Below are 71,530 nucleotides of genomic sequence, written 5' to 3' on the forward strand. Positions count from 1 at the left end.
AAAAGGGAAATTGTGGAATAAAAATGGGGTGGGCCCTGGGAAAGAAATTTTTTGTTTTTTATTAAGGGTATGGATGAGGAATGTAGAAATTTTAAATTCGAATAATGGTCTAAACAAATTAAGTTTTTAATTAGAACCGAGAGCTTGTGGAGCCAACAACATGAAAAAGGAATATGGTAGGGGTGGGGGAAGGGGGGAGTCCCAGAAAGTGGATATATGAAAATAAGGTTCTGAATGTATTTTAACTCTTACTTTCTGTATTTTTGAAAATTTTAATAAATATTATTTATAAAAAAACAAAAAACAAAAACAGAAGGTTGGCGGTTCGAATCCCCGCGACGGGGTGAGCTCCCGTTGCTCAGTCCCGGCTCCTGCCCACCTAGCAGTTCAAAAGCACATCAAAGTGAAAGTAGATAAATAGGTACCACTCCGGTGGGAAGGTAAACGGCATTTTCGTGCGCTGCTCTGGTTCGCCAGAAGTGGCTTAGTCATGCTGGCCACATGACCCGGAAGCTGTACGCCGGCTCCCTCGGCCAATAAAGCGAGATGAGCACCGCAACCCCAGAGTTGGCCACGACTGGACCTAACGGTCAGGGGTCCCTTTACCTTTACCTTTACCTTTATTCAACAGCCGCAGACCTGAGGGTTGGTTGATAGGACAACTGCAATTCCCCATGTTGAGGTGAGCATGTTCCAGAGGTCAAGCTTTTTCTCAGCCTAGATCCCAGGATGTACTAACTGCTGGGGGCAGCTCTGCAGGTCAGATGCTCAGCACCTGGGCTGCAAAGGAAATCCGCCCTTGGGTCTTTGCCGCTGGTTGCCCAGGTTCATTGTGTGGAAACTCAGTCTCTAGTTATCACTGCTTGGCAACAACTGCCCTCCCTCCATCTTTGGGGAGGTTGCTCTGATCATCTTCACTCTCCAGGATAAACACCAGCACCCCCTGAGTCCAGTTCTTGGAGTTGCCTGCCTCTGCAGCCTGTCCAAAGCCTGCCTTTTCCTGCTGCCCCTCCCCACATCAGAAAAGCAAGCACCCCACCCCTCACCCCGCATAGCAGGGCAGTGTAAAGGGGTCCTTGGGCCTGGTATGAATTGTGAGGGAAGAGGCAAGTGCTCTTTATTTCCAAGGTGGCGCCTAATGCATGCCTGCAGCAGGGCGACTTCCAGTTTGGAGTGGTGCCAGCGTCACAGTGCCCTCTTCTCTGACCCTTGGCCATGCTGGCAAGGGCTGGCGGGTGATGGAGCCCAACAACTGCTGGAAGGCACCATGCTTGTTCGTTTATAATAAAAAAAAAAATTATAGATCACTGCATCATTAAAAACATGCATCACAGCAGTTTACAAGAATAAAACATAAAAGCTGTGGGAGTCATAAAGCCATGGCAGAGGCTTGTATTGCTGCATGGTGCCTGCTGATCTCGGTGACCAGCATGTCTGTGCCTTGCAGTATATTGAATGTATTGACCTTATATGGAGTTGTGTTCCCCCTCTGGGCAGTAATTACCTTATATGGCGATGGGTGTTGTAAAGCCATGATTGGGCATGTAACGTGAGACATTGGCAGACGGCCATGCAGGCTGAGAGAGAGAAAAGGATTAAAAAAAGGATTAAAAAAAAGTTACCGGAGAGAGAGAGAAGTCGAAGGAGCTGCTACTCCATCCTGAAAATATTGCTGTCTCACTGTGTCCTTTTTTCAAATGCTGAGCAGCACCATTTGCGACGGCGGGCTTCCGTCAAAAAGCTGTACAATAAAAACCATGGAAGAGGTAGAAACAGCCATCCATTAACCACTGCGGATGGATGTATTGTTAATTGCCTGCCCAGACCTTGTGGAATAGAGATATATTCAGCAGAAGTTTATTTTATTATTAATTTTTATTAATTTATTTAACATAATTACATATAAACAAAATATTGCAAATACATACATACATATACATTTGAGATAAGCACACATATACAAAAAAGAACAAAAGAGAAAAAGGAAGAAAAGAAGAAAGAAAAAGAAAAAATAAAGAGAAGAAGGAGAAGAAGAAAAGTTGGAAGAATTTCTTCCAAATTTATTCTACAAATATCTCAATAATAAAACTTCATTGATTGACCTCCATCGCTTACACTGCATTTCCTATATACATTTTAAGCAAGATTGTATCCAGCAGAAGTAACAAAGTTGGCACAGAATCTCCAGTGGCAGAGTGTTCCACAGGAATGAGCTGATGACACTCCTCTTGCCCACCCTCCCTGGCAACCATTGCTGGGGCCATTGGGAGCTGGGGCTCCAAAAGATCCTGAGAGCCTCAGGCTGGAGAAGGCTGCTCTGCTCTTTCTGCACTGGCAGGAGAGGAGAAGCAGAGTCAGGACCAATAGCTAAACTAATGGGAACAGAAGAGAGTCCCTTTGAGCAGGGCCGTCTTAAGCATATCCGGCGACGAGGTGCAAAGTTCCCTCTGGCGCTCCCCTCCCGTTTCCCAGAGTTTTGTAGGGAGGACGGCGCTGCCAGCGGGGCTGGAGGAAGCAGGCAGCACCTGGAGGGCGGCTCCTCCGGCGGGGAAGAGGCGGAGGCTGGACGCGGCACCTCCCGGCTCAGCTGGCCGCTTCGTGCCGCGGTGGCCAGGGCAGACGGAGGCTCCGGGCGCAGCGCAGCGCTGCTTTGGCGCGGCATGGCAAGAGTAGTGAGCTGATGCCGGTGTTGGGATGCGTCCGGGGAGACGGGGTCAGTTGGCAGGCCCCCAGCTGGCTCCAGCCACTGGCCGGCAGCCGGGCGAACTCCGGTTCTTGGAACAGCATCTATCAGCGACTCGAGCCTCAGAAGCCTTCAGAGACTGAGAACGCTCTAATCAGCAGAGTGAATAACATTTCACAATGGAAGTGGCGGACAGAGGCATATGCAAGCATATTTACAGGTGTTTATTCAGCATCAGGAATGAAGGAAAAACATGTCTGCTTCCCTTCGTGTCCAAGCAAAAAGCAGTATAGCAAAAGCAATGTACAATGGAAGTCCCCAGCAGACTGTGCTGGAAGTAAACAGACATGTGACCTACAACAAGCCACACATCTGTTCTAAAGGTGGAATGGAACTATATCCTAACAGCCGGGAGGCGCTGCGTCCAGCCTCCATGTGCTGGTCCCGGGGGGGGGGTTACTATTCAGCGTGGTCCGTGTCTGGTCCGAGGCTGAAGCGGGGTCCAAGGCAGGGAGTCGGGCATGGTCAGGAACTCTGGCAGAAAGCAGAACAGGATGCCGGCAGGAGCAGGTAACCAACAATGTTGCTCCCACAACCTGGGACTGGGCAGGCTGGCCTTTATCTCCTCTGAGGCATAGGGTGGCCCCGGTCCACAGGTGACTCGCCTCTCCTGGCCTGGAGGCGAGCACTCCTCCTGCGGGAACTTAGTTCCCCCCGCCTCTCTGCCCTGAGCCTCTGGAGAGTCTGGAGGGTTACTGGACCCAGAGGCAACCTCACCTTCCCCTGACAGGGCTGAGAGAGGAGCATCTGCAGGCAGTGGGTCCTCAATCACCTCCGGAGCCAGAGCGGATTCAGCTGGTGTCTGCTCCTGAGGATCCGGCACAGATGAGGGCCCTTCAGGTTCAAGCCCCAGCCCCTGCTCAGCCGGCCCTGGAGGCAGGGACCCCTGTGCAGGCTGGGATTCCTCAGGTTCAGCCTATGAATCCGATTCCCAGGCCATCACACTCCGCCTCTTCCCTGGTGCCCTCCAGAACTTGGTGCCCTGGCGTCCCGTGCCACTAGCCTCTATGGGTAAGACGACCCTGCCTTTGAGGAACTTATTAAGAAAGGAGAGGATCCCCAGAAGCCCTTTTGATTGGGTATAGTGGGTAGAGAGATACTGAGACAAGATAAAAAAAATTCTTATATGCAACAACTGCGGCAAGAATTTTGTTAGCCCAAAGATGGAAACAACAGGGTCGGAGAGAAACAATATAAACTTAAAGCTTTTGCAGATGACTTGGTTTTGACCCTGCAGGAGCCAGAGTCTAGTACGAAAAGAGTATTACAACTGATTCACGATTTTGGTCGGGTGGCGGGATTCAAATTAAATAAACAGAAAACAAAGGTTTTGGGGAAAAACTTAACAGATACAGAGTCAGAACGGTTTCAGAGAGAGACAGAACTAAATGTGGTTAAAAAAGTAAAGTACCTAGGGGTAAACATAACAGCAAAAAATCTGAGTCTATTTAAGGATAACTACGAAAAATGTTGGTCAGAAATTAAGAGAGATTTAGACAGCTGGACAAAATTGAAACTTTCTTTGTTAGGCCGAATTGCTGCTATCAAGATGAATGTATTGCCAAAGATGTTGTTTTTGTTTCAAACACTCCAGGTTGTGGATAAGACGGAGTGTTTTCAGAAGTGGCAGAGAGATATTTCTAAGTTTGTCTGGCAGGGCAAAAAGCCCAGAATTAAGTTTAAGATATTAACTGATGCGAAAGAAAGAGGGGGCTTTGCCCTGCCAGACTTAAAGTTGTATTATGAGGCCGCAGCTTTCTGCTGGCTAAAAGACTGGCTACTTCTCGAAGACACTGACGTGTTGGATTTGGAAGGGTTTAACAATACTTTTGGATGGCATGCATATTTATGGTACGACAAGGTTAAAATCAATAAGGCCTTTAAGAACCATATTGTCAGAAAATCACTGTTTAATGTCTGGACAAAATATAAAGACTTGCTGGAAAATAAAACTCCAAGGTGGCTTTCACCTTTGGAAGCTAAGGCCCGAAAAAGACCCAATATGGAGGCCAAATGGCCAAAATACTGGGAAATACTAGAAAAAGATGGAGACAATTGGAAATTGCAGAGTTTGGAGAAAATGAAGGATAAAGTGCGAGACTGGTTACACTACGCTCAGATTAAAGAAGTTTTTAAAAATGACAAGAAACTAGGGTTCCAGGTGGAGAAATCGAAACTAGAAACAGAACTGTTAGAACCAAAGATTAAGGTACTTTCAAGAACGTATAACTTGCTGTTAAAATGGAATACATAAGATGAAATGGTTAAATCGGCTATGATAAGGTGGGCGCAGGACATTGGGTACAACATCATGTTTGAGGACTGGGAAAGGTTGTGGAGTACTGGGTTGAACTTTACCGCATGCAATGCTTTGAAACAAAATGTATAGAAAATGATATATAGATGGTATATGACCCCAGTCAAACTTGCAAAAATATACCACCTGTCTGATAATAAGTGCTGGAAATGTAAAGAGAGTGAAGGAACATTCTTCCACCTCTGGTGGACCTGCCCTAAAGTGAAGGCGTTCTGGGAAATGATCTATAATGAATTGAAAAAGATATTTAAGTATACCTTCACAAAGAAACCAGAGGCCTTTCTTTTGGGTATTGTCGGCCAAGGGGTGGCAAAGAAGGATCGGACACTTTTTATGTACGCAACAACAGCAGCAAGGATACTTCTTGCAAAGCACTGGAAAACTCAAGATCTACCCACACTGGAAGAATGGCAGATGCAACTGATAGACTACATGGAATTGGCTGAGATGACCGGCAGAATCCGTGACCTGGGAGAGGAGAGGATGGAGGAGGATTGGAAGAAATTCAAGATTTATCCACAAAAATACTGTAATTTGATTGAATGTTAAGCAGGATGCTAGATCATAAATAATTGAGCACCACTAAATTAGATGATTCAGGATGATAAATGAGATTGAGAAAACATAAACTTTTTCGAGAATTATTAGACTATAAATAAATAGATGGGATATAAATGCAAACAAGACGATAAATTGCTGGTAAAAATTTACAACGATGAAAGTGGGAGCGGGAGATGCGAGGGAGTCCAAAGAAGATGTGAAATTATGTTAGAACATATGTTATATTGTTTATTATATCTATTTGTATTTGAAACCCTAATAAATATTTATTAAAAAAAAAAAGATGGAAACAACAGGAGTTACCAACAAAAGAAGAGTGGCAGATGAAGTTGATGGACTTTGCAGAACTGGCGAAACTGACAGGAAGAATTCGGAACCAGCGAGATCAAGCATTCCAAAAGGACTGGAACAAATTTATATAATATTTGAAATACAACTGGAAGCAATTAACATCATGTGATGGGACGATGAGCTGCTTGTGTGTAAAATCCTAGTCCCTCAGAGTTTGGTCAAGTTTGCAAACCTCTGTCTGTAACGGAGCCCCTTAAACATGGCTCCGTCAGTCGCTGGCAGATTCCGACAGTGGTTGCTTTCGGAATCGCTTCCAACATAAAAGCTCCTTAACGGAAACACGTCTTCTGGACTCTCTGCGTGACAGTTTCCGGCGAGGAGTGGGTGTCCCTACAGGAGGTCCTGAAACCTCCCCACTGTTTTCGCTGGAAGTGTCTCTGAGCCATCCCTCCAGCTCCCTTTCCCTCAGCTCAGCTCCTCTCCCCCTACTGGTTCCCTCTTCAGCTGCTGAGTCTCTCCCAACCTGTGTGAGCCCTTTCACTTCCCTTCCTTCCGATGGCAGTTCCCTGACATCCACCTCCCCTCCAGGGCCCCCTTCATCCCCTCTCACCCCCTCCTCTACGGGCGGTGAGGAGGCAAAACCCCGGAATGAACTTCCTTCATCTTCCGATGTCCCGAACACTTCTCTCCACCTGTTGCGGTTCCTGGTCTCGAAGTACTCCTCCTCCTCAGAGTCCATCTCCCCTTCCCCTTCCGATTCCGAGAATCCTTCCAACTCCTCCTCCTCATCGGTGGTCCCAAAGTATTCCCTCCGGAACCTCTCCACAGGCTGAGGTTTCCTTGGGAACCTTTGATGGAACGTTTCTATCAATACCTCGTCATTGATATCTTCTGCCATTACCCAAGTGTTTTCTGACTCCGGTTCTCCTTCCCACGCTACCAAATACTCCACCTGATCCCCCTTCCATCTGGCGTCGAGGATTTCTGCCACATGGCTGCTGCATTCCCTTTCTTCTATGACCGGTCCCCGAGTGGCCATCCCTTCTCGTCCCCCCTCATACGGTGACAGTAACGACCTGTGAAATACTGGGTGCAGTTTCATGTGGTTGGGTAACCGGAGCCTGAAAGCCACTGGGTTGACCTGTTGAATGACCTCAAAGGGACCCAATCTCCTGGGTCTTAATTTCTTACAACCTCCTTTGAACGGCAACCCTTGGGTTGACAGCCACACCCTATCTCCCACCCTTATGGTTTCACCTTCCCTTCGGTTCTTGTCTGCCTGCCTCTTGTATTCTTCCTTCGCCCTTTCTAAGTTGAGTTGGAGCTGACGATGGATTGCTTCCATTTCTTCTACAAAATGCTCGGCTGCCGGGACACCCCATCTCTCCCCTTCTCCCCCTGGGAAAGCCCTGGGATGACACCCATAATTAGCCAAGAAGGGGCTCATCCCTGTGGACACATTCTCGGCATCGTTGTAGGCAAATTCCGCCAGCGCCAACTTTTCTACCCAGTCATTCTCTCTGTCATTGACATAACACCTCAGGTATTGCTGGAGGACCCCGTTTGCTCTTTCCGCCTGCCCGTTGGTTTCAGGGTGCCGGGCAGTCGAAAAGTTGACCTCCACCTGCAGTAAGCTCATGAGCTTCCTCCAGAACCTGGAAGTAAATTGTTTTCCTCGGTCTGAGACCACCCTCAATGGCACCCGGTGCAACCTAAAAATGTGTTCTACAAATAACTTCGCTGTCTCTTCCGCCGTGACTGCATGCGAGCAGGCTACAAAGTGGCACATCTTTGTTAGTAGGTCTACCACCACCATGATGGCTGTTTTCCCCTTGGACTTCGGCAGATCAGTCATAAAATCTATCGACACTGCCTCCCAAGGTCGTTCTGGGGTTGGTAAGGGTTCTAATAGCCCCGCCGGTGCCCGCCTCTCCCCTTTGGCTCGCTGGCATTGCTCACACCCTCTTACATACTCCCGTACATCTTCCCTCACCTTAGGCCACCAAAATTCCCTGGTGACCAACCACATGGTTTTGTGTTGTCCAAAATGCCCCGCCGTGGGGCTGTCGTGCAACTGCTTGAGTACCCTCCCCCTTCAGTCTCCTTCAGGGATATACAGTGCCCCTTTGTAATACAAAGCTCCATTTCTTTCCTCGAAACCCCCTGGTTCCTCTCCCTCACCCCTAAGACCTCTGAGCTTATTCTGGGCGTATTCATCATTCTCTGTTTCCTCTACCAGTTCTCTTTGTCCCACCAATGCCGCCCCACACACCCAGCGGTCCTCTGGAATGACATGTCTCTCTTCGGGTGCTCCCTCCCCCTCCAAATATTCAGGTTTGCGTGAGAGAGCGTCCGCCCTAATGTTCTCTGGGCCTGGCACGTAACAAATCTCAAAGTTAAATTTGGAGAACTCCTGGGCCCATCTCACTTGCCGTTGGTTGAGCACTCGTGCCGTCCTCCAATACTCTAGGTTCTTGTGGTCAGTGCACACTTGCACCTTATGTTGTGCGCCAATTAGCAGGTGCCTCCATCTCCGGAACGCCTCATGAATGGCTAGTAGTTCTCGGTCATACACCGTGTAGTTCCTCTCGGATTTGTTCAGCTTTCGCGAAAAAAAGGCACACGGTCTCCACTCTGACTCCTCCTTCCCTGGCTGCAGAAGCACCGCCCCAATAGCTCTGTCTGATGCGTCAGTTTCCACTCTCATCGGTTTTTGTAAATCCACATGCAGGAGTTGTTGTTCCGAGGCGAAGGCCCTTTTTAGTTCCTCAAATGCTCGCTCCGCCTCCTCAGTCCAAACGAACTTCTTCTTACTGCTGAGACAGTCCGTAATGGGCGCCGTCAGGTGGGCAAAGTTTCGGATGAACTTACGATAGAAGTTCCCAAATCCTAGGAACCTCTGCACATCCTTCCTTGTTTTGGGTGTTTTCCATTCCAGCACCGCCTGGACCTTGCCGGGATCCATGGCCAATCCCTTGTCTGACAGGCGATACCCCAGGAATTCCACCTCCTTGGTATGAAACTGACACTTCTCCAGTTTCACCCACAGCTGGTTGGCTTGCAGCCTGCTCAACACTTCTCTGACGTCTCTCACATGCTGCTCCTCATTCTCAGAATACACCAACACGTCGTCTAAGAAGGCCACACAATTCTTGTAAAGCAAAGGCCCCAGGACGTGGTTCATAAACGATTGAAAGCACGCGGAGCCTCCTTGTAGGCCGAAGGGCATAACTAAATATTCAAATGCCCCCAAAGGGGTGAACATGGTGGTTTTCCATTCATCCCCCTTCCTTATTCGTATCAGGTTGTACGCCCCCCTTAGGTCCAGTTTAGTAAAAATCTTTCCCTTCCTGACCCTTGTCAAAATGTCGTCAATCCTGGGCATAGGGAAAGCCACTGGTTCTGACACTGCATTTAAGGCCCTGAAGTCACACACAAGCCTCGGCTTGTTCGTGTTTTTTTTTTTATCCACAAAAAACACTGGGCTGCCCCCCACCGCCCTGGACTCTCTGATGAACCCTCTCTTCAGGTTCTTGTCAATGAACTCTCTTAGCTCCTGCATCTCTCTGTCTGACATGGCGTACAGCTTGCCTACAGGGAGCTGTGCCCCAGGGAGTAAATTGATTTGACAGTCAAAGGGTCTATGCGGGGGTAGTTGGTCAGCTTCCCTTTCACTGAAGACGTCGCGGAGATCTGCGTATTGTCGTGGTACCTTCACGTTCTCCGTTACTTCAGTCCCTGCTAGGGTGGCTTGGGCCCCTGCCAAACCCTTTCCCTCTTTGCAGTGTTCTAAGCAATGTGCTGAACCAAAAGAAACCACTCTCTGATGCCAGCCCACCAGTGGATCATGTAACGCTAGCCAGCTCATCCCCAATATAATGGGAGCTCCTCCCAAGGTGGCCACATTAAACGCTATCAGTTCGGTGTGCCTTGCCACCTTCATTATCATTGGGACGGTCTGCAAGCTGACTTCTCCTCCCAACAGCTCCCTGCCATCGATCGTGGTCACCTGCAGGGGGTTGCTTAAAGGGATCGTCTGTATCTGGTGTTCAGCTGCAAACTCTTTGCTCATGAAATTGCAGGAGCTGCCTGAGTCCAACAGCGCCTTTATCTTTAGAGGGTGTCCGTTTGGCAGCTCTAGCGCCACTTCTATCACTAGGGCGGGTTTAGGAGGTTCTGGCGTGGGCACTTTCACTGCTCTTTGGCCTGGCTGCTGTGCCCCGACGGTGGCAGCCAGGCGTTGGCTTTTACTTGCTTCGGTATTTCTTCCTCTCTTCCCTCCACAGCTCCTACCATCCCTTGCCATTCCTTCCTCTGGGGGCAGACTCTGGCAAAGTGACCTGGCTGTTGGCAGAGATAGCATTTCCGGGCGCCTTTTCCCTCCTTCTTTCCCCCCTCACTGGGCTTTGAAACTGCGCGCGCGCGCGCTGTTCCGATTTCCATCGGCTCTGCCGGCGGGAAAGTTGGCTCTGGAATGTCTGGAATGCGGAACTCCTTCCAACGTTCCCCCTTCCCTTCCCGCCTCTCCAATGCTCTCGCCTCCTGGCGCGCTCCTATGGTCAGCGCTGATTTGGTCAGCTGGTCCATAGACTCCGCCCTGGGCGCCCGGGAAAGTTCGTCTTTCACAGCCGAAGAAAGCCCTTCTTCAAAGAGCATTTGAATGGGTTCCGCCGATAGATCCCACCCCAATTTATGGATCAACATGGTGAACTCAGTCCAGTACTCACGGACAGATCGGCTCCCCTGTTTGCAAGCCATTAACTGTCTGCGGACCACTCCCTGTTCAATATCGCTGGAAAACATCAGATCCATGGCGCGAAAGAACTTCATCGTGTCCTTTAGGACGTCACTATTCGCTGCCATCAGGGGTCTAACCCAGTCTCTCGCCCCCTTTTCAAGATGCCCAATCACGAAAGCCACTCGTGATTCCTCGTCAGGGAATTCATCAAACTGCAGATTGAGGGCATATTGCATCTCTGTCCGAAAGCCATGATAGTCTTTGGGCTCCCCCCCAAACTTCTGCACCAATCCTGGTACCTTTCTGACGAGCTGGGTGTCTTTCCCCTTTTCGTCTGCATCCTGAGCCCTCCTCTCCTCAAGCCTCGCCGTCTGCAGCGCTAGCTGGACCTCCAACACCCGGTACCTTTCTTCCAGGCTTGGACCCGCTCCAGCTCCTGCTTCTCCGGTTCCGGCTGGGTTGCTCATGATGCCTTCTCCTGCACAAGCTGCTCACGAAGACTGTCGGAATGCTGTGATGGGACGATGAGCTGCTTGTGTGTAAAATCCTAGTCCCTCAGAGTTTGGTCAAGTTTGCAAACCTCTGTCTGTAACGGAGCCCCTTAAACATGGCTCCGTCAGTCGCTGGCAGATTCCGACAGTGGTTGCTTTCGGAATCGCTTCCAACATAAAAGCTCCTTAACGGAAACACGTCTTCTGGACTCTCTGCGTGACAGTTTCCGGCGAGGAGTGGGTGTCCCTACAGGAGGTCCTGAAACCTCCCCACTGTTTTCGCTGGAAGTGTCTCTGAGCCATCCCTCCAGCTCCCTTTCCCTCAGCTCAGCTCCTCTCCCCCTACTGGTTCCCTCTTCAGCTGCTGAGTCTCTCCCAACCTGTGTGAGCCCTTTCACTTCCCTTCCTTCCGATGGCAGTTCCCTGACACATCATTAGCAAGGTTATCTGAAGATCTGTAAGATGAAATTGCTACCTATTCAGGTTGAGTAATATAATATTTTAGGTAATGATATAACAAGGGTAGGCAACGAAGCAAAATGTGAAGATGTGAAGATTAATTTTGCAAACCACCAGATGCGAGGGAGGGAAGTCATGAGGTTCAGTCGAGCCAAAGAGATGAAGTACGAGGCTACAATGTTACGTAAAGTGATTATATGTAAAACCAATAAAAATCATTTAAAGAAAGAAAGAAAGAAAGAAAGAGTGTTATGTATTGAGCTGAATCCTAGAACAATAGGATCCAGAATGCAGCAGTCTGATTGGTCTGCAGGAGCCACCCAATCCAGCTCCAGGTGGAAGTGAATCAGCGACCTGATTGGCCTGCAGGAGCAGCCCGGAATTAGCCAATCACATGCGGCCCATTGTGTAAATAATGTATATATAGCTAGACGTTTTGGGGAAAGTTTCATTCATTGCTACTAGGAGCTGAATAAAGAGCATGAAATTCACACTCGGCTCAGAGTATATTTCAGAGAGGATCCCTGCAGAGTTCCTCCTGCAGGCAGATTTCAAACCTGCTGCAGATAGACATGCGCAGGCCCAGCAGCCAGGTCTGTGTGACAGAGACTGAGTGTTCCCTGCTCACAATAAGATCCCTATCGGTTGCACATAACATCTCAGAACATCTTAATGCCTCTGTGATGCTATCAAAGGTATTGTGCAAAATCAAAGTCACTTGCCGTTCAGAACAATGCGGTGGAGGGGGGAGATCTTGCAGGCCCTGAGCAGAATCACAGTGGGAAATGTAGCATGCCAGGAAGACCTGCGAGTGAGAAAGAGCTCCTGTTCTCGAGCTCTGCACTGTAAGGGAAACAGCAGCTGTCATAATCCATCCTGGTTTCTGATTTGATCCCGGAATGTCCCAGGAACGAGCCGCCGCTTGTGCTGCCAGTGGTGCTGTGCTCTCACAGGGGTCGGTGCTGCCAAAAGACGTCCTAGCCAGCTGATTTGCGCAGCACCAAAAGATGTGTGTCCCAATTTTAATTAGGGAAATCCTGGTGGGTATGTGCTCATACGCATTTCTGCTTGTCCCTCAGCTTCCCCATGGGAAGAAACGCTCCTTAACACAGAATCGGAGCAAACTTCAGCCGGGTTTTTAACAGACTGCTGCTTGTTCTGATTCAGTACTACAGTCGTACCTTGGATGTTGAACAGAATCCATTCCGGAAGTCCGTTCGACTTCCAAAACTTCTGGAAACCAAAGCTGGCCCGGGAACTCTAGGGTGTTGCTATTTATGGACCTTAAGGTCCTCCACGGGGCATATTGGGAGAGGCAAAACACCTTGGGTGCCGTGGCAGAAAGGCAGGATATAAATGCAACCATTGCAATAAATAAATAAAAGGTGGCAGCAGATGATCTTGAGGTAGAAGTGGTGAAAGGGCTTCTCATTGGTCAGAGACAGTACGGTGTAGTGGTTAGAGTCAGACCTAGGAGACCAGCGTTCAGGTCTCCCACTCATCCAGGAAGCTCACCGGGTGTGACCTTGGCCAGTCACTGCCTCTCAGCCTACCCTACCTCTCCAGGTTGCGGTGGGGATGAAATGAGATGGGGAAGAACCACCTGTGCACCATCTTGATCTCCTTAGAGATAAGAGTCTGGGTGTAAATAAACAAACAAACAAACAAACCCATATACTGAAAGCACATTTCAGGCACATTTTCCCCACCCACCCCAAAGAATCCTGGGAACTGTAGTTTGTTAAATGTGCTGGGAATTGTAGGTCTGCAAGGGGGAAGCTCCTGTTCCAAGGTTCCTTGCTTTCAAAGTATGCTGTGGGTGTGTTTGTAGCCAATCGTTGGTCTTTTGCCAAGCCTGAGGCTTCTTTGGGTCTCACTTCAGTGGGGAATGATTCTCAGAGCAGGGAACAGAAGTGGGGTCCCCAAGTCAGTTCCCTGCCTGCCTTCTTGGGGTGCCGCCCTGTTGCATCTGCAAATCAGGCATCAGAAGAGACCTGCTGGACCCATTCAGCCCCTTGGGATCTCGCTTCCTGTTGCCCAACCAGATGCTTCTCAGGAGTCACACGCTTTTCTCCTTTTGTTCACCAGAATTGCGTCTGCTCCTTATTAATCTATTGTTTCCTTAGAACAAAGTGTGGACATTATTTCCAAGAACTGGGTCAGGACTTTCTCCATGGAAAGGTGGAGGCTCAGAAATGAACGGAATGATCCTTTGTCTGGAAAGAGAAAGCCGACAACAAGAGTTCCTTCTGTTTTTTCTGAGGTGGCTTTGCGTTTCCAATGAGTTTTTGTCTTACGTCTTTGATACTTATTGCTTAGTTCAGGGGTCAGCAAACGTTTTCAGCAGGGGGGCGGTCCACTGTCCCTCAGACATTGTGGGGGGCCGGACTATATTTTTTTTGGGGGGGGGGGAATGAATGAATTCCTATGCCCCACAAATAACCCAGAGATGCATTTTAAATAAAAGGGCGCATTCTACACGCTCCTTCCCGGACCATCTGCGGGCCGGATTTAGAAGGTGACTGGGCTGGATCCGGCCCCCGGGCCTTAGTTTGCCTACCCATGGCTTAGTTCATCATTGTCGGCATCATTGTAGCCCAAAGAGCTATATGAAACCAAAATATACAGAGAGCTCAAAAATCAGGCGACAGTGATGGCCACGTACCTGGATGACTTTAAAAGAGGATTAGACCAATTCATGGAGGAGAATAAGGCTTTTGATGGCTCAACTCTGCTTCCAAAGTCAGAAGCAGCAATGCTTCTGAATCCCAGTTGCAAGAGACAACTGGATGGCAAAAGACTCTTGGCTCAAATCCCACCTACTGGTTTCCCATTGGGGGCTCTGCCGTTCATGTGAAATGGGTGCAAGTGTGATCTAGCAATGGCCCAAATCAAACCAATCTCCCTTTCAGCTCACACTTTCCCCACCCAGATGTGTCCGCCACCAAACCATATTGTGGAGTCCTCCTGGCCTTCTCTGTGGGGTCTGGATCCTCCAGACAGGGCGGGTCTATCCTTCTGACCTACCCTTTTCATCTCATGGGACGATAGTGGCCACCCCTGCCTTCCCATCACCTTTGACAATAGTTCAGACAGAGACCAGGACAGAGAAATGAAAGGACTCTTTCATGCAGTGCGTAGTTAACTAGGGAACTCACCCTCCCAGGAGGCAGAGATGCCACCAACCTAGATTGCTTTAAAAGAGGGTTGGACAAATTCATGGAGGATGAGAGGGCTATTGATGGCTACTAGCCAAGAGGACTATGCTTCTGAAAACCAGCTACTGGAAACTGCAGGAGAGGAGAGTTCCTCTTGTGCTTGAATCCTGCTTGTGGGCTTCCCAGCAGAGGCACCTGGTTGCCCATGAATCCAGCAGATGTTCTTCTTATGTTCCTATGTTCTAACAAGCCCCATGGGGTTCATGTTGCTGGGAGCCTCCCGGGCAAGACCCCGGGTTTGGAAGAGGATATGACATCTTTGAGATTACTCCTTGGTAGAGCTTCCTTAAAGGTAAAGGGACCCCTGACCGTTAGGTCCAGTCGCGGACGACTCTGGGGTTGCGGTGCTCATCTCGCTTTATTGGCCGAGGGAGCTGGTGTACAGCTTCCGGGTCATGTGGCCAGCAGGACTAAGCCGCTTCTGGAGAACCAGAGCAGTGCACGGAAACGCTGTTTACCTTCCCACCGGAGTGGTACCTCTTTATCTACTTGCACTTTAACGTGCTTTCGAACTGCTAGGTTGGCAGGAGCAGGGACCGAGCAACGGGAGCTCACCCCGTCACGGGGATTTGAACCGCCGACCTTCTCATCGGCAAGTCCTAGGCTCTGTGTTTAACCCACAGCACCACCCGCGTCCCACTAGAGCTGCCTTACTGATAAGAAAAATAAAAAGAAAGCAGAGAGCATTTCCCAACTCTGACAGCTACATATCTGGCCTGGAAGCTAGTTCCAGGACTGTGGAAACAAGCTAGGGTTGCTCCATAGTGAGTGGGAAATGATCTCTGCACATGCTCAGACAGACTGTTCTTAATTTTAGTCTCTACATAGCTCTGAGCCTGGTTGGAAGACTGGAATCTTCCCTCTGTGGTTCAGCATTCAGGAACTTTTGGAGTCCAGCTTTCAGAGGAAGGTGAAGCTCTCAGCCCTACAGAGCGCAATATAAATAGAGGGGTTCAAAACATTATTTTGCAGGTGTAATCACAGGGACAGAGAGATCCTTTTGGAGAACGTACCTAGGGTTCCTGTCACCTCCAGTTTGACAATGAACAGGAAGGGTTCGGTGAGAAAATATATCAGAGAAGAAGGGGGATTCCAGCTAAACACCAGGAAGAACTTTGTGAGCTATTCAACGGTGGGACAGACAACCTCAGAAGGTGGTTGGGGGATTTTCAGCAGAGGTTAGGTCATCCTCCAGGGATTCTTTAGCTGTGATTGCTAGATATCCCTTGGGGACCCTTCCAACTCTACAATTCTATGAGGTTTCGAGTTGGTGACCCTAAACATCGACGGGAATTCGCCGCAGGATCAGCCAGCTTTGTGTCCAAAAAAAGGATGGAACTTGGTTCTAATTCCTCAAAAGCTCGTTTTGGCCAATTATCCAAAGCCGTTGGGCCCATGTGCTGGGATGGATTGCATGAAGCACCTGCTGACCATTTTAAACAGCATTTTGCCAGGGGTGGTAAAAACATCTGACATAGTTGCCATTTATATCAAGACGGTCACTCGGTATGGTCGCGTTTCTAGATCATAACCTGTTAAATTTTATTTTTAGAGCAAGAAATCTATTCAAAAGCAAAAGGATAGAGCTACTAAGAATTTTTTTTCTATGAGGTTTTGCACTCTGGTGTTGTTTCTTCACCTTCCTGGAGTGTGGCACCATGCACGTCCAATGGCTCTCTTGGCAGCAGAAGCAGGCTCAGGTGTACCGGTGTGTGAATCTGCAGCAACACAGCCTGCTCCTTCTTCCAGCAGGGGTGGGGCTGGCTCCGGCTGCTGTGCCTCTCTTTCCTCCTCCCCTCCCATCTTTCTGATGGGAGGTATAAAATGAACAGACGCTGGAGCTGGCCAAAGTGCCATGGAGATGATGAAGAAGAAGACCCAGTGCACCTTCCTCCTCGTGGGTCTCTTAGCCTTCTGGGCCAGGGTGCCACCTGCCTCAGCTCAGGGAGGTGAGTGGAGCAAAGCCCTGAAGCTGTGCTTGAAAACTAGGTGTGATGTTGCCCTGGCTGAGGTCTTCGTGCTTAATCTGCAGGGTTCCAAAATGCAAATAGCAGTTCAACTGCTAGATTAGTTGAACTGGCTAGATCAACAGAGGCAATTAGAGATCGCACCAGACAAGGATTTCAAAAGGCATGGGGGAAATGCAGAGAATACTTCACCAAACAGTGCCCTAAAATACATACCTGGACTTGTTTCGATTAATGTCTGCAGGAGACTTTGTGGATATTTAAGTTATAATTAGAAAAATCTTAATAATTATTCATAAAGGAAACAGCTTATAAGAAGTAAATAAGGAGGCCAGTTACAGGATAAAGGAAGTCTTTTATTAGGTTGTTTGTATTGTTGTATGTTATGCTTATTGTATGTTATGTTCACGTTTAATGAGGGTGGATTTCTGTATTGGGGGGTGGGGGGTTTATGTTATGTTGTAAATAAAATTTCCAATAAAAAATTTTAAAAACAAAAAACGAAAACAAAATGCAAATAGCAGTTGTTGTTGCTGCTGCTGCTTCTGCTGCTGTTATTTGGAAGGTGGGGGTGGGGAGCTGATCATGAACAGGAGTGTAGGAAGGGGCGTTAACCCTCCCCGCCACCCGTAATCCATCTGAACCCCTCCCTCTAGTGCTGCTGCATTAAACTGTTGACTCATGTTAAGTTTGACTCATGTCCACTAAGACCCCCAGATTCTTTTCACAGGTACTGCTGTTGCCTGAAGAACTTTGGCTTGGTATGGGTTGCTGTTGCTTTAACTGCGTTGAGGTCAAATCCTTGGAAATCTCTCCTTTCTCCACAGATTCATCATCATCTGAGGAACGCCCAGCACCCCCTGGTATGTCCCCGACTTTCCCTTCTGGGTCTGTGTGCAGGCTCCTGCGCTGCCGGTCAGTTGCCCTTCCCCCCCATCCCTGACTCCCATGCAGCGCCAGACGTCTTTCCGCTGACCCTGCTCCCCCCTCCTTTTGCATTGGAAACTAAAACTCCCAAGGGTGCCGCTATTGGGGCCTCTTTACAAGATGGCACCTGGCGTGCCAGCAGTACACGTGAGAAGGATCTAGGGGTCTCAGTAGATTAAGGGATGCCATAATACCCTCTATTCTGCTTTGGCCAGACCACACCTGGAGGAGTCCTGTGTCCCTGGCAGATGGCCATCCAACCTCTGCCTGAAAACCTCCAAGGACTGTCTGCTCCACTGGGAACAAACAAGCTTGCTCCACCTTCCATGTATCAGCCCTTGATATATTTGAAGGTGGCTATCAGATCTCCTCTCAGGGTTTATGCACACTTATTTCACACACACCCCTCGCTCTTTCCAGACACCTGTCTACTTTTTAACGCTCTGTGTCTGAGCATTTGGGTTTTTTAAAGCCGAATTATGGTGCTGGAGGAGACTCTTGAGAGTCCCATGGACTGCAAGAAGATCAAACCTCTCCATTCTGAAAGAAATCAGCCCTGAGTGCTCACCGGAAGGACAGATCCTGAAGCTGAGGCTCCAAGACTTTGGCCACCTCATGAGAAGAGAAGACTCCCTGGAAAAGACCCTGATGTTGGGAAAGATGGATGGCACAAGGAGAAGTGGATGACAGAGGATGAGATGGTTGGACAGTGTTCTCGAAGCTACCAGCATGAGTTTGACCAAACTGCGGGAGACAGTGGAAGACAGGAGTGCCTGGTGTGCTCTGGTCCAGGGGGTCACGAAGAGTCAGACACCACTGAACGACTAAACAACAACACCCTAGAACTTTCTGCCCCCAAACCTGCTCTTTAGTGCTCAATGGGAGCAAACATAATTTTTCTGCAGATTGCTGTTTGCTAAAACTGAGCTTTAAAAAGTGGGTTTTCGAGGGGAAAGCTGATGAGCAAAAGAAAAAATGGTGCTCAGACATGTAGCTTTAAATCACAAACTGCCTGGAAAGAGTAGGGAGAGGGGAGTAAGTGTGGATAAACTCTCAGTCTCCACTTATCCAGACTAAACATACCCAGCTCCCTCAAGCGTTCCCCATAAAGCTTGGTCTCCAGACCCCTGATCATCTTGGTCGCCCTCCTCTGCACACCTTCCAGCTTGTCAACATCCTTCTTAAATTGTGCTGCCCAGAACTGGACACAGTATTCCAGGTGTGGTCTGACCAAGGCAGAATAGAGTGGAATGATGACTTCCCATGATCTGGACACTGGACTTCTGTTTACTGCAGAATAATAATAATAATAATAATAATAATAATAATAATAATTTATTATTTATACCCCACACATGTTGCTGGGTTTCCCCAGCCACTCTGGGCAGCTTCCAACAAAATATTAAAATAAAATATTCTATTAAACATTAAAAGCTTCCCTAAACAGGGCTGCCTTCAGAAGTCTTCTAAAAGTCTGGTAGTTTTTTTTCTCTTTGACATCTGGTGGGAGGGCGTTCCACAGGGAGGGCGCCACTGCCGAGAAGGCCCTCTGCCTGGTTCCCTGTAACTTGGCTTCTTGCAGCGAGGGAACCGCCAGAAGGCCCTCAGAGCTGGACCTCACTGTCTGGGCAGAACGATGGGGGTAGAGACGCTCCTTCAGGTATACTGGACCGAGGCCGTTTAGGGCTTTAAAGGTCAGCACCAACAATAGAATCATAGAATCATAGAGTTGGAAGAGACCACAAGGGCCATCGAGTCCAACCCCCTGCCAAGCAGGAAACACCATCAGAGCACTCCTGACATATGGTTGTCAAGCCTCTGCTTAAAGACACTTCGAACTGTGCTTGGAAACGTACTAGGAGCCAATGTAGGTCTTTCAAGACCATCGTTATGTGGTCTCGGCAGCTTTTAAGACATAAAATTCAGCAATCGACCGAAACACAGCGTAAAATCAGATTAAAATCAAAATAAGATCAGATGGCTGCCCTCCAATTATAACTATAACTATAGCCTAGAATAGCGTTAGCATTTCTTTGCTAAGTTTGACTCATGTCCACTAAGACCCCTAGATTCTTTTCACAGGTACTGCTGTTGCCTGAAGAACTTTGGCTTGGTATGGGCTGCTGTTGCTTTAACTGTGTTGAGGGCAAATCCTTGGAGATCTCTCCCTTCTCCACAGGTTCATCACCATCTGAGGAACGCCCTGTGCCTCTGCCAACACCCCCTGGTATGTCCCCCATTTTCCCTTCTGTGTCTGTGGTTAGGCTCTTGCGCTGCTGGTCAGTTGTCCTCCCCCCATCCCTGCCTCCCATGGAGCGCCAGCCGTCTTTCCACTGACGCTGTTCCTTTCTCTCCCAGCTATGAGATGCCCCACCAACTTGAAGGACCAAGAGCTGGAGTGTGGTGCTCACTGCAGAACACACAGCAACTGCCCAGGAGAGCAGATGTGTTGCAGATATGGCTGCCAGCAGAGGTGCGTGTTGCCCGTCAATGGTGAGTCCTCTCCCCTTGTCCCTTCTCAGCTTATAAATTGCTTCAGTATTTACAATTACGGAGAACTCATTAGGGGGAAAGTTTCCCTATGTTTCAGAGTTTTTGTCCGTGCACGTTAATAGCGTGGTGCCTGGACACCTTCTGGAACTGGCCCTTGGGAATTCCAGTATTCAGGGGGAGCGTTCCCACCATCTTGTATTGCTACGAGCAACCCAGGGAGACTCCAGGCATTTACACAGGTTCTGTTTCCTTGGAGCAAAGGTTTGCAGAGACTGTGGTGCCTTTAATTTGCACCAGGAGTGCCATCTTGGCCCCGCAACCATGGGTGCCTGGGGCCCTGGGTGCCATGCCCTGTGCATGGCCCTGGCACTGAAATTTGTGTTGGGATGTGTCCAAGGAAACGGGGGCAATTGGCAGGCCCCCAGCTGACTCCAGCCCACCGGCCAGCAGCCGGGCGAACTCCGGTCCATGGAACAGCATCAAACTGCGACCCAGAGCTTCAGAAGCCTTTCAGAAGCTGAGCACGCAAGCCAGCAGAGATAACAAACTCTTCCCAACGGAAGGACAGACAGAGGCATATGTAAAGTGTATTTACAAGCAGTTTATTCAGCATAGATCAGGACAAAGGAAAAACATGTCTTCTCCCTTTCATGTCCAAGCAAGGCAGAATAAGCAAAAGCTATACACAAATGGTAGTTCCCAGCAAGCTGTGCTGGAGTGTAAACAGGCATGTGATACACAACAATCATGCCTGTTCCTTTTAAGCTGGAACAGAATATTCTAACAATTTGTGGGTGCCCAACCTCTTGGGCTTTGTGGGGAGCTTTGTGGGTACTCAGGCACCCAGGGCCCCAGGGAGTCGGCAACTATGATTTGCACAGGAATTCAACCTGAGCATAAGGTGGAGGAGTCACAGCATGAACACACTTCCAGGAGGTCTTCCTTCTCCATTCGTCACAGCTTGGGATCCAGCACAGAGCAAGCAGCTCGCTCTGTCTCCAGATTCCAGGAACGGGGAGAGAGAGGGCCATATTGCCTTCTGGGCAGCCTTCCAGGGGCCATGTGCCAGGGGTGGGTGGGGCCAGAGGCAAAGGTGGGCAGTGTATGCAATGTTTACCTTTTGAACAGTTCCCTTTTCTACAGGCCCTTGCAAGGGACGTTGTCAGAGGTTAAGGACGGATGCCTGTCCTGCCACAAAATGATGCATGTGAAGCAGGTGCAGGGAAGGGGGTTTCCTGGAGAGGGTCCAAAGGGCCAGATAGAGAGGTCTGGAGGGCCACATCCCTGATGGCGACTGTGCTATTTGCTCCTTCTTTTTCACTTCTCATTTGAAAACAGTCCTCTGTAGGCGGCAGCCGATGGTGGGAAGAAAAATGGGGAGTGCTGCATTTCTTCAGAAAGAGGACAGACTATTATTGTTATTGTTATTGTTGTAATTAGAATTAGAATTTATATACTGCCCTATACCCAGAGGTCTCAGGGCAGTTCACAGAACTAAAGGCCGCTGAATGAGAATATATTTGGCTCCTTGCCTTAGCTTTATTATTTGTCATGAAAATATACATCAAAGCGGTTTACAGCAATATAAAGCCATACAGTGAAAACCATGAAAATTTAAAAACAGTCCTCAGTTAACCATTGTGGAAGGATGTATTCTTCATGGCCTAATCTGCTCCCTCTCCTTGCCCCTCAGTGAATCCCGGCTACTGCCCCAGCTCCAACCCCTTCCCCCCTACAATGTGTGCCATCAGGTGTGTCGATGACAAAAGGTGTGGCAAGGGGAAGAAATGCTGCCGCTGGGGCTGCTTATCCAGCTGCGTTGATGCAGAGCCAGGTAAGTGGGGGGGAGCCGGAGGAAGGGGCAGACCCTGCTGGTACTTGCAGGTGGGCTGGGAGAAGGGATGGAAGCGTCCTCTGGAGGAATGGCATGACCGTCTCGAAAGAAACCTTTGGTGCGGCTGCATTTGGAATAGTGTGTACAGTTCTGGTTGCATTACCTCAAAAAGGATAGAGTTGGGAAGAGTTCAGAAATGGATAACTGCAATTATCATAGGGACAGAGCCGATCGACTCACCGATGAAGAAAGCTTGCAGCATTTGGGGATTTTTAGCTTGGAGAAAGGGACGCAGGTGGCGCTGTGGGTTAAACCACAGAGCCTAGGATTTGCTGATCAGAAGGTTGGCGGTTCAAATCCCCGCGACCGGGTGAGCTCCCGTTGCTCGGTCCCTGCTCCTGCCAACCTAGCAGTTCAAAAGCACATCAAAGTGCAAGTAGATAAATGGGTGGCAAGGTAAATGGCGTTTCCGTGCGCTGCTCTGGTTCGCCAGAAGTGGCTTAGTCATGCTGGCCACATGACCCGGAAGCTGTACGCCGGCTCTCTCGGCCAGTAAAGCGAGATGAGCCCCAGAGTCAGCCACGACTGGACCTAATGGTCAGGGGTCCCTTTACCTTTACCTTTAGCTTGGAGAAAACGTAAGAAGTGACACAGAACTGAAGTTTTATATAATTAAGTACGGCATGGAGTGAGTAAATAGAGAATAACAGAGGAATAACAGAGACAACAGGAGGTTGAATGCAGGTGAGCTGTGCAGAAGCAAGCTAGCAAGGATGCTCCAAGCAAGCTGCCGGCCAGCTCTGCCAAGGCTCCTTTTATTAGCAGAAGTCAACAATTGGAAACAGTCGTGAAACCACCCTGAACTTAACGTATTTCCACCTAAGCACATTTCCAGCGTTAGCAAATACACGTGTCAGCAGGTGTTTCCCTCAAATGTTCCCCCCGATACTTGATTACATCTGCGTCCCCCGTCATGCTCCAGCCAAGCGATATGTCTAGCAAACAAATTGTGAGAGGACGAAAAGTCAGGGGGAAAACCCTGTTTTCTAGCCAAGAAGGCAAAAGGTCAGGGAAAGCAGGCTCAACGCTCCTTGACATATTGTCGCACGTCTGGTGCAAGGTTTGCCTTCGCAAAGCAGAGCTTTACCTCCACACTCCATCTCTCATGGCACTAAAACTTGTGGGCATCCAGGGAAGAGGGACGTCGTCGGAAGATTCAGAACAGAGGAAAAAAGTCCTTCCTCATGCAGTGCAGAGTTAAACTGTGGAACTCCCTGCCACAGCAGGCGGGGATGGCCACCAACTGGATTAGGCAGATTCACGGAGGAGGAGAGAGCTATCAATGGCTGCTAGATAGGATAGCTCTGTTCTGCCCACCACAGCTGGAAACAGCAATGTTTCTGAATACCAGTTCCTAGAAATTGCAGGACGGAAGAGAGTTGCTCTTCCGCTCAGATTCTGCTTAAGTGTTTCCCATTAATCCAACAGAGCAGCTTGGGCAACCCACCCAGATGAGCGGGGCGTTATTATTATTATTATTATTATTATTATTATTATTATTATTTGTAGTGTTCCCAAAGCAAGGAAGGATTGGACTCTGATTAATAAAATACACACATGGCTTGACCAGCAAGACTCTGGGAGGAGTGCATATAATAATTCCTCTCCACCCCTTAGCCCAGGTCGTTTTATTCACAAAGGAACTTTTTACACAGTGTTCATAAGAACCAATCAGATTTCCTCTGAGCATTTCAAAATCCCCATGTGGGACAAAGTCAGATCAGAATAAATTATTTTAACTACAAAGAAACTATTTCCTACTTGAGCATGCATATGTAAAGGTAAAGGGACCCCTGACCATTAGGTCCAGTCGTGGCCGACTCTGGGGTTGCAGCGCTCATCTCGCTTTATTGGCCGAGGGAGCTGGCGTACAGCTTCCAGGTCATGTGGCCAGCATGACTAAGCCGCTTCTGGCGAACCAGAGCAGCGCACGGAAACGCTGTTTACCTTCCCGTCGGAGTGGTACCCATTTATCTACTTGCACTTTGATGTGTTTTCGAACTGCTAGGTTGGCAGGAGCAGGGACTGAGCAACGGGAGCTCACCCGGTCGCGGGGATTCGAACCGCCGACCTTCTGATCAGCAAGTCCTAGGCTCTGTGGTTTAACCCACAACGCCACCCGCGTATGTAGTTCAGAGTAAATAAAAGAGGAAGTGAAGGGGCATGCTTTTAGGAAAGCCCGGAGGTCATAAACAGCAGAAAACAGTATTTACCTTCTCCTTGTGATCTCTCTTCCTGAACTCTCTTCCTGGCCCTAAGATTAACAAAACCAAGGAAAGGTACATCAAAGCCATCTACTATCTTTATGGCCCAGGATGCCTGGTGAAGCAACTGGCCTGTGTATTTAGAAAGCTTATACGTGCCTGTCAGGCGCAGAGAAAGCAAATGGCAGAGATGCAGAGGCTTCTGGGATTCGGTCAGAAACTATTGTCAATGAATCAAACCCAGTCAACACAATGCTTTCATCGCGGACACCATGGCTTGCTCCATATTTCATAATTCCTCATAGCAATCCCACCTGACCCCCACACTCTGGATATCTGCACTCCCGTTATTATTATTATTATTATTATTATTATTATTATTATTATTATTTTACTGCGCGTTTTGGTTTGATGTGATTTTAATGACCAGCCCTTCTCTTCCCAGAAAATCCTGGGGTGTGCCCAAAGATAGATGCCCTGAGGCGGTTTCCCTCTTGCCCTAACAGATGCGAGGACGACCGGGAATGTGACCACACACAGAAATGCTGCTTCACAGGATGCGGCCGCGAGTGTGTCGGCCTTGAGAAAGGTACCGGGAAATGGACCAGCAGAGCTCTTGAGCTGGAGATGGTGATCCGCTCTGGGCTTTTTCTCTGCCTCTTAAAACCCATCTGCCTACCTGGCAGTTGCCAGACATTCCCCATGTTTCCTTTGCACCAAAGTCACAGCGACTCTGCAGAGCAGGATTCCAAGAGATCCATACTCTGGAGTATAGCGGATTCCACTAGGTCCTGAACACACTTATGAACCACCCTGAGACCTGCAGATATTGGGCAGTATACAAATTTAATTAATCACAACAACAATAATACAATAATTGGCCTTGTCTTCAAGGTCCACTTTTGGCCGGAATGGGCCACACTCCCCAGTTCCCAGTGGGAAGCGCCAGAGGGCAGCTATTCCTTGCAGAGCTTGATCCACTGATGGGAACTGACTTCAAGCCTGTCTTTCATCTGGGATTGACTCGGCTTGGGAGCTCTGATTGGAAGCTATTGAGTAGAATCCGCCCTGGTGGTGAGCATTGCATCTGATGCCCAATTTAAGGGTTTGGGACAAGTTTACCTACAAGATTGCCTTACCCCAAATATGCCCACCCGACCACTTTGTTAAAGTTTGTTGGGTCGTATATCTTCTGACCCACTGAGTTGGCTGCAACGGCCCTGCAATAAATTTGATTTATTGCCACTCCGACAAAATTCCAATGGCGCCCACACGCTTCCACTCCGCGCACTGCCACTCTCCTCAGTTGCCGGATAACAGCAGAGTTCACACACAGCGTAAAATGGCTTGTCTGTGTCGACGTGGTGTCCTCAATAACTCAGAGCTCGACACCAGTGCTTCTAATCTAAAACTCTTTATTTAGAAGCATTCAAAACAGAAAAGAAAACCTACGGAATCTAGCTGCATGTTCCCAGCTTTCTGCCTCTTAACAAAAACGAAACGACCTTGCTCACATTCTCAGACAGACTGCTCTCCAGAGAGAGCTCAGATCCCACAGAGCATAGATCAAAGTAAAACAAGCACGGATCCTGTGGGCAGTGCACCCAGTTGATAAGAACACTCCTGGAGTGTTAACTACTGACAGTCCAGAACCACAACACACTTCAAGTGGTGGAACATTGCGGCTCCCTGATCTGCATTTACAAGAACTCGTGGCAGCAGCTACACTTTGAAACTTCCTGCCTGTTGGTCTCAGGCAAGTGCCTTCACGGTACCTTTTCCGGCACCTGCTAAAGATGTTTCTTAGACAAATCTGCCCAGATGTTTAGAAAGTTGGTGCAAGTTTTAATCTGTTGTTAGCCTATTGTCCTTCAAATTTTTGAATGTCTCAAGTAGTTGTTGTTGATTTTTCAATAGTTACCGGTATATCATTTTCTCTTTTTTTGTAAACCATACTGAGGTGTGTTTGTTCTTACAATCAAGCAGTGTATAAATTTTAAGGAATAAATAAATCAATAAAAGGGACTCAATCCAAGCCCCTCCGAGGACTGTTTCGGAGCACATTTTAAGGCACCTTTACCTGCCCTACACCTGGCATCACCTACCTGTGGGGCAGGTGGGCTTGGCTTGTTGGGGGAAGGGAACAGCCTCACAAACCAAATTAGGATCCCTGCCAGTTCTGATGAAGCCACAGGGCTCCATCGTTCAGCCCAGACACTGAGGTCCAGCGCCGAGGGCTTTCTGGCAGTTCCCTCGCTGCGAGAAGCCAAGTTACAGGGAGCCAGGCAGAGGGCCTTCTCGGTGGTGGCACCCGCCCTATGGAACGCCCTCCCACCAGATGTCAAAGAGAAAAATAACTACCAAACTTTTAGAATATATCTGAAGGCAGCCCTGTTTAGGGAAGCTTTTAATGTTTAATAGGTTATTGTATTTTAGTGTTCTGTTGGAAGCCGCCCAGAGTGGGTGGGGAAACCCAGCCAGATGGGCGGGGTATAAATAATAAATAATAATTATTAGTATTATGCTTGGTTCATTCCTTTCTGAGGTCAAGACAGTGGTCTCCCATTATTTCAACTTGCCCTGCTTCCTCTCCCGCACCCTTCTGTTTTCCGGCAGATCTCTGCAACCTCCCCAGGGATCCTGGCTCCTGCAATTTGTCCTTGGACTATTTCTACTACCACCCCCGCACCAAGAGGTGCAGGAGGTTCAAGTACAGCGGCTGCAAAGGGAACTCCAATCGCTTCTACACCAGGAAGGATTGCATGGACGTCTGTGGGGAAGTTGGTAGGTGAGATGTCGAGCTCTGTTGGAAGGTTGGTTTGCAGATCAGGAACAGATGGATGGGTGAATTGTTAAGTATAATTGTTTAATTGTACACTGAAATGGAAAATGACTCTGTAATGCGTCTGTATGTATACTGTGTAGTATGGCATGGAAAATTCCACTGACGCTAAGTAGAGAGCCTAACAGCTAATGATTAAGTGAGACGGGTATTTAACTTAAATCACATGAAAATGATGCAATCGCCAGCCTATGCATATGTTAATCTGTAGGTCTCAGTTTTGGGTGTGCTAGTTTTTGTTCTGAAGCCACTGAAGAGAAAGAACTTCTCTCACTTTAGGAAAACAGCCTCAGGCTAATGATGGAGGTTGTTTGCAAGAGAGGCAGAGCTTTGATTTCAGCTCTGGATGGGAGCTATTCATAATCTAAGATATTTTACCTGTTGGGATCAACATAAGATATCATGCATCTATCTGAGTGTAACTTTATTGTTCTAAGTTTGTTTTGGAGCTAAGTTCTGAAGTAAAGCTTTTGAACCATATTTTTGGACTGGAGTATTTTTTATTTCAAGAAGAGTTTGCTTGTATTCATCCCATTTGCTTCCATATGCACAATATTAACAGCATCAGGATGAATCAGTCATGAATGAATTATTCAGCAATGAATTAATCAGGAGAAGCAAATAATCTATCTACACAAAATTCCCGCGGAGGTCATGCAACCATCTGATTTACTGAGCATTCATTCTGATTGGAAAGAATCAGACCCGCTGGCTGGTGACAAACATCACCTGGTTGCAAATTTTATGGAAAGAGGGTTGCAGGCAGAGCAAGAATTGCAAGTACTCTTAGATGAAACTGGTCATCTTGGCTTATCTCTGTCTGGGTTCAGGCCTGGTTATGGGGCTGAACTGCCCCTGTCAGCCTTCTTGGGAGAAGGAAGGGGGTGACCATCAAGGTGTTCCTTCATCTCTCAGCAACTTTTAATCCATTGACCGTGGCATCCTTCTAAGCCGAATTAATGGGGTGGATATTGGAGGTCCTGGTTTACACTGGTTGCAATCCTAGATCCAGAGTGAGTTTCGGAGAGTACCTGGGTTTCCAAGTCCACAAGGCCACATCACTTTGCTGCTTGCACAAAGGGAAGGCGGGTTAGCGCCTTGCACTGAGGGATGTCAGAGATTTCCCATGAAAATGGAAACAAAATAAAAAACAGCCAGTTTCCTCCTTAGTCCTGCATCATGGAGAGGTGATATGAAAGCCATCTTCACATACCTGGAAGATGGAGCAAGCTTGTTTTCTGCTGCTCCAGATTGGAGGACCTGAACCAGCAGTGGAGCAAGCCAATCGGGCGCCTGGGGCAGCGTGCGTGACCTGTGTGCGGGGGCGAAGCCAGCCAGGGCAGGATGCTCCACTGGGCCTCCGAGGAGTCTGCCTGCCTCCTCCCACTCAGCCACCCTACAGGTGAGGGGGAGGTGGCGGGCAGACCATTTGGGGCAGCAGGGAGCCTGTGCGCGTCCAAGCCACCACGTCACTCCCAGGAGAGACGCGCAGCTCAGGCGCGCTGCAGGCCCTGCGGTGAGTGCCGGCCAACATTTTGTCACCCCCCCCTCAGTGGGGACACCTGGGGTGGACAGCACCCACCGCACTCCCCTTCCTCCGCCCCTGACCTGAACCAATGGATTCGAGTTACAAGGAAGGAGATTCCAACCAAACATCAGGAAGTAATCCTTCAGAAGGTGGTGGACTCTTGAACATTGGAAGTTTTTAAGCAGAGGTTGGGTGGCCATCTGTCATGGATACTTTATTTATTTTACTTATTAATTTTATATACTGCCCTTCATCATAAGCTCTCTGGGCAGTTCATTTCAAAGCACAGTGGAGAAAGCAAGGGGAATAAGTTTAGCAGTTCCTAAGCCATCCTAAATTCATATTAGGCCAATCAAAATTCAACATATGTAATTGTTTGCAAGCTTTCAGGGTCTCCAGAACTCTTCCTCAATGCTAGAGGCCAAGCAGAGAAGGGGTTTTCAAAGCTATTTTTAAATTAATTGTGATGAGAACAGTGCATCCTTGGGTGGGAGAGATCTGGACCCCTTATTAGCAACCTTCAAATAGCCAAAACAACTGTAGATGCTGGACTTCAGAAAACCATTCTCCAGCCAGTGATTTTAATTGAGATTCTTGCATTTCAGGGGGTTGGGCTAGATGACCCACAAGGTTCCCTTCCAGCTCTATGATTCTATGATCTCAGGAGCCACCTGCCCCACTTTCTCCCCTCCTGGATCTCACAAGGCCTCTTCTCACAAGCTGATACGCTTCCGCTCGCTGAAATTCTGGGTGGTGACATTGCCGTTCAGTCTTGAAGTCTCCTTCCCAGACCCCCACCTGCCTGCAGTTTTCCCACCCCACCCCACTCTCTTAAACTGCCCTCCTCTGATGCTTCTTTGGTTTCTGGTGGCAGATATCTGCAGCCTCCCCATGGACCCAGGTCGGTGCAAAAGCTACCAGCCCATGTTCTACTACTTACCCAGCAACAGGACTTGTCAGATGTTCATTTATGGTGGCTGTGAAGGAAACGGCAACCGGTTCTCCACTCAGGAGCAGTGTCTTCGGACCTGCAGAAACCCAGGTGAGAGGCAGATGCGGGCAGATGGAAACGAGAGGGAGATGCAGATACCGCTTCCTGTGGGAGGGAGCTAAACTGTAGAACTATGCACTGGGTGAAGAAGGACTTTCATTTATCTGCCCTGACTCTTCCAACATCTGGCTTCATTGCATGTCCACAAGTCCATATGAAGTGGGCTGCAAGTGTACTTGGACATGGAAACCACAGGCTGCACACTCCCTTGTCACACAGGTTGAAGGCAAGGAAAGCCAAAAATTAATGCCCCCCTCCATCCTTCCTAGGGTGCTGGGCTTTGGGAAGGAGACGCAGGCTCTGGCAGAGTCCTAGAGCCCTCCCTCGTCCTTCCCAAAGCTGCCTAAGCGCTAACTAGGCTTTGGGAAGAAGGAGGGGAGATGCCAGGATCCTGCCAGAGCCTTGTGCCTCCTTCACAAAGCCCAGCACCTCACTTACCTGGCTTTGGGATGATGGTGCAAAGGCTGGGAGGCTGTCAAATGTTGCCAAAGGTCTCGAGCCACACATTGGACCTATCTATTACATCACTTCTTTTCTCTAAACTGAAAAGTCCCAAATGCTGCAACTTTTCTTAAAAAAAAAAAATAATTATTAACAATTTCAACATAACAAATTATCAAAACATACATTCATTATTTCCCCCCTTCCCCCCTTCTAACCCTCCCCCCCCCCGAGACTTCCCTCAGCTCCTGTCTCTGATTTCTCAGCACATATTCTCTGCATGTTATGAAATTATACATATCCTTACATTATCTACAGGTATCTCCCCTGTTATCAACCAATAAATTTGTGTATGTGTATTCAAAACCTGCCAAGGAGTCCAGTTCATTTTGTTGTCTTTTTACATAATTTGTAAAAAGCTCCCATTCTTCCTTAAAGTCACAGTTGTCCTTGTCCCGCAGTTTGTAGGTCAATTTCTCCAGCTCTGTGTAACTCATCAGTTTTTCTTGCCGCTGTTCTTTCGTTGGGATTTCCTCGTTCTTCCACCCTTGTGCTATCAAGACTCTTGCCGCTGTTGTAGCATACCAAATGCTGCAACTTTTCTTCCTAGAGGAGTTGCTACATACCCTTGTCTTTTTTATTGCCTGAATCACCACAGCTTGAATAATATTCCATGGCTTTCTATGGCTCCATCAAGTGCCAGTTTTAGGAAACGTCTGGGTCTCTGTGTCAACAGAACCCCAGAGGGGTATCTGGCTTGCGGTCAGAACTGTAAGCTTTGTAACATTTTGGCTGGAGATGGTGGGGATAAAACCCAGGATCCTCAGTGCGCTCCCTCCTATGTCCTCCCCTCTTCCCTCCTGTTCCCCAGATATCTGCAAGCTCCCAGAGGACAGCGGCAGCTGCAATAACCACAAGCTCAGCTACTACTACAACTACGCTAACAAAACCTGCGAGCGTTTCACCTACCGCGGCTGCAATGGCAACGAGAACCGGTTCCGGACACTGGAGCAATGCCGGAGCACCTGCCTGTACCCTGGTAAGACTTCGAGGGAGAAGCAGCCACCAGCAAGGCTTGGCTGTCGAAGGGGAGCCTTGCTGCCGTGGAGTTAAGGAGAGGGACTCATCAAACTGTAGGGACTCCCAGGCGATCTGAAGGACTCTCTCCTTGCCATACGAACCTGCCCAGCCTCTGAGATCTTCGGGGGGGGGAGACCATTCTCAGCACCCTCACAGGCATAATTGGTAGGGATGTGGGAGAGGGCCTTCTCCGTTGTGTTTGCTCCCAGGCAACTTTGGAACTCCCTGCCTCAAGAAGCTAGGCTGGCTCCCCCCTTGCTGTCCTTGTTCCCACAGGCTTTTGGGAACTGACTGTCTTTAAGGAAAGGGCTGGTGCTTTCATGTTTTTCTTGCAATTATCTGCATGCTTTCATAGATCATGGCTAGATAATTCTAATTCGTGTTGATTTGCTTTTTAATGTTTTTAGCAATTTCTCTCTTTTTTAATATGCTTTTTATTAGGTTTTCATTTCATATACACAAACAAAATACACTGATAATTCATATCCTTTTACATCTATCTTTCTTTCCGCTCTACCGAGCATTGACTTCCCTCCCTCCCTTCCGCAGGTTTTCTTATTCCACTCTCTAATCCACAGTTCCTTAGTAATATCTAGTCCATGTCATAAGATTTATTTCAGCCATGCTAACATCTTCAAATTTCTACAGTTCTCACTGATATAGTCCATAAATTTACTCCATTCTTCCACGCTTCTTGCCGATGGCCGCGGCAAATCGGAAGTCCATGTTTTTAGCAATTTCTACTTCATCTGTAGGCTGCCTTGAGCCTCCATCTGGGGGAAAGTGGGGTACAAATGAATATAACGATGGTTATGATCCTAGAATTGAATAATAGAATTGGCAGAGTGGGAAGGGATCCCAAGAGTCCTCTAGTAGCCCAATCAATGAATTATTGCTAAAGGATCACAGACAGATGCACTCCACCCCCCGCAACCTGTGCTGAAAGACCTCCAATGAATCATTGGGTCCCTTCCAACTCTACAATTCTATGATGCAATTCTAGGGGGAGACCATGCAAGAAACTTGCAGATTCCTGTTCATCCATTTACCATTGACTAGACCCAACGCGGGTGGCGCTGTGGTCTGAACCACTGAGCCTAGGGCTTGCCGATCAGAAGGTCGGCGGTTCGAATCCCTGCGACGGGGTGAGCTCCCGTTACTCGGTCCCTGCTCCTGCCAACCTAGCAGTTTGAAAGCACGTCAAAGTGCAAGTAGATCAATAGGTACCGCTCTGTCAGGAAGGTAAACAGCGTTTCCGTGCGCTTCTGGTTCACCAGAAGCGGCTTAGTCATGCTGGCCACATGACCGGGAAGCTGTACGCCGGCTCCCTCGGCCAGGAAAGCGAGATGAGCGCTGCAACCCCAGAGTCGGCCACGACTGAACCTAATGGTCAGGGGTCCCTTTACCTTTACGTTTAGACCCAACTGGGGCAGCTCTTTTAAGAGGGGTGGGCATGACACTCTTTCACAGTTCCCACGGTGCCTTTGTTCTGACGAGCCTTTGTTTCTTCTGCGACGGCAGAGATCTGCAAGCTCCCGGCAGACCCCGGTCCCTGTGATGCCTACTTCCCCATGTTCTACTATAACCACCGCAACCAGTCCTGCCTTCCCTTTGTTTACGGAGGCTGCGGGGGAAACCTCAACAGGTTCGAGACTCTGGAGGGATGCCAACAGCAGTGCCGGAACCCGGGTAAGGCGGGACTCCTGCCAATGCAGCTGTCATCGTCATTGTACAGTGGACGCTCAGGTTGCAAACGTGATCTGTGCGGGAAGCACGTTCGCAACCCGCAGCGTTCGCAACCCGCAACGCTGCATCTGCTCACGCACGGGTTGCGATTCGGCGCTTCTGTGCATGCGCAAAGTGCAATTTAGTGCTTCTGCGCATGCGCAAGCGCAAGCACCAAAACCCAGAAATAACCCGTTCTGGTACTTCCAGAAAAGGGGGGGAGGCACACCATATTAAAACAAACAAATCAGGAGGTGACGGCTATTGACAGCCGCTAGACATGATGGCTCTGCTCTGTCTCCATGGTTAGAGGAACCCAGTTACAGGAAACCACAGGAGGGAAGAGTCGCTCTTGTGCTCAAATCCTGCTTGTTGGTTTCCCATATTGGGCATCTGGCTGGCCACTGGGAGAACAGGAGGCTGGATGAGATGGGCCATTGGTCTTATCTAGCAGGCTTTTCATACATTCTTTGTATTCATTAAGTACAACAATGCATACAATCAGCAGCACTGTAATATCCCCGAAGTAGCCTGTTCCATTATACTCCAAATGCCTACTTCTTCAAGCAGCGCACAGTTAAACTGTGGAACTCCCTGCCACAGGGGGCATATCATTCATTTTGTCTTGATCGTCTTGGGGGGTGGACAGAGTAGGTTACAATGGCAAGGTGAGATAGATAATTTACTATGGTCAAAGACTCACATAACATAACACAATAAAAACAGCATTCATAAAGATAAAATATACAATCAGAGCAGATTGCAGCAATAGCTCATGAGTTAAAATTGAGATATAGTCATACACCCCTACAACTGAGATTTGGGCTACCATAAAAATTGACCCTGAGGCGCCCCAAAGGGCGACTTCAGCATTTCCCTAGTAAGCTATTTTATACTAGAGGATGATCTGTGCCTACAAATCTGGGCGCAGAATCTGGCTGCCCGCCAGGTCGACTTATGATCTTTGCCTAAGAGGAGAGAATTAAGTTTAGACTTGTCTGAAAGATCAAAGAGCCTCTTCAGCAAAGGATCCCACAGGAGGCAGTGATGGCCACCAACATAGGTGGCGTTAAAAGAGGATAGGACAAATTTGTGGAAGAGGAGAGGGCTATGGATAGATATTAGCCACAATGGCTCTGTTCTGCCCTCCACAGTCGGAGGCAGCAGTGCTTCAGGGTGCTGGCCTAGATGGACCCCCATTGGCCTGATCCAGCAGACTGTTGCATTCTGAAGCCAAAGGAAAGGACTGGACCCTGATAAAACAAAACACGAGGCTTGGCCGGCAAGACTCTGGGAAGAAGTGTTTATCGCCACTCCCTCGTCCAGGCCGCTTTATTAACAAAAGAACCCTTTACACAGTGTTCGTAAGAACCAATCAGATTTCCTCTGAGCATTTCAAAAACCCCGCGTTGGGACAAAGTTAAAACTACAAAGAGCTAATCTGAGCATGCATACATTCTGGAGTAAATAAAACAGGACTAAAAAGAAGGAATGCATTCAGCAACCCTGGAGGTCATAAACAAGCAGTAAACATGAGAGGAAGGATGGCAAGGAAAGATTAGGCATCTTTATCACCTCCTATGTGAAACTCTATTTCTTGGCCCTAAGACTAACAAAACCAAGGAAAGGTGCATCAAAGCTATCTACTCTCTTTATGGCCCAGGATGCCCAGAGAAGCAACTGCTCTGTGTTTTAGAATGCTTATATGTGCCTGTCAGGCAGAGAAAATGGGCAGTAGAGAAAATGGACAGAGATGCAGAGGCTTGTGGGATTTGATCAGAAATTATTGTCAATGACTCAAGCCCAGTCAACGCAATGCTTTCATTGCGGACACAGTGGCTTGCTCCATATTTTCATAATTCCTCATAGCAATCCCATGTGACCATCACAGCAGGCTCACATTATGTTCTTATGAAGGGAAGGTGGGGACTGCTGACTCCTTCTCTCGGCTCTCTGCTGGCAGATATCTGCGTGCTGCCCCGGGATTCGGGTCCGTGTCTCGATTACTCCCGCATGTACCACTACTCTCCGTCAAAGGAGACCTGCTTGCCCTTTCCCTACGGAGGCTGCCAGGGCAACACCAACCGGTTTGCTACCATGGAGGAATGCCTGGACACCTGCGGGAGCAAAGGTGGGCAGACTTGGGGGTCATTTCCCTACCTTCTAGCCCCATACCTTCTTATGGGGCAACTTCTGTCTTACTGGGTTGATTTTTATTGGTGCAACACTGTTCACTTTTAAATGAGCAATATGTCTAAGACCATAAAACTCCTATCACATTATAAATGCTCAAAATAAACAGATGTCACAGTGGTGCAAATACTTACCAGTGCTTTAGGGTCTTTCTTGGCTTAATACATTACTAATTGCATTCACACCCTTCCCTTGAAGAAAAAGGAACTCAAGTTTCTCCCCCTTCCTCATTCAATCCCCACAACAACCTTCTGGGGCAGGGCAGGCTGAGAGGCAGTGAGTGGCCCAAGGTCACCCAGTGAATGAATGAATTTTATTATTACGGTCACAGACCAGTTCCAGGTCACTTACAATATCAGGAAAATCATAAAACACAACAGGGATACATTGAATTGCAGTTGAGTACAACAGAGACAATTCAGATGTAGCGGCAATTAAGATATACTGAATTTTTTGCTCTATAAGACTCACTTTCTCCCTCCTAAAGGTAAGGGGAAATGTGTGTGCGTCTTATGGAGCGAATGCAGGCTGCACAGCTATCCCAGAAGCCAGAACAGCAAGAGGGATCGCTGCTTTCACTGCGCAGCGATCCCTCTTGTTGTTCTGGCTTCTGAGATTCAGAATATTTTTTTCTTGTTTTCCTCCTCCAAAAACTAGGTGCGTCTTGTGGTCCGGGGTGTGTGTGTGTGTGTATAATAAATCTTGATCACTAAAATATAACCCAAAATTATCATTTAAAACCTTAATCATTTTGGTAGTACAGCTTGTTCCCTACGTTTTATGGCAGTCACACAGAATTTGGCCACCCTGAGCGTAATCTCCAGATCCTTGTCCTCTACCAGGAGTTTTAGACATTGAAGTTCAGACCCATTTGGAGATTTTTGTTTAACAGTGAGCTTCATGGCTGAGTGGGGATTTGAGCGCTGGTGTCTCCCAGGTCCTAGTCTAACCACTTTAACCACTGTGCCACACTGTCTCTCTCTAGCTGTAAATACTCCCTGTTGTTTGGTGGTTCTTTTAACTTCATTGGGGGCAACCGAAAAGCCCCTCTCTTTCCAAGTGGTATAGAAATGCCAGCTTGCCAAATTTGTTGAGTCAGTGGGGGACCAGAGATTCTGGCTCCAGAGTGCGCCACACATCCCAGGAACACTCACTTCTGCAATGTGCAGGATTTGGCTTTTGGCACCAGTTCATTTCCGTGGGGATGTCTGAGAGTCCCTCTGTTTTGTCCCCCCTCTATGTTCTGCACCCACAGATATCTGCAAGCTCCCTGTGGATTCTGGCCCCTGCTTGGCCCTCTTCCCCAAATTCTATTACAACCCACAAAACAAGACTTGCGAGATGTTTATTTATGGAGGCTGCGGAGGGAACGACAACCAGTTTGAGACCCAGATGGAATGCATTTGGAGATGCCGCAACCCAGGTCAGACCAAGGAAGGGGAGCAGAGGAGATGGGTGGGGTATAAATAAATTATTATTATTATTATTATTATTATTATTATTATTATTATTGACAAAGGGGGGAGCATTGTGCAGAGGACAGGGGGTCATCGGTCAGGGCCTCTTTAGCTATGAGTCCTGCATTGCAGGGGGGGTTGGACTAGATGACCCTCGGAGGTCCCTTACAACTCTACAGCTCTGAGATCCTATGATCCTATGACATTTGCTGGTGATACAAGCTGCATCAATGCACAGCCAACCTCCTGGGGCAGCCCTGGAAATCTGCAGTCCTTGCCCAGAATCCGCACCCCACTTAGCATTTCACAAAAGGAAATATTTTGGTTTCCTACTTTAAATGCGCTCGGGGAAGACCACCTTATCATTGCCGCTATTATTTCTGCTTTTGTTGCTTTTACTTTAATTTCTTAAGTCCTTCTCATTATAAGGTCTCAGGTCCGGGTTACAGCAAGAGCAGATAACAGTACTAAAATCTGTTAAAATGATTTAAAAGCAGAAGAATAGAGTCGGGTTGGTGGCGGCACCAGTGTGAGCATGAGCAGAAGAAGAAGAAGAAGAGTTTGGATTTGATATCCCGCCTTTCACTCCCTTTAAGGGGTCTCAAAGCAGCTAACATTCTCCTTTCCCTTCCTCCCCCTAGGAACATGAGAAGAGGCCTTCCGGATCAGGCCAGGGGCTCCTCTTTTCCTTTCTTTTTTAATGCTTTTTATTGGTTTTTCATTTAATACCAACAAACAAAGTATAATGATATTCAACAGTCATTTACCCACATTCTTTCCCAACACTCTGCCAAGCACTGACTTCCCTCCTTCCCTTCAACATTTTCTTGCTTCAGTCACCTTTCCACAGTTTCTTTCTTATTATATCCAGTCCAATCTACGTCGTAAGATTTGTTTCAGTCCTGCCAGTGCATAAATTTACTCCAATCTCTTTGGAATTTTGTTTCCTCCTTTTGGGTCTTGCAGGTCAGTTTTGCTAGTTCCGCATAATCCACCATCTTCGTCCGCCACTGCTCAGGCCAGTGGCTCATCCAGTCCAGGCTGGGCAGCCAGGTGCCTCCTTTGGGAAACCTGCAAGCAGGACCCAGATGCAAGAGCCCCCCCCCCCTCTCTCTCGGTGGTTTCCAGCAACTGGTCTTCAGAAGCATTTCTGTCCCCAGCTGCGGAAGCAGATTGTAGCCACTGCGGCTAGTAGCTTTTGACAGTCCTCTCCTCCTCCATGATTTGGCCCAATCCTGTTTTAAAGCCAGCCAAGTTGGTGGCCATCACTACCCCCCCTCCATAGAAGCATATTTTATATAAACTAAACCACTCAGTATTCCATTATTAAATCCATCAAAACTTATTTACACTGCTGAATTTATCTTCATGCTGACCACGTTTTCAAATAAACACAATATTCCTCCACATACTCAATAAGCATTTTCCAGTCTTCTTTAAACATGTGTTCTTCTTGTTCTCTTATTCTATATGTTAGGTCCGCAAGCTGGGCATATTTCAACTGTTTCAGTTGCGTTCTTCTTTAGTCAGGTAAAGGTAAAGGGACCCCTGACCATTAGGTCCAGTCGTGGCCGACTCTGGGGTTGCGGCGCTCATCTCGCTTTATTGGCCGAGGGAGCCGGCGTACAGCTTCCGGGTCATGTGGCCAGCAGGACTAAGCCACTTCTGGTGAACCAGAGCAGCGCACGGAAACGCCGTTTACCTTCCCGCCAGAGCGGTACCTATTTATCTACTTGCACTTTGACGTGCTTCTGAACTGCTAGGTTGGCAGGAGCTGGGACCGAGCAACGGGAGCTCACCCCGTGGCGGGGATTCGAACCGCCAACCTTCTGATCAGCAAGCCCTAGGCTCTGTGGTTTAGATCACAGCGATACTGGCGTCCTTTCTTTAGTCGGGACTTTGCTCAATTTCCATTTGGGGGCTAACAAAATGCGGGCCATAGTAAGGGCATACATAAATAACCTTTTCTGACACCTGGGAATTTCAGTCTGAATTATCCCCGACAAAAAGGACTCTGGTTTTTTTGGAAAAGTACTTTTAAACTTTTTTTCCCCCGTTCATTATGAATTATTTCCCAGTACTCTTGCCCAAGCAACTTCAACCCTCCTGCCTGACCCTCTCACATCCTTCCAGATATCTGCAGGCTGCCGAAGGAGACAGGCCCCTGCAAGGCAGCCATGCCCAGGTACTATTACAACCCCGCCACTAAAACCTGCGAAGTGTTCATTTATGGAGGCTGTGAGGGCAATGAGAACCGGTTTGAATCTCTCTCGGAATGTGAGCACACCTGCAAGAAGCCGGGTAATGATAATAATGATTTTAATATTTACATGCCGCCCATCCGACAGGTGGGCAAAAGAGTCCCTTGGCCCAAGATTCTTGTCGTGGGTTCATTGCGTGGCAAGTTCCACCACCACCCCGCCCAGGAAATAAAGACACATGACACAATTATTAAGGTTAATGGGCTAAATAAGGCCACAACGTTATTGGTTATACGTGATGAGCGGTATTGGCTTAGGCATTGGTCCTAACTGACTATATCTGGCTTCAGACCGTCTTCTCGAAGTCCGGGAAGGGTTAACCACCAGTAGGGAAGTCCTGCTGGTGCACATCAACTAGGAACTCCCCTGGGGTCACCGTTAGGGGGCGTGCCTTAGGCCCTCACCTCCCCAGGCTTCAGACAGGGCCACACCCCCCAGAATCCTTTACCGGACTACCCTTCAATATGCGGGGCAGATGATGGCGCTTCCTCCCCTCTTATATCCACAGAACAATACAAATGCCTAACCGCCAATACCCAGAAAGTTGTGATGATTTGCTACGAGGTAGGCGAAAACCAAGTGGCTACTGCCAATTTGCCAAGTGGAAAAATTCCTACCAGGCACCTCAACCAAGTCCATAGCAAGGTCAGGGAACGAGAACCTTAAATGGCGGGAGGGTGGGAAACAGGAACAGCTGGAGGCGGCAAAAGTGGGAGATCCCCGGCCGCGCCTGTGTTAAATAGGGCAGGCCATGCCCCCCCCCCCCCGAGCCAGCTGATTGGCTGTCTAGGGGATAACGCGGCCGGGGATTCCCTCAATCGTGCGGAGGCTGAGTGCCAGCCACCGGCGGCTAGTGGGAGCGTGAAACCCGCAACCCCACCTCCTTTTGTTGGAGGAAGTGGCTTTATCAGATATTGTCCCCTGAAATAACCTGCTTCCACTCTAACCGGGCAAAAGCCAAAGCCAAGGAACAGTGGCAGAGCATTGGGCCCAGGTGAGATCCATGCTGGCATGCCCAGGTAAGACTGCGAGAGATGCCTGCCTGAAATCCTAGAGAAACAATTCTGCCAGTCAGTGTAGACAACACTGAAGTAGATGGACCAATGGCTTGGCAGCTTCCTCTGTTCCTAGAGCAAAAGGGTCACTTTGCTCACTAAACCCATGTTTAGATTTACTTATTTTATTAGCGTTTGTGATTGCTCTCATGTTCCGTTTATGGTTTCTATTGTCATTACAATTTCAAACTGTTTATTTATTTTTAACACTTTTCCATATTGGAAGATTGCACAAAAATACAAAAAGCCATGAACATGCATACCAAAAACTGACAAACAAAAAGAAAAAAGGAAAAGAAAACCTCTATACTATACATAAATGAAAACCAAAACCATCAGATTTTAAACTGTTTAATCCTGCCTCGTATGCAGCTGCAAGACACCCCCCCCCCCACAGCAAGCTATTAAGTGGCCTTAAGGGTTTGCCCCACGTAGACACAGCCCACCCGAAGGCTGGGAGGTGGGTGAACTTGCTCCATTCTCTACAGGGGAAGCTGAAGGCTAAGGCTATTCTTAGGGTGGGAGCAGGGATTCCTACAAGGACAGCGGCAAACTGGGGAGCAGCAGCTGCCCCACACATTGTGGCCTTGGCTAATCTTCCCACCTTGTGCCCAAAGGTCACCCACCCACCTCCCAGGGCAAGAACGAATGTTCGGCTGAGCAGCTCCTAGGATACAAGCATACATACATATTTTTATTTGTATGCCACTATTCCACAGTTCAAGCCATGTTCAAGGCGGCTTGCAACATGAAAAAATACATAATGGCAACATAAGAAAAGTACAGTGGTACCTCTGGATGTGAACGGGATCTGTTCTGGAGCCCCGTTCACATCCTGAGCAGAACGCAACTTGTGTCTGTGCATGCGTGGGTCGCGATTCACCGCTTCTGTGTAAGCACGTGACATCATTTTGAGTGTCTGCGCATGCGCAAGCGGCGAAACCCGGAAGTAACCTGTTCTGTTACTTCTGTGTCACCGTGGAACGCAACCTGAAAACGCTCAACCTGAAGTGATTTTAACCCGAGGTCTAACTGTAGTTCTAAAGTGTGGGATGTGAAACACAAAGCAGTCAAATACAACATCCCTAGAGTGGACATAAAAAGAGGGTGTCTGGACCAGCCAGTCAGAACTTCCTGTTTCCTCCTGAGCTGGGACAGACTTCCTCTGCATGTGACTAGGGGTGGGCGTGGCCTCACCTGTGCAGGTAACAAAATACCTCAGCGGATGCCGCCATCTCTCTCTCTCTCTCTGATTCCATTCGTCGAAGAAGCAACTTTTGCTTAGCCTAAGATGCCCAGCCAAGAGAGGACAAAGGGACTGTCTCCTTATGGAATAGTTTCCAGGTGTATATTACTTTTGTAACTTAAGTCTGCCTTCTGGGATCCATCTGTGAAAAGAATGAGTGAGTGAGTGAGTGAGTAAACTTTTTATACTTTTATAGAAGACTGTGTCGTGTCTATTCTTTTCATGAGGAAATAAAAGGGGAATTACCAGGTAACTTATTTTAGAGGCTTATGCAAGCTTGGCATAAACGCTATCCGCTGCACAAGTTTAAAAAAGGGGAATGTTACTCTGCTAAATTATAGAACTTGTTAACACAAGTTGGAAAGGATATACAGTCATACCTCATGTTACATCCGCTTCATCTTACGTTTTTTCAGGTTGCATCCTGCGGCGACACGGAAGTACTGGAAACGGTTACTTCCGGGTTTTGCTGCTCGCGCATGCGCAGAAGCGCAAAATGACATCATGCGTAGAAGCGGCGAGTCGCAACCTGCGTGTGCGCAGACGCATCGCTGCGGGTTGCGTTCCTTTCATGTTGCGAACGGGCCTCTGGAACGGATCCCATTCGCAACCAGAGGTACCACTGTAATTGAACAATACGGTATATCCTCTCCTGCCTCCCTGAACATTCCCACATAAATAACAAATAAAGCATTAAAAAATACACAAGCAAAGTGAACAATTTCCACATAAATCACAACAAGGTCTCAAATAAAGATGCAAAAAAATAAATAAATAGCAGCAACCCCCCCCTCCAAGCCTGCAACAAAAAACCCCAAACAACACCTCAGCCCGAGAGTCTGTTCAGCAGCCCTAGCTTTTGCAGCTGGAGTCAGTCCGGGCCCTCCCAGGCCAGTTGGGGAAAGCCTGCAAGGCAGGGAGCAAGTTTTCCCAGGATTCCCAGCCAGGATGCTCTTGACGTGCCTTTTTTCCTGCCTACAAGTCCCAGCTCCATTTCTCCCTCCCATCTCTCTTTGTTCTGTGGCTCCAGATATCTGCCGGCTGCCCAGCAATCCCGGAGAGGGGGACCATTCCATCCACCTGTTTTACTACAGCCGCCTTGGAGCAGGCTGCTACCCGTTCACCTACAGAGGCCACAAGGGCAACGCCAACCGGTTTGCAACATTAGTGGAATGTGAGGAGACCTGCAGGGACCCAGGTAAGCACTTGGTCCTTGCCACAGGATCACATTCATCCAGTGCTTTACCAACTGCACTGGCTCCTGATGGAGTACAGGGTCAGGTTGAAGGTGCTGGTTTTAACCTTTAAAGCCCTATGCGGCCTAGGACCCATGTACCTACGGGACCGCCTTTCCTGGTATGCCCCGCGGAGGACCTTAAGTTCCACAAATGACAGCACCTTGGAGGTCCCAAGTCGCAAGGTGGTTAGATTGGTCTCAACTAGGGCCAGGGCCTTTTCAGTACTGGCCCCGATGTGGTGGAACGTTCTGTCCCAAGAGACTAGGGCCCTGCCAGACTTGACATCTTACCGCAGGGCCTGCAAGACAGAGCTGTTCTGCCTGGCCTTTGGTTTGGACTCAGTCTGACCCTTATGTTTCCCTCCCCTTATGGTCTTGATCTATGGGCTACTTTGAAAATGAGACTGCATTTTAAATTGCATTTTAAACTGTATTTTCAATTGGGGTTTTTTTCCTATTATGTTTTTACTGTAATTTTACTGGTGTTAGCTGCCCTGAGCCCGGCTCTATCCAGGGAGGATGGGGTATAAATAAAAATTATTATTATTATTATTATTATTATTATTATTATTATTATTATTTGGGCTCCCTCTCTCTCTCTCTCTGCAGGACATAGGGAAAGGGTGTCCCAACCCCTAGGGGCAGAGAGAAGAGGCTTCATGGAAAGAAAAGTCGGGGTACAGTGATTAGGAAACTAGGGTGGGGGCAGACCCTGTGGGGATATGCTCTCTCGCCATCGCCGGTGGCCTCCTGTTTCTTCCTCCTGCCTCTACCTCGAGTCAGAAATACAGCACATGACATTAGATTTTGCGGGCCTCCAGTGAAGCTGAATGTTAGGAGATTCGGGACAGAGAAAAGAAAGTCCTTCGTCACACAGCACAGAGTTAGACTGTGGAACTCCCTCCCACTGGAGGCAGGGATGGCCACCAAGGTGGATGGTTTAAAAAGAGGATTTGACAGTCACAGTGGAGAGGGCTAGGGCATCTAGTTGGCCAAATGGACGGGACCAAATGGGCCTGATCCAGCAGGCTGCTCTTAAGTTCTAATAATAATAATAATTTATTATTTATACCCCGCCCATCTGGCAGGGCTTCCCCAGCCACTCTGGGCGGCTTCCAACAAAATATTAAAATACAGTGGTCTGTTAAACATTAAAAGCTTCCCTAAACAGGGCTGCCTTCAGATGTCTTCTAAAAGTCTGGTAGTTGTTTTTCTCTTTGACATCTGGTGGGAGGGCATTCCACAGGGCGGGCGCCACCACTGAGAAGGCCCTCTGCCTGGTTCCCTGTAACTTGGCTTCTCGCAGTGAGGGAACCGCCAGAAGGCCCTCAGCGCTGGACCTCAGTGTCCGGGCAGAACGATGGGGGTGGAGACGTTCCTTCAGGTATACTGGGCCTTTGAGGCCATTTAGGGCTTTCAAGGTTAGCACCAACACTTATGCAGTGTGTAGGGGCGAAACTAGGCTTTATTTCATCCCAGAACCTGCAAACTGATTTGTGCATATCCAACAGTGTTCCCCCCCCCCCCACAGACCCCACCCCTTTCATTCTTTTTCGCAGCTCAAAACACAAGGCCCCTTCTGCTTTCTGGCTGCAGATATCTGCCAGCTTCCCCAGAAGCCGGGTCCCTGCAACACCTACGTCCAAAGGTTCTACTTCAACTCCACCAGCAGAGAGTGCACCCCTTTCGACTATGGCAACTGCAGGGGAAACCTGAATAACTTCCCCACAGAAGAGGAATGCCAGCTGGCCTGCAAGGGCCCAGGTGGGTCTCTGGGCAGATGCCGGGAGGGCGGGCGACTGAGGCTGCGCTCTGTCTCCACAGTGGATGGCTGACACCTGAGATGTATCTTTCAGGACCCACCCTAATTTTTGCCGTTATATTTTCTTTTAGTAATTGAAAGCTTTAATGTGCAATTTTAAATTGTCGCAACCCAGCCTGGGACCTTAGGGTGGGTGGCAATAAATTAAAATGTCGTCGTCATCTGGTTCCACGCATTTGGTGAGGACGCGGTTGATCAAAAAGGCCTTTTGGGTTGTCGTTTTTTGAGAACGTAGGAGAATACTTTGCAATAAATCAGACCGTTCATTCTTCTGGGTCTTAGACAGGGAGCCTCTCCTTGCCCTACTGGAGATGCCATTGGAATTTGAACCCAGGGCACTTGGCATGCAAGGCAAGTGCTCTATCACTGAGCTATGGCCTTTCTCCCCCTGTGCTGGAATTATTACTCAATCTGAGGACTGGCTTTATGCCTTTGAAATATCATTTTTGAGGAGTGTCATGTCAGCCCCCTTGAGTTCCTTGGGACGCAGCTTTTGAAAACAAAAATGCTTCGTTGGCTCCATCCCCTCCATGACCCAAGACGTCACAGACACCTGGATGATCTCTTGCAGAGAAGCCTGGCTTCTGCCCCCCTCCGGACCCTGCCGATTGCCTGATGACTTGCCAGAAGGACTGTGACTGCCCAGGGGGCAAGAAGTGTTGCGGCAACCAGTGTGGTCAAGTGTGCAAGGAGCCCGTGAAAGGTGAGAGGCTGCGGGGTCAGGTTGGTGCTGCAGGGCTCCTGGCAAGCCCTTGGGGGGGTAACTCAGCCAGCTCCATGGCACACAAAGGGTGTGTGTGTGTGTGTGTGTGTGTGTGTGTGTGTGTGTGTGTTAGGGAAATGTCAGAGTTTGAGCTGCCTGGGTTAGACTCAAGAGACGGTTGTCAAAAAAGGTGCATCTTGATTCGAGGACCGCAATGTGCTCTGACTTACACCAAGAGCTAAAACACACTCCTCTTTCTACTAAGCATACATTGTGATGTTGCATTCTGAAGGCAAAGGAAGGACTAAAGGTAAAGGGACCCCTGACCATTAGGTCCAGTCGTGGCTGACTCTGGGTTTGCGGCGCTCATCTCGCTTTACTGGCCGAGGGAGCCGGCGTACAGCTTCCAGATCATGTGGCCAGCATGACTAAGCCGCTTCTGGCGAACCAGAGCAGCGCACAGAAACGCCGTTTACCTTCCCGCCAGAGCGGTACCTATTTATCTACTTGCACTTTGATGTGCTTTTGAACTGCTAGGTTGGCAGGAGCAGGGACTGAGCAACAGGAGCTCACCCCGTCGCAGGGATTCAATCGGCAAGTCCTAGGCTCTGTGGTTTAACCCACAGCGCCACCCACATCCCTGGACCCTGATTAATTAGGAAGAAAGGACTGGACCCTGATTAATACAATAGACACGAGGCTTGACCAGCAAGACCCTGGGAGAAAGTGTGCCTCCCACTCCCTGGCCCAGGCAGTTTTTATTAAGAAAAGAACTTTAACACAGCATTTGTAAGAACCAATCAGATTTCCTCTGAGCATTTAAAAAATCCCCATGTGGGGACAAAGTCAGATCAGAGGAAGCCTCTTAACCACAAAGAACTATTTACTATCTGAGCATGCATATATGTTCAGGCTAAATAAACAGGAACCAATGAGGAATGCATTTAGCAAACCCTGGAGGTAAGGAAAGGAAAGACAGGCATTTTACCACCTCAGTGTGAACCCTGTTCCTGGCCCTAAGATCTACCTAAAGATTAACAAAAGCTACATCAAATCTCCCTCCTTCAAAGCTATCTCCTTATTTTTATGTACCCAGGAGGCCTGGTAAGCAACTGGTCTGTGTAGAATGCTTTATACGTGACGGTCAGGCATAGAGAAAATGGGGCAGAGATTCAGAGGCTTGTGGGATCAATCAGAAATCACGTCAGTGACCCAAACCCAGTCAAAGCGATGCTTTCACCGCTGACACAATGGCTTGCTTCATTTTTCATAATTCCTCATAGCAATCCTACATGACCACTACATTGTGACATAGCAATAGCAGGAATTTTCAACTCCCACAATAGCAAGGTCACAAAAAGGGGGGATCTTGTGCTCTTTGCTCCCCCTTCTTGTTCCTTTTGAGACAAGCCTGCCTTGAGACAAGCTTGCAGGAGCCTCCTTGATCTTTTCAGGGCGCCTGTTGCTGTCAGTTTGTGCCGACCTTGCATTCCACCCAGCGTAGAGTTGTACATTTACCATCCTTAGGTTTCTTAATTGCTTTAAAGCTTCATTTTCCCTCCACACATGTGTAGGAGAGAAGGGGAAGGAGAGGGAGGGGAAGGCCATCTCTGTTGTGTGGGGGGGGTCACTTCAGTTTAAAGAACTCCCTGGTGCTCTTCAATCTCTGGGGTGACTGTGAGGGGAGGGGGAGAAGGGGGAAGCTGAGCAGAACCTCTTGACAAAAAGAATGTCAGTAGGCAGGACAGAGTTAGTCTATGGAACTCCCTCCCCCATGAGGCAGTGATGGGCACCCAACTGGATGGCTTTGAAAGAGGATTGGGCAAATCCATGGAGGAGGAGAGGGCTATCAAAGGCTGCTAGCCACAATACTTGGAGGCAGCGATGCTTCTGAATCCCAGTTGCTAGAAACCACAGCTGGAGAAAGTTGCCCTTGTGCTCAGGTCCAGCTTGTGGGTTTCCCAGAAGATGCATCTGGTTGGCCAGATGTTGGACTAGTTGGGCCATTAGGCTGATCCTGCAAATGCTCTCCTTATGTTCTTATATATCCTCCTGGACTGTTATTGATGTGTCTTCCATGGAGAACCACAAGCCAAGTACGAGTCTTGGGTAGCTTTCCTGGGCTCCCAGGAAGAGTCCAAGTGGATTCCTGTACATGAAGAGCGGGCAAAGAGGACCAAAAGCAGATTCCTCCTTAATGTGGCTTTCAAGCTTCTCTGACACAGTTGGCCTTTGTTCATGGGAAGGCTCTTGGTATCTGTAGCAGGGAGGTGAAATGGGTGGGTGGGTGGGTGCATCTCTGGAACAAGGTCTGGCCTAGCTCCAGGCACCCACCTGAAATGGTCCCAGCAGCCCTCCCAAATCTTTCTTAGAGCTGCTGGGTAAAGCTCTTTGACACGCCGAGGAGAAGACTGTGTCCTTGCTGCTACCACCTTGCAGAGTCAGCGTTCCCAGGACTGGGCTAAGGTGGAAGAGGAGCAGAGAGGAGGCTGAGATCCAGCCCTGGTGCTGAATGCTGGGGTTGACCTGGCATGCTGGCTGCAGGCCCTGGGGTGGACCTCCTCCTTTCCTAAAGGTCCTAATGACACTGGGCTTGTCCTCTCTGTGGGAATGTTCAGGGATGCAGGAGAGGATATATTGTCTGATTATAGCCTTTTCCAACTTGTGTTAACAAGCTCACAATTTAGCAGAGTAACATTCCCCCTTTTAAACTCACAGCAGATGCGTTTGCTCAGGCTCGCTAAAACCTCTATAACAACTGTTCTGGTATTTTCCCCTTATTCCCTCATAAAAGATAAGACACGACACAGTCTTCTATAAAAGTATAAAAAGGTTTACTCACACAACATTCTGTTCACAATAGGATCCCAGAAGGCAGACTTAGCTTAGAAAAGTAACATACACCTGGAAACTATCTCATAAGGAGACAGTCCCTCTGCATCTTTGGCTAAGCAGATGTTGCTTCTTTGATGCATGTAGTCAAAGAGAGAGAGATGGCTGCCTTGCCCTGTGCTTTTGTCGTTACCTGCACAGGTGAGGCCACACCCACCTCTAGTCACATGCAGAGGAAGTCTGTCCCAGCCCAGAAGGAAACAGGAAGTTTACGGGCTGGCTGGACAAACATTCCTCCCCTTGTGTAAACATGTTCACTCTAGGAATGTTGTACTTGACTGCTCTTGTGTTTCACATCCCACACTCCCTTGCAGCCAAGTCTGGAGAGTGCCCACCTGTTCCTCCTGGTTCTGCTTGTGTGGCTCCCAAGAGCCTCTGCCAGCATGATGGTGACTGCCCTGGCCCAGAGAAGTGCTGCAGTGATGGGTGTGGCCTCCTATGCACAAAGCCCATCCTTTAGAGGTGAGGCACCTGGCTGTGTTCCTCCAAGCCACTCCTTGCTGCCCCCACATCATCCACACCCTGGTACCCTGGCAGCCTCTGGGGGCATCAAGCTGACTCTCCTTCCCTCTAGACTCACTCTGCAGGGGGGGGGGCTGCCACCGCCAGGTGTGCCCCCACTGCCTTTGTGGGAATCCTTGCGAAAGAGGCCACGGCTGCAAAGGAAAGCCAGGTGCAAGATTTCGGTGTGACAAATTAGTGTGATTGCTTCATTGCAGGGGTTTGGGCCAGAGGGCTCTTTAGGGTCCCTTGCCATTCCATGGTTCTGTGAAAGGACTGCACACCCCCTTTGCAGGAATTGGGAAAGAAGTTTCCACTGGAAGAACAAGCCACAGTCCCACAGGTTAAAGCAGCCTTTTTTCAAACTTAACCTCCAAGAGGCATTGGAAACGCACACAAAAAGAGGAGGCCATTGCATCAGATGTGCAAGCACTCTCAAGCTCCATTCACACACACTTATTCATCATTGCAGCATTGAGGGGTGAGATGCACGTACGAAACACCCACCCCAGAGGCAGGTCTGCTCCTACCTGAAGCTTAGCCACAGATTCAGCTACAAGTTGCCAAGCATGGGCAATGGAGGGGCATCAGGTCAAAGGATGCTTCCCTCCAGCATGAGCCAACAAGCCTCAGGATTGTGGGAATGTTCAGGGATGCAGGAGAGGATATATTGTCTGATAATAGCCTTTCCAACTTGTGTTAACAAGTTCACAATTTAGCAGAGTAACATTCCCCTTTTTAAACTTGCAGCGGATGCATTTGCTCAGGCTCGCTAAAGCCTCTATAATAACTGTTCTGGTATTTTCCCCTTATTCCCTCATAAAAGATAAGACATGACACAGTCTTCTATAAAAGTATAAAAAGGCTTACTCACACATCACATATACCTGTAACATATACCTGGAAACTATCTCATAAGAAGACAGTCCCTTTGTCCTCTCTTGGCTGGAGGGTCAAAAAGAGAAAGGTGGCCGTGTGACTTCGCCTTTTACCAGGTCTGGAAAGGTCACGCCCACCTTCTAGTCACATGCAAGAGGAAGGATGCTCCAGGCCAGGAGGAACAGGAAGTTCTGACTGGCTGGACCAAACATTCCCTTGCATGTCCACTCTAGCAAAACGAGGAATGTTGTACTTGACTGCTCCCAGTGGATTACATCCCACATCTCTCAGGGGTAAATTACAGTTCCTGGCATTCTTTGGGAGAATCTGTGACTAACTGAAGTGCTACAAAAGTGTTTTCGGTCTGTTGCGTGGACGAGACCACACTTTCACATACAGTGGGAAAATCTGGGCAGCCAAGGAGGTTGTGTCCCCTTTGGTCAGCAGGTGGCAGCATTGAGCTATGTTTCAGATGCTCCGCCATACAGGTGTCTTCCTAGCAGGTGAGAGGCAGCTTTTGCATTTAATGCTATGCAGACAGGCCACCCAGTGAACACACCTGTGTGCGCACATGCACATGCCCACTGGGGTATGCTCACTGCCCCCTCCTGACCCTCTATGCATAATACTGGAAGCCAGTGGGGTCACTCAGCAAAGCTGGAGAGCGGCAGATTCAGGAAAGGGAACAGGAAGGACATCTTCACATGTTGCATGTAGTTAATATGCTACTACCAGGTGTAATGATGACCACCAAGTTGGGTGGATTTTAACGACAGTTAGACAATCAAAGGCTACTCCAAGCCATATTTTGGTGTTGTTGTTGTTGTTGTTGTTGTTGTTGTTTAAGAAATGGATGGGGAGGAGAGACCATCTGGGTCTCGGGTGCCACATCTTGCCTGTCCCCAAAACATAGCTGTCAACCTTCCCTTTTTTTGTGGGAAATTCCCTTATTCCAGTGCCGTTTCCCGCTGCTAACCCGGATTGTTAGATATCCTGTAGACTGTCCCCGGGACAGGTGAGGCTGCTGGTCCCTTATTTTCGAGGCTGCTGATCCCTTATTTTCAAATCTGAAAGTTGACATTTATGCCCCAAAAGCCCGTTCTGTGACAAGGACGCCACATCAGCTGGCAGAGAGAGCATCACTTGCAGAGTTCAAGATCCCCTGGTCTCTGGCCACTTCTGCCTGAGTCCACTAGAGGGCAGCAGTGCCACACACATACATACCTTGGTTATTGCAGGTGGAGCTGCCTTTGGAGGCCTTCAGCATTGTCACGACAGGAAGGAATTCCACCGGTGCAGCTTTACCTGGCATGGGGATTTGGTGTGGGGAATGTTGCACCGATTCAACCAGCCCAAAACTCTGCTTTACAATGAAGCCTTATTGAAGGGGCTAGGCCTCTTCCATCCTTTTCTCCCCTGACCATCCGCCTAGACCCAGCTCCTTACAAACCCAGACCGTGGGTGTCTTCAGTTTAGGCCCTCAGGCTCAGCCTAGAAATCAGGTGGATCTTTGCAAGCCCAGGAGCAGCCCCCTAACCCATACTCTCTCCCCCGCCTGCCAAATTCTCTGCCTTTTAGAAGGGGATATTTGGGGCAGAGGCAAAATTCCTTCACTTCGCTTCTAGGCAACCTGGCAAGCTGGGCTGGTGGAAATGGCACCAAAGGCCATGGAGCACTCCTGCAAAACTTACATGGGAGGCAGCTGCCTTATACAGAGTCAGACCTTTGGGCTGTCTAGGTCTCTACTGTCAACACTGACTGGCAGCGACTTCCCAGGGTTTCAGGCATCAGCTGCTGCCAACTCTACCAATGGGGGCTGGACCCATGGCCCTTGCCTCTTTAGCAACTGGTGGCCTGGACTCTCTCCTGCCTCCTTCACCTCCATCTGGAGGTGGTGTTTCTGGTGCCTCTTAAGACTCCGCAGCACAGCCATCCCACCCGTCTCCATCCGCTGCCAAACTCAGCACAAAAGCCTCTGCCTCTAAGTGGTGGGTCAGAATCAGTGCAGGCAGACACACCCAGGGGCCACCTGCAGACCCTGAAGGACCAGGTGCGCAGCCTGGGAGTCATTTTGGACTCACAGCTGTCCATGGAGGTGTAGGTCAATTCTGTGTCCAGGGCAGCTGTCAACCAGCTCCATCTGGTACGCAGGATGAGCCCCCACCTGCCCACGGACTGTCTTGCCAGAGTGGTGCATGCTCTAGTTATCTCCCGCTTGGACTACTGCAATGCGCTCTACGTGGGGCTACCTTTGAAGGTGACCCGGAAACTACAACTAATCCAGAATGCAGCAGCTAGACTGGTGACTGGGAGCGGCCGCCAAGACCACATAACACCGGTCTTGAAAGACCTACATTGGCTCCCGGTGCATTTCCGAGCACAATTCAAAGTGTTGGTGCTGACCTTGAAAGCCCTAAACAGCCTCAGTCCAGTATACCTGAAGGAGCGTCTCCACCCCCATCGTTCTGCCCGGACACTGAGGTCCAGCGCCGAGGGCCTTCTGGCAGTTCCCTCACTGCGAGAAGCCAAGTTACAGGGAACCAGGCAGAGGGCCTTCTCGGTGGTGGCGCCCGCCCTGTGGAACACCCTCCCACCAGATGTCAAAGAGAACAACTACCAGACTTTTAGAAGACATCTGAAGGCAGCCCTCTTTAGGGAAGCTTTTCATGTTTAACAGACCATTGTATTTTAATATTCTGTTGGAAGCTGCCCAGAGTGGCTGGGGAAACCCAGGCAGATGGGCGGGGTATAAATAATAAATTATTATTATTATTATTATTACCCCTGTTACACTAAGGTAACGGATGCTCTGCTTGCCTGGAGGGGGGTAATGGACCTGCCAGCCCCTTGCTCCTTCTGTGCATCTATATTTATCCATGATAGCTGGGCTCACAGAAACCAAGGAATGGCTTCCGGCTGTGCCAGCCGCATTAAATGTGAATCTGTAGCAAGGCCTCCCCCAGCAGGAAGCCCACCCACCCACCCCTAGTGCAAGCCAGGCCCCTCGCCACAACACATGCCCCCTTGGCAGACGATGGCAGCTTCCTCTGTGGAGGCACCAGGAGGGCAGGAAAGGGGCTGGGGCGAGTCTGTACAGATGCCTCTCAGTGCATTTTGAGCAAGAGGAGGAAGCCATAGAATCATGGACTTGCAGAGTTGGAAGGGACCCAAAAGGTTGTGTAATCTTCTAGGGCAGGGGTCAGCAAACTTTTTCAGCAGGGGGCCGGCCCACTGTCCCTCAGACGTTGTGGGGGGCCTGACTATATTTTGAAGGGGTGGGAATGAACTAATTCCTGTTGCCCCACAAATAACACAGAGATGCCTTTTAAATAAAAGCACACATTCTACTCATGTAAGAACACCAGACAGACCCCAGAAATATAATAATAATAATAATAATAATAATAATAATAATAATAATAAATTTCTACCCCGCCCATCTGGCTGGGTTTCCCCAGCCACTCTGGGCGGCTTCCAACAAAATATTAAAATACAGTAATGCATCAAACATTAAAAGCTTCCCTAAACAGGGCTGCCTTCAGAAGTCTTCTAAAAGTCTGGTAGTTGTTCTTCTCTTTGACATCTGGTGGGAGGGCGTTCCACAGGGCGGGTGCCACCACCCAGAAGGCCCTCTGCCTGGTTCCCTGTAACTTGGCTTCTCGCAGCGAGGGAACCGCCAGAAGGCCCTCGGCGCTGGATCTCAGTGTCTGGGCAGAACGACGCACCCAGAGATGCATTTTAAATAAAAGGGCACATTCTACTCATGTGAAACCGCGCTGATTCCCAGACTGTCCATGGGCCGGATTGAGAAGGCGATTGGGCTGGATCCAGCCCCCGGGCCTTAGTTTGCCAACCCATGTTCTAGGGCAGGGGTCAGCAAGGTTTACCTTGCCTGGGCCGCTTCACTCCCACAGAGATCACTCCTTGGGCCAAATCGCGTCTGCACAGATGTGATTTCCGGCATCTGCGCATGCACAGACGCGATTTCCAGCACCGCGGAAGCGAGTACCTGCTCCATGCTGCGCCGGTTTAGCGCAGCCCACGGGCGCTCACCAAGGAGGCAGCTCGGTTTGGGGGAAGTTCATGGGCCGTTTAAACAACCCCCATGGGCTGCTTGTGGCCCACGGTCCACAGGTTGCCAACCCCTGCTCTGGGGGCTGAGGTCCCTTTGGTGCCGGTTGGCGCTGGCATAGGCTTCGCCACTGGGTGCCCCTGCTGCTTATTCCTAAAAACTGTTCCCACAATTCCTAATGTCCAATTTGGCCCTGGGCTAAAGACACCCACTCAATCACTGCAGTCTCATTTTTATTTTTTACCACTTTATTTTGGGTAATAAACAATTCATTTAAAACAACAAATAAAACATGTACTTTTGAGATTGATGGTTCTTCCCCTCTTTCTCCTAGATCTTGCCCAATTGTTATTAGTAAAAATGTTCGGTGAGTGATTAGTTGTGGGCTGTTGTTTGTAAATGAAACATGTTTAATACTATCAATTAGCTGGCTGCCAGTCAGCTACTGGGCTAAGTTCATGGCGCTGGTTTTGCGGCACAAAGCCCTATGCATCTTGGGATACCGCCCTCGCCTCCTCCTCGAATTTGTCCAACCCTCTTTGAAAGCTTTCCAGCTTGGTGGCTGCCACTGCCTCCTGTGGCAGGGAGTTCCATAGTTTAACACTGCCCTGCATTAAGAAGGACTTTCTTTTCTCTCTCTGGAATCTTCCAACGTTCAGCTTCACTGGGTCTCCTTTTACAGGTAATACTTAATCTCTGCACCGCATTTCTAAGAACTCGGATCATTTAGTGTGGCAGCACCGACACTTTGGAACTCCCTGCCTCTTGGTTATCAGGCCGGCATCTTCGCTGTATTATTTTCACCGCCTGCTGAAGACATTTAGACAAGCCTGCCCAGATGTTCAGAAAGTTTGCATGAGTTGTACTTTGTTGCTGGTTTATTCTTTTGTGGTTTTAACTTTTCGTATGTTCTAAATGATACATTATTACCGATGATTTTATTATTTTACCTTTTTTTTGTTTGAGGTTTTTTCCTACAATCAAGTGGTATATAAATTTCATTAAATAAATAAACCAATACTGTCTACAAGCTCCAATGTCCACCTGCACTGATCAGGCACATTTTCACGGTTCTCTCTTGGTCTGCATAATTTGTTTGGGTTTTCTTGGACATAAGATGTAATAATAATTATTATTCTATTATTTATGCCCTGCCCATCTGGCTGGATTTCCCCAGAAGGGGCATAGCAACCAAAGACCCATTATTATTATTATTATTATTATTTATTATTATTATTATTATACACACAAACAAACTTTATTCAGACATCCCTCTGGCTCCTAAGTTTTCCACAGTCCTTGCCCACACACTTCTAAGCATACATTTTCCTTCATGAGGACTGGGAGCCTGTTCTGATCTTAAAGCTGAGCTTCTCCAGAATCTGGGCTCTCTCTGCCCAGTCACCTCCTGCGTCTTGTCAGCCCTTCTGCCACACCAGAGTGGGCACACGCAGCCCTGCCCGTGACTGCCCCTTCTCCTCCATACCATCCAAGGGCTCTTGTTGCGGCTCTCTGCCCCTCCGACCAGGCAGGCAGGCAGGCAGGCAGCTGAAAATGGGCTTTTTATTACAGCCATACATCAAAGTGGCTGCCTGATGCGGGCAGACGGTGGCGATTTTTCTTCATGGTTTACAGACAAATGAGGGGAAGGAAAATGGATGCGAACTTTGCTCCATCGTGAGGTCAGCAAGCATGTGAAGAGGGACCTCGTTATGGATTATCAGAGCATTAACGAGGCAAGGCTGGGGAGCCAGGGATGCAGCGGGGGGGGGGAGTTAAGCAGCACCCAGAAGAGGAGGTGGGCTTTGCGCGCGTGGATTTCATGAGCCCCTGCTGGAAACACAGAGCTGTAAAGGGGGAAGGGACCCCCAAAGGCCATCTAGCCCAATCACAGCTGCAGAACCCCTGGCCAGCCAACCTCTGAAGGACAGACAACCACCTTCCATGGGACCATGGGCGCAGCCAGGATTTATGTCGGGATCGGGGGCAGGAAGGACACCCCCCGGTCATCATCCTCTGTCTGGCTCTGCCTACCTAGCAGCTTCGGAACGAAACGCTTCAAAAACAGTTGTTTTAAATTACTTTCCTTTGACCCCAAGTGCTCAGAAAATTACCTGTCCTTTCCATTTCAATATTCTGATTATTTCTACTTTTAGTTGTTGTTGTTTAGTCGTTTAGTCGTGTCCGACTCTTCGTGACCCCCTGGACCGGAGCACGCCAGGCCCTCCTGTCTTGCACTGCCTCCCACAGTTTGGTCAAACTCATGCTGGTAGCTTCGAGAACACTGTCCCACCATCTCGTCCTCTGCCGTCCCCTTCTCCTTGTGCCCTCCATCTTTCCCAACATCAGGGAGTCTTCTCTTCTCAGGAGGTGGCCAAAGTCTTGGAGCCTCAGCTTCAGGATCTGTCCTTCCAGTGAGCACTCAGGGCTGATTTCCTTCAGAATGGAGAGGTTTGATCTTCTTGCAGTCCATGGGACTCTCAAGAGTCTCCTCCAGCACCAGACTTCAAAAGCATCCATTCTTTGGCGATCAGTCTTCTTTATGGTCCAGCTCTCACTTCCATACATCACTACTGGGAAATTATTTACTTGATTTGAGGAGGTTTATGGGCAGACCTGGGGGTTGACCTCGGAGGAACCTGGGGCGCTGCTTTGTGCCCAGTCTGACCCCTGAGCCCACCAGCCCCAGGACTCCTCCTCTGACCGGCAGGCTCTCCAAAAGAGGGTCCCTTCCAGCACCCAGGACCCCCCCCCCTCGAAGCGGTGCCTCCCCAAGCCTGGGGCCTGAAGCGCAGCCGGCAGGCGGGTCACTAAGCGTGGGTGCAAGGTGGATCTTCTGGGTCCTCCCCAAAGCTTATGGGCCTGTCGGAGGGGTTGGGAAGACCACCCCTGCCGCCCGCTGGCGGGTGATCCGGCTAATTAATTCCATAAGACGCCTGATGAGCCCGCCGTAAAACCCACTTGGCCGGCTGATCCCCCTGCGCTGGCTGCCGGTGGCTTTGTGCTGGAGTTATCAGGGTCCGCCCCCCCCCTCCCGGAACAATTAAATTTGCCTCCCGTCACCCTGCGAACTCCTGGCCAAGGCGATAAGGCTTAATACCTCCCAATAGCGACTATCGGCATTCGCATAAGGCCCCATAAATATTAATAGCATTCTAATTAGCCCCTTTCAAATGCATCGCCCAAATGAAGCGTCTCGGCAGACATCAATCAAAGCCTTTCATTTGCATCCTCTTTGGCGCCACGGGGGGGGGGGGGAAATGTGCCTCTCCCGCAACCCCAGCCCCCCCCCCCCCCCGGCGCTCCCCTTTGCTCGCATCCTTCCTGGTCCACAGCAACCCAGTTGAGAGCATCTGCTTCTGCCAAAAAAGCTGATCAAATATTTAATATTTTTTTTTGAAATTAATTGTATTGCACTTCCCAGCCTCCAAGGAGCGCAAGGGAGCACACGTGGTTTTCTCCCTTCCTCGTTTAATCCCCACAACAATCTTGTGAGGTAGGCCAGGCTGAGAGGAAAGCGACTGCCCCGAGGTGACCCAGTGAGCTTCATGGCTGAGTGGGCATTTGAACCCGGGTCTCTAGTTCGACATTGTGACCGCCAGGCAATGTGGTCCAGCCCCTCTGGAAAGCCCATCGGCTAAGTGGAAGAAGCTGGCCAGAATGGATCCATAGTTCTGGCAGGATTAGGCCCTCTGCTCTTTTCCTGGGCAATCTGTGTGTCTTCATTAAGAAAGATATACAGTGGTACCTCGGGTTACAGACGCTTCAGGTTACAGATGCTTCAGGTTACAGACTCCGCTAACCCAGAAATAGTACCTTGTTAAGAACTTTGCTTCAAGATGAGAACAGAAATCGCATGGCAGCAGCAGGAGGCCCCATTAGCTAAAGTGGTGCTTCAGGTTAAGAACGGACCTCCGGAACGAATTAAGTTCTTAACCCGAGGTACCATTGTACTGCTATTCTTGCTTTGTGCCACATTCTGCGTACAGTTCCTCAGGCATGCGAATCAAAGTCCCCCCCCCCCTTCATCCTTTGCCCGACGAGATGCTGACGCTGGTGCTGTGGCTGCTCTGACAAGGCCAAGCTGGGGACATCACCCCCACACCTGCCAGGGCAGGGCAGCCGTGAACTTGGCGCAAGCAGCCCCTTCTCCCGCTGCCAGCCCTGCGGTCGATGTGGTGGAGACGGCCGGCGAGTGAGGCGAAGAGAGGTCAGGACGCCTCATTATGGGCACAATCACTATCAATGCAAATCTCCAGGTGTATCTGGGAAGAAGGAGGCATTAATAGCATTCTCCCTGATTGGGGTCACAGAGCTCTTCCTTCTCCTGTTCCTCCTCTGCTTATCCACCATGCAGCTGGCCTCTCTCTCTGAGGAGGAGGCAATCATCAGTTCCTTTTCTCTCTCTGGAACATTTTGGCAGGTGCCTCATCGAGGGCTCCTTCAATCACTGGAAGAAGGGCTGCCAGCAGGTATGATCTGCCTCAGTTTCAGGGAGATAGAGAGATGGGGGGGGGAGGGAGAGAGAGACAGAGAGCTGACCCCCAGCTGGGTGCTCTCTACACGCAGACAGATTTCAGGCTGATTCACACATGGTTTTCTTTATTTGTTTGTTTATGAAAACATATTTGTACACCAGTATTCATAAACATATACAGTATATTATATCAGGGTGGTTTGCAACAGCTGCAAAAGCAATAGAATAATAAAAAGCACATCGTCAAACTCAGAAACCAGCTAACTATTTTTGGAAGGGTGTCTTCTGAATTGCCTGTCTGGGCCTGAAGGAACAGAAGAGTTTTCAGCAGGCATTTGAAAGTGGGCACAGAAGGCTCTGGCTGAATCTCTAGTGGCAGAGGGTTCCACAGGACTGGGCTGATGCACTGGGAATGCAGGGAACGACCGGAGGTGCTCATGCAGATGATCCCGGTGACTGAGCTGGGACAGAAGGGTTCAGGCGCAGCCTTTCTCAACCTGTGGGTCCCCAGATGTTGTTGAACTACAACTCCCATCACCCCTAGCTAGCAAGGCCAGAGCTCAGGGATGATGGGAGTTGTAGTCCAACACCATCTGGGGACCCACAGGTTGAGAACCGCTGGTTGAGGGGGTCCCTGCGGTACCCTGGCCCTGAGTTGCTCAGATCTTGGCAAATCAATGCCAGGACCTTGAACCTGGCTCAGCAGTAAGTGGGCAGCCAGCGCAGCTGTTTCAGCAAGGGTACTCACATTCTCAGCCAGATGCCCCCATCAGCAATGGGGCAGCCTCCTTCTGCGTCAGCTGGCACTTCTGAACCTGGCCCAAGGGCAACCCTGAAAGATGCAGACCTTGCCACTCAGAAACGGGCATGCAAACTCCACCAGCTCACAAACCCCCATTTCTTGTTTTGGGTGGCCAGAGCTGGGCCCAGGGCAAGCAAGTGGCCCTGTCCCTTGATGGGGGAGAGGAGGTGGTGGGGTTTTGCCCAGTGCTGCTTACAGGTGAGGACAGATGTTTCCCCAGGGGGGTGCCCAGCACCAGCATCTCAGGACTGCAGGGAAGAACCAGGTGAGGAGCAGGATGAGTGCCAGGCAGTGAGGAGATGTCAGCATGACTGGATGAGCAGGGAAGTGCAGGAGGCGCAGACTGCAATCAGCGCTGACCTCAATTAGCCCGTGGCAGGCAAAGACCAATTACAGTGTCAATCAAGGAGAAGATGGAGAAGAGCAAAGAAGGAAGCAGAACCTTCTTATTTTTGCTCCTCAGCTTCTGTGTGCACTGAAAGGCAGCCTGGCATTAAGTTCTGTGGCTTTCATATATTCTTAGGATTGTCACACTGGAAAGGGAGCCAAGGGTCATCTAGTCCAACCCCCTGCAATTCAGGTATCTCAGCTAAAGCATCCATGACAGGTGGCCATTCAGCCTCTGCTTAAAAGCTTCCAATGAAGGAGAGTCCACCACTCTGCCCAGAGAGACTTTTCCACGGTTGAACAGCTCTTACAATCAAAAAGTTCTTCCTGATGTTTAGTCCAAATCTCCTTTATTGTAACTTGAAGCCATGGGTTCAGGTCCTCCCCTCCAGAGCAGGAGACAACAAGCTTGCTCCATCTTCCATGGGACAGCCCTTGAGATATTTGAAGGCGGCCATCCCATCACCTCTTTGCCACTGCTGTTCCCCAAGCTTGCATCTCGCACCCGCTGGGCAAATGGAGCAGACAGCCCTGGCGAAAGCTTGTGGCTCTGGCTGGTGATGGAGGGAGAGGTACTCTGCATCATGACGCCCTAGTAAATTCCAGCTCTCCAGATAAAGTTCAAGAGCTCACCTGGGCTGGTTGCCTGGCAACAGGAGACGGTGAAGGATATTGCTCCTCAGAAACATTAGCTGCTAACCCACTCAAAGTTGAGAGATAATGGAGGCGAAGACGAGCCATGGGGAGGCTGCCCCATTGGCACTCACAGCCACTGCCCTGCCTTCAGCAAGGAAGGAACAGCCCAAGAATTGCAGGGGGGGTTGGGGCCTCACTTTCAGGCACAGCACCCCAACACTCATCACTTGCATTTGTCTCCCCAACTCCACCACCTAAGAGTGGGGAGTGGGATATCTGAGTCTCCCATTCCTGCAGAGGAGCCCCTGTTGTTGTTGCTGCTGCTGTTTCTCCTCCTCCTTTGGGGACATAGAATCAAAGAACTGCATTTTGGAAGGGACCCTGAGGGTCATCTAGTCCAAACCCCTGTGATGCAGCGATGACAGCTAAAGAATCCCTGAGAGATGGCCGCCCAACTTCTGCTTAAAAACTTCCAGTGAATGGGATTCCACCACCTTCCACTTTTGAATGGCTCTTGCCAACAGAAATTCCTTTTGAGGTTTAGTTGGAATCTCCTTTCTTGCCATTGCTTCAGGTCCTCCCCTCTGGACCAGCAGAAAACAAGCTGGGTCCATCTTCCAAGTGTCAGCCCTTGAAATATTTGAAGATGGCTATCGTGTCACCTCTCAGTCTCCTCTTTTCCAGGCTAAACATTCCCAGCTCCTTCAACCATTCCTCATAAGGCTTAGTTTCCAGACCCTTTGATCATCTTGGTCACCCTCCTCTGCACACCTTCCAGCTTGCCAATTGCCTTCTTTGTCAGCCTCCAGCTCTTCCCATTCCACATCCAGGTCTGTGTCAGGAGCTCAGCCTAGTAGGACCCTGGCATGGCATGTTCTTTCCCTCCTGGTCAATCGTTCGGGAGCTTCAAAAGCTTTCTTCAGCCTGAACATCACAGCGACCGATGCCAACTGACACCGGCACACTTAGGGATCCGCAGAGTCTTCGCAACTTGTACATGACAGACCTCAGGAACTCAGCATTTTGGCTAATCTACTTTATTTATATATAAACACACAGGGATCACTGCAACATGACTCCCTCTCTCTCTAGCATCAGACAGCAAAGAGAAAAAGAACAAAGAACAATAGTCCCACTTCACGGAACACAGGTACACAAACATCCTGTTTCCGTCACTTCTCACTCTGTGGAGTCAAAACATATACCGTCATGTGAAAGACAAAAATCCCATGACTGCAATCACGGAGCAGGAATTCTGACAGTCTGACCAGCCCCTCCAAGACATTTCAGTGGGACTCATGACGGAAGGATCTGAGATCTCAAGGAATGACAGCTCCCGGACTGCTGACCCAAGAGATCCTTTTAGCTGGAAAATCATAGAATCATAGAGTTGGAAGAGACCACAAGGGCCATCGAGTCCAACCCCCTGCCAAGCAGGAAACACCATCAGAGCACTCCTGACATATGGTTGTCAAGCCTCTGCTTAAAGACCTCCAAAGAAGGAGACTCCACCACACTCCTTGGCAGCAAATTCCACTGTCGAACAGCTCTTACTGTCAGGAAGTTCTTCCTAATGTTGAGGTGGAATCTTCTTTCTTGTAGTTTGGATCCATTTGGAAAAGCCAGGGATTGACTCTGGACTGGGTCTTCTATGTACAAGCAACATGCTCAGCTGTGCCTTGTTGAAAACCACATGAGCACACCATCACTTTGAAAGGCACATGCTCCAGCCCCCCTTGGTCAGGGAAATGTCCACCCAGAGACAATGACCATAGCTAGCATGCCAGAGTTTCACCCTCTGCAGTGCCCTGAGCATAGCTTTCATCTGTGGCCTCTCCAGTGAAGGGATCTCAGAGTAGTAAAGCAGGGAAACGGCCACCGGCTGGGCAGAGTGGACCACCCTCCGAAATAACTCCTCGGACACAAGCCCTGCGTAGACAACCCTTTCCCCAAAATGGTGCTGAGCGATCCTCAGCCCCCACGCTGGAAGATGGGGAGGTGAAAATAGACACTCTCCCTTCCCTGTCTCTAGGAGTATGGAAATAAGTCCCTTTTGCTTGAAGAGAAATTAATACGGTGTAAAATCGGGAGCAGATAATTTAAGAAAACTTAATTTTAAATCCCAGTGCAAATAAGCTTTTGATAAGGTCAAACGGAAGATTAAACATCTCAAACCAGCGAACCATTTGCTGATTGAAGCATCCTTTTCAACCATCGATTTCTCTGGAAGGTATGTGACCACTGTCCAGATGCCTCTGCCAGCTCCCCTTCTCTCCACCCCTCACCTAGAGATGTCTGGGTGCTCTGTAGGGTGAGGGGCTTGAAGCATGACCCTTCTGAAAGGGAGCCCCATTCCACCACATCCCTGAGTTGTGAGGATCTTGGGAATTCTTCACAAGGCAGCTCCATCCAGTGAGTGGGGCAGCTGTGGGAGAAAATTCCCTTTGGGAGTTCAGTACGGAGACTCAGACCAAATTCCCAATTAGTCAGACTTCATTCAATAATGCATTACTGCCCCAAGAGCATTGCTATTAGCATGCCTGCCATAAAGGCAGAATGTGTCATCTTGGCTGTTTCATTATCTAGCCACGCCTCTTCTGACACCTTCTGACACCCCAGCACCTCACCATCTCATCATCCAGCCACAGTCCTTGAAAAGACCTCAAGGCCTTTCTTCTGAGCATTAGAATTGGCGCCTGGTTTGCCAGGCCCTCCTGACCCTCTTGACAGCCGACAGAACATTCCCTAACCCCTGAAATGTATTGCAGGTAAAAAGTGTTGGTGCAAGGAGAGAGAGAAAAAAATCACGGCATAATTCTTAGATGCCAAGATCCAGGTTTGGGGAAATAGTGGGGTAGGAGTGCTGAAAATAATGCCCATAGATTTCACATCTGGCAACCAATGCACCCCTTTGGTCTCAGGTAGTACATGGGGAGACAAGTCAAAAAAGCCTGGGACACAAATTTCCATGGCCCTCTAGTGGCTCTGGAAGTAAGGTATTTAGCGTTAACTCTAGAAGTGGTGGGTGGCGCTGTGGGTTAAACCACAGAGCCTAGGACTTGCCGATCAGAAGGTCAGCAGTTCGAATCCCCGGAACGGGGTGAGCTCCTGTTGCTCGGTCCCTGCTCCTGCCAACCTAGCAGTTCGAAAGCACGTCAAAGTGCAAGTAGATAAATAGGTACCACTCTGGCGGGAAGGTAAACGGCGTTTCCGTGCGCTGCTCTGGTTCGCCAGAAGCGGCTTAGTCATGCTGGCCACATGACCCGGAAGCTGTACGCCGGCTCCCTCGGCCAATAAAGCAAGATGAGCGCTGCAACCCCAGAGTCGGCCACGACTGGACCTAATGGTCAGGGGTCCCTTTACCTTTACCTTTACCTTTACCTTTACCTTTACCTAGAAGTGTAGACCCCATTCTGACCTATGTATATTTTGCTCTAGGTGGCTTAGTTTGGTCAGCAGTGCGTTTGTTGCCAGATGCAAAATTTGTTGTTCAGTCATTTAGTCGTGTCTGACTCTTCATGACCCCATGGACCAGAGCATGCCAGGCACGCCTGTCTTCCACTGCCTGCCACGGTTTGGTCAAACTCATGTTCGTAGCTTCGAGAACACTGTCCAACCATCTCGTCCTCTGTCATGGTGAAGGGGCTTGAATAACTCAGAGAAGCTATGAACTATGCCATGCAGGGCCACCCAAGAAGGACAGGTCATAGTGGAGAGTTTTGGCTAAATGTGAACCACCTGGGGCAGGAACTGGCAAGCCACTCCAGTATCCCTGACAAGAAAACTCCATGGACAAAGACAACAGATGCAAAATATATGGGAATTATTTCTCCTACTCTGCCATGGGTATTAGAGGACAGGAGCATTGTGGCCGGCCAGGGGTTGTCCCTCTGAATGTGTCCCTCCAGACCTCTCTCTGTCTGGCACTTGGGATTCTTCCCAGACCACAACCCTGGTTGCATCCTGCGCTGTTCCTGCCCCACAAGTCAGGTGTTCTGGTCTGCTTAGAATGGGTCCTTGAATGCTGACCATGACGTTTGCTTGCCTGGATGTAAAATAATGAGTTGCATTTCTTTTGTGTGTTGGAAGCAACCTGCTGTAGCAAGGTAAAAACTGCATTCATTTCTCCTCTTTCTTTTGCTTCCAGCCCCACCCACCATTGAAATGCAGCGAGTTTGCTTAGAAAAGGAATGTGGCCTCGAAAAAGTCCTCCCCTGGCCTAGATCCAAACACACACGTGTGTGTGTGTGTGTGTGCGTGTTGCTGATCCTTCCTAAAAGTTTGGATTTTCTGTGCTGGGAGGGATCAAAAACAGGGAGAAGAGATGCAGGAGAATTGCAAAAGGCTGATATATTGTGGTTGCCCTGTTCTTAATATTGTGATTTTTAAAAGACATCTGCAGGCTCTGTTCAGGGAAGCTGAGTAGTGTGTGATGTTATATTGTGCTTTGACTATTTTTTGTTGGGAGCCGCCCAGAGTGGCTGGGGAAATCCAGTCAGATGGGTGGCATATAAATGCATTATTGTTGTAAAGGTAAAGGTAAAGGGACCCCTGACCATTAGGTCAAGTCGTGGCCGACTCTGGGGTTGCGGCGCTCATCTCACTTTACTGGCCGAGGGAGCCGGCGTACAGCTTCCGGGTCATGTGGCCAGCATGACTAAGCCGCTTCTGGCGAACCAGGCAGCGCACGGAAACGCCGTTTACCTCCCCGCCGGAGCGGTACCTATTTACCGTATTTTTCGTTCTATAAGACGCACCAGACCATAAGACGCACCTAGTTTTTGGAGGAGGAAAACAAGAAAAAAAATATTCTGAATCCCAGAAGCCAGAACAGCAAGAGGGGTTGCTGTGCTGTGAAAGCAGCAATCCCTGCAATGCATTTCACTGTGCAGTGAAAGCAGCCTGCATTCGCTCCATAAGATGCACACACATTTCCCCTTACTTTTTAGGAGGGAAAAAGTGAGTCTTATAGAGCAAAAAATACGGTATCTACTTGCACTTGATGTGCTTTCGAACTGCTAGGTTGGCAGGAGCTGGGACCGAGCAACGGGAGCTCACTCCGTCGCGGGGATTCGAACCGCCGACCTTCTGATCGGCAAGCCAAGAGGCTCTGTGGTTTAACCCACAGCACCACCTGTGTAGTTGCTGTTATTTTGAGCATAAGGACATGTGGGGGAAATGGTCTAAATGGTTTGTCTGGAAGCTCCCTGCACCTCCAGTTCTGGGGCTTTAAATGTTGCAGCATTATTGTTCTCCTGTAAAGATGTCAGTATTGCGACTTCACCCATAAGGCATTGGTGGTGCGGCCACTGGGAGCTCACATTGATTCCTCACCAGACCCTTATTTGTGGTGCAGCCAGTTAACCCACTCGGAGCCCATAGTGTGTCTTGGTCCAGAGTGTTGAGAAGGGAAACCTGCTTCCCTGGCCACCTAAGGAGCTCCTCGGAGCTGCACCCTTGGCCAGTCCCCTGCCCTCTGGGTGACAGCTGCCCACCTGAGGGTCCCAGGAGCTGGCAGTGACGGATAAGGGGCGGAGGCAGGCAGCAGAGCATTCTGGTGACAGATGGGGGCTGCCAGTGGCCGACACAAACCCATTTGGTGCAGGGAAATGATAGATGCTAACACTAATTTTAAACACGGGCAAGTGAATTCCTCCAGACAAGTGCCATGCTCAGAATTTAGGGCACAGCTGCTGGGTTCAGATAAGGTGCGAAATCTGTCCCTGTGTACAGAGTGTTTCTTAATAATGAAAATTTGGTGATGGATGCAGCTGTCGCCGGGATATAACCTCCACAGTTGGAGCCTTTCAGCTCCACAGCCATCTATTCTGGTCTCTGGGTGGCTGAGGAGGAGGAGGAGGAAAGAGATGAAGGAGGTAAGGGGTTTGTTTTGTTCTTTCTGGCTATCGGTGGGACAGGCAGCAGAATTTTACAGAAATAGCCTTCCCCCTATCTCTCTCTCTCTCTCTCTCTCTCTCTCTCTCTCTCTCTCATATCTTGCTTATGGAAGGAGATGAGAAGGAGATAGTGCTGAAACTCTGGCCATCCAGGGCTCAGCACTGGCAAATCATTGAATGGTAGGGTTGGCAGGGACCCCCGAGGATCATCCAGTCTGACCCCCTGCAATGCAGGAATCAAGGCTAGAGAATCCCTGACAGAGGGCCATCCAACCTCCAACAAAGGAGAGCCACCGCCTTCCAAGGGAGTCCATTCTACTGCCAACTTGCTCTTACCACCAGAAAGTTCTTCTCAATGTTCACTCGGAATCTCCTTTCTTGGAATTTGAGTCCATCCATTTGGATCTTCCCCTCCGGAGTGGCAGTAAACAAGCTTTCTCCTTCTTCTATGTGGTGGCCCTTCTGATAGCTGGAGATCCCTCAGAAGGAGAGAGGTTTCAGAGCCCAGAGAAAATAAGGGAAGGGCCCTGTTTAAGGGGTGTTTGTAATAGATAGATGTAGCTGTCAATTTGGCTCCTTAGAGGTCCAAGGACTCTCTCTGTAGGTCCAATGTAGAGGAGAGGCAGACTATCTGGCAAGAGTCTCTCTTGGTTCCTTCACTGATGTCCTACTTATATATTTGGAAAAAAAAGTTATGGAAGTGAGATCTGGACCATTAAGAAGGCTGATCGCCGAAGAATGGATGCTTTTGAATTCTGGTGCTGGAGGAGACTCTTGAGAGTCCCATGGACTGCAAGAAGATGAAACCTATCCATTCTTTAGGAAATCAGCCCTGAGTGCTCACTGGAAGGACGGATCCTGAAGCTGAGGCTCCAAGACTTTGGCCACCTCATGAGAAGAGAAGACTCCCTGGAAAAGACCCTGATGTTGGGAAAGATGGAGGGCACAAGGAGAAGGGGACGACAGAGGACGAGATGGTGGGACAGTGTTCTTGAAGCTACCAGCATGAGTTTGACCAAACTGCGGGAGGCAGTGGAAGACAGGAGTTCCTGGCATGCTCTGGTCCAGGGGGTCACGAAGAGTCGGACATGACTAAATGACTAAACAACAACAAATACAGAAACACTTGATTCTCCTCACACCCTCTCCTCCGCAGGAACCCAAAGGTGACCAACACTATATCTGTAACTGTTCACCACTGGTAGGAAAGTGGGGAAAGCACAATGCCACGAATGAACGACCTTCAGAGCCCCTCAAGCTTAGGATTGCCCTGGTTCTTCGCTGCACACCTATGTGGTGATGGCCGGGGCCATGAAACTCAGGAAATGAGGTCTTCAGGGTGGCTGCCTGGGAGAGGGTGGGCTCAAGTGAAGACAAGGAAGAGTGAGCTGGCCTGAAATCTGTGATCAAGAAGAGGCAGGCCATTCCTGGTGCAGTCACAGAATCACAGAATGGTAGAGGTGGAAGGGACCCCTAAGGGCCATCTATCCAACCCCCTCCAATGCAGGAATCAGAGTTAAAGAATCCCAGGCAGATGGCCACCCAACTTCTGTTGAAAAACCTCCAAGGAAGGAGAGTCCACCATGATTTGAGGGAGCCTGTTCCACTGTCAAACAGTGGTCTTGGCATCAACGCTCGGTAGGGAACCTCATCCCCACCTGAACCCCACCTGCCTGCTGAGCCCTCTCTCATTCCCAAGGTGGGAAGGTGTTTGTGTGTCTGCATGTGCAGCTGAGCCTCCTTCACTGTGACATTGGCACACTGTCAGACGGGTGTCTTGCTCCGCAGCCACTCCTGCGTGTCACCCAGAAGGGATGGCTGTAAATAACCTCCCATTACAGGGCTGGAGACGCTTCGCTGAGCGACTTGTTTGGCCGGTCACATTATGGGCTCCATAAACAGACTCATTTGTTTCCCGTCCCTTCCTGCAGCTGCCTGCAGGCATGCAAACCAAGAGCTTCCCATCAAGGCTGCGCAAGACATGGATGCTTCACTATGCGGTGGCAGGGAGGGTCAGGCTGCGTCAGGAAGGATGGAGAAGGGCCTCTGCTGTCTGGCAGATGTCCTAGTTTTGGCCTCTGTGTCTGGACTCCTTGTAGCGGAGGTGGGAAGATGTGGCTCAGTGGTAGAAGCACAGAATTGTAGAGTTGGAAAGGAACCCAGGGGCCATCTAGTCCAACCCCCTTGCAAGGCAGGAATCTCAACCAAAGCACCCATGACAAATGACAACCAAATCTCTGCTAAAAAACCTCCAAGGAAGGAGGTCCACCACCTCTTGTGGAAGTGAGGTCGCTTCCAACTCTGCAATTCTAGGATTCTGTGAGTCTGTTCCACTATTGAATAGCTTTTACTTCCAGAAGGTTCTTCCTAATGTTCAGTCAGAATCTCCTGTCTTATGAATTGAATCTGTTGGTTCAAGACTATTCTACCACCACCACCACCACCAAAAGTCCTAGCATATTGAATTTTGAGATTCAGCAAAATTAGGTTTGTAAAAAACCCACCTGTTTGGCATCATAGAATCATAAAACTATAGAGCTGGAAGGGACCCCAAGGGTCATCTAGTCCAACCCCCTGCAATGCAGGAATCGCAGCTAAATAACCCCTGGCAAATGGCCATCCAACCTCTGGGTAAAAACTTCAAGGTCACCCCACCACCTTCTGAAGTTGTCCGTCCCATTGTCAAACAATCCTTACTATTAGATAGTTCTCCCTACTGGATCAGGCCAGTGGCCCATCTGCCCCCCCCCCCCGATACCTATGGGAAGCCCCCATGCAAGGCCTGTGTGCAAAAGCCCCCTCCCCTCCTGTGGTGTCCAGCAACCCATATCCCGAAGCTTGGAGGCAGAGCAGCGCAATCACCCTTTCTAGAGTAGGCAGGTTGCAGGTTCAAGCCTTGGCACCTCCAGGTTGGACTGAAGATGCCCCCAGCTGAAATCTCCCCAGTCAGTCGAGACAACCCTGAACCAGATGGACCAATGGTCTGACTTAGGGTAAAGATGAGAGCTTCTTAAGAAATAAGTAGGTGTAGTGAGTGCCTCTTCTGCACCGGAAACCCTTCTCCCCTCTTCCAAATAGGAAGAAGAGTAGAAGAAGACTTTGGATTTGATATCCTGCTTTATCACTACCCTAGATCATGGCCCCTGGTCCCATCACCTCCTGGCAAATAGAAGGGGAAGAAATGGAGGCAGTGAGAGATTTTACTTTCTTGGGCTCCATGATCACTGCAGATAGTGACAGCAGTCACAAAATTAAAAGACGCCTGCTTCTTGGGAGAAAAGCAATGACAAACCTAGACAGCATCTGAAAAAGCAGAGGCATCACCTTGCCAACAAAGGTCCGTATAGTTAAAGCCATGGTTTTCCCAGTAGTGATGTATGGAAGTGAGAGCTGGACCATGAAGAAGGCTGATCGCCGAAGAATTGATGCTTTTGAATTCTGGTCTGGAGGAGACTCTTGAGAGTCCCATGGACTGCAAGAAGATCAAACCTATTCATTCTGAAGGACATCAGCCCTGAGTGCTCACTGGAAGGACAGATCCTGAAGCTGAGGCTCCAATACTTTGGCCACCTCATGAGAAGAGAAGACTCTCTGGAAAAGACCCTGATGTTGGGAAAGATTGTGAGATGGTTGGACTGTGTTCTCAAAGCTATCAGCATGAGTTTGACTGAGCTGCGGGAGGCAGTGGAAGACAGGAGTGCCTGGCATGCTCCAGTCCATGGGGTCACGAAGACTCGGACACAACTAAACGGCTAAACAACAACAAGGAGTCTCAAAGTGGCTAACATTCTCCTTTCCCTTCCTCCCCCACAACAAACACTCTGTGAGGTGAGTGAGGCTGAGAGACTTCAAAGAAGTGTGGCTAGCCCAAGGTCACCCAGCAGCTGCATGTGGAGGAGCGGGGAAGCGAACCCGGTTCACCAGATTACAAGACTACCGCTCTTAACCACTACACCACACTGGCTCTCTTCACACTAGGAGGCGCATTTAGAGCATCCACTGAGACCATCTCCTGCCTGCACAAGTTCTTCATCTCGATAAAGAACACCTCAGAGGGAAGTGCCTATATTTTCCACACACCCCCATCCCCAGATCTCATGCAGTGGGAGGCAAACACATCACTGAACTGGATCCTGAAAGCAACAGATGGCAGTTGACATCCAGACTAAAACTCTGGGACACGGCAGGCTGGGCTTGCTTGCTTGTGCTTCAGTTTAGAGGAATGCACCTGAAAGGGGCTGCAACTGTTGCTATTTGCCAATTCGTTTCTTCTTTTGGAGATCAGAAGCAATTATTTTTTTTAGTACGGCGCTCCCTACACCTGCCCCCTCCCTCCCCTTCCGCCAAGCCCTTGAGAACCATTTCCATGGTGACTGCAATGTGAGGAAGTTGAGTGCCTGCCGGGGGGGGGGGGGGCTCCAGTTTCTGAGGGAGCTGTTGCTGCACCAGAAATAACAGTTTGATCGATTCAAGTTATGCACTCGGCAGAGGCTGGAGACAGACACTCATTTTTAAAGAGGGCGTCAGGAGTGGTTTGGCAGGCAGTGGATTTGTTTCCCAGGGAGAGGTGCACACAGATTCTTCTATGCCTCTTTGGGCTTGTCCACATTGGAATGCAATTTCACTGTGAATCCACATTTGAGCACTGCTTAGCTCTTAATCCATTTCTGCCTCCCCGTTCAAATCAGACTGGAATAGTCCAGACCTGTGCATATTAGAATTTGCGTATGAGGAATCTGCAGCTTTAGTCTTCCCCATCAATACCAACAGGAGTTGCCTTTTGTGTTCCTCCCTGACTTCTAATTTGTTGACTCTGTTATGCCAAATAAGCACTGGCAGTTTCTTTAAAAAGAAAAAAAACCCTACCTGCCCAAGAAGTGTGCAAAAGCACAGTCGGGTGACTAGGAATTTGCTCGTGCAGATTTCTGGTTTTGTGCAAATTTGAGGGATCAAATCAAATACTGTATGTATGTATGTATGTATGTATTCACTGCCTGAAAAAGAGCAAAAGCACTTAGGAAGAAGCAGTGAGCATTGAAAGCAAAGTAGCAAAAGTGGCCATTGATCCGCACATTCAGAAATAGGCAAACAAATTGCATGTGACCCTGAGTGGAGTGGTTGAGAGCTTATCAGATTATTCCCACATCAGGCGAACCTAAATTCCTAGGGGGTAAACGTGGAGAATTGTGTCATTTCCCTCATTGCAAGAAGTGAAGTTACAAGGAACCAGGCAGAGGGCCTTCTCAGTAGTGGAGCACCTTCTTGTCAGATGTCTAAGAGATAAATACGGTAACTATAGGACTTTCTGTAGACATCTGAAGGCAGCCCTGTTTCGGCATTCTTTTAATGTGTTCTGTTTTTGTTGTGTTTTTCTATACCTTGTGGGAAGCTGCCCAGAGTAACTGGGGCAGCCCAGTCAGATGGGTGGGGTACAAAATATTATTATTTATATATATAATAATTGTAATAATATCATATGGAAATTAAATGGGAACTCTAATTAAATGGGAACCCAAACAGATCCAAGCACACAACAAGCCCTTTGGTCACCTCTAGGAATATGGGATATGGGAGACTTCAAATACAGTGATGGCTAGTTTGATGACCAAAGGCAAGGGTGGGATTGCATGCAAATTGCAAGCCATGGTCCTTCTTCCAAATTTCACTCTGCCTTTTCGGTGGCAGAAATGACTACATGTTTCCAGCCAAAGCAGATGCAGGAATCTCTGGAGAAAAGGAATCCTTCCTGGTTGCCACTTTGCTCTCTCGACAGCACCCACCTGAGAGGGTACCTGCCATCTAAGGTGTGTTTGAAGGAGAGTCCACCGCCTTATGAGCCCATCCATCCCTCTGTCAAACAGCTCTTACCCTCAGGAAGTTATTCCTAATGTTTACTCGGAATCTCCCTTCTTGTCATTTCAATCCATTATTTTGGGTCCTGCCCTCTGGAGCAGCAGAAAACAAGCCCTCTCCATCTTCTGTGTGACAGCCTTTTAGATATTTCATAGTGGCTCTCATATCACCTCACCATCTTCTCTTCTCC

The 71,530-nt window shown here is 49.1% G+C and overlaps 1 protein-coding gene across 1 annotated transcript; it reads left to right on the forward strand.

Moving 5' to 3' along the window:
* Nucleotides 1-16,673: 16,673 nt before the first annotated feature.
* LOC308479521 (papilin-like) lies at nt 16,674-54,195 on the forward strand (the record flags this gene model as incomplete). Its single annotated transcript, XM_081010230.1, has 15 exons — nt 16,674-16,767; nt 20,071-20,205; nt 21,899-22,039; nt 24,749-24,892; nt 26,920-27,087; nt 29,548-29,715; nt 31,037-31,204; nt 32,767-32,934; nt 34,934-35,101; nt 36,419-36,586; nt 38,754-38,921; nt 42,213-42,380; nt 44,016-44,183; nt 44,813-44,944; nt 53,971-54,195. The coding sequence occupies 15 exons, from the start codon at nt 16,674-16,676 to the stop codon at nt 53,979-53,981; spliced, it is 2,169 nt and encodes a 722-aa protein (XP_080866356.1). The 3' UTR covers nt 53,982-54,195.
* Nucleotides 54,196-71,530: the final 17,335 nt, after the last annotated feature.

This window comes from Podarcis pityusensis (genome assembly GCF_964106645.2).
Source record: "Podarcis pityusensis genome assembly, chromosome: 6".
Classification (NCBI taxonomy): Eukaryota; Metazoa; Chordata; class Lepidosauria; order Squamata; family Lacertidae; genus Podarcis; species Podarcis pityusensis.